Genomic DNA, 70,038 nt, shown 5'->3' with positions numbered 1-70,038 from the left:
ATGTGCATGTGAACGCACTGTGCATGTGTCTGTGGGCACTCGGCCTGGCGCTGTGGTGTGTGGTGAGCATCGAGGAGGAGGACTGGGAGGGCAGGGGGAGTAACGTGAAGCCGGTGTGGGGCTAGGATTACTGGGCCGTCTCTATTTCCAGCGCTGCTGTCGTGTGATTCACACCGTGCGACAGCTGGGCCCGCAGCTGCCCCATATATGTAGAAGAGCGCCACAGCTGTGAAGCTGCCAGGAGCGCAGGAGCCAAGCTCATCCCTCATATACGTAACCAGGACTGCTTGCCTGCCTGCTTGGGCCCCAGCCCCAAACTAATACTGTTACACTGCCCCAAAGGAGCAGAGATAGGGGAGGAGAGAGGGAGGAAAGAGAGGATAAAAGGCACACGCACTTGCTGCTGCTGCTTTGGAGCCCTGCTCTGTAAACTGCACTTTTTTGCTCACAACGTTCTACGCTGACAGCAATTAATCTTTCAAGCTGGTGAATCCAGATCGGTGTCGGTGGCTGGATTAGACACGTCCGCATTTTTCTTTGTAGATGTTTCCTAAAAGCAAATTCCCTAAGCCAATAGTGGTTTTCTTTTTGTAGCTACTTAATAAAAGTGACTAAGTGAATTTGTCCCACTCCTTACTCCAGAGACAAACTGGTCAGGCTTTTGCAGAGGGGGTCTGTCCTCCCTCTCCCTTCCTCCCTCTCTCTCCCCCCCTGCTCTGGGTGGAATATTCCCAGACGTTACAGCATTCCTGTGCAGCACACACAACAAGGTCATTGTTTACTGCAGAACAACCTGTAACACTGCCTGGCCTGCACTCCATAGAGACGCTCGCCAGCGACCCTGTTGCCATGGTAACGCCCCATGATGTCTCCCTGCTCACTGCTGCTGAGGTTGAACCTGTCGTGGACAGCTCTGCTCTGTGTAGGAGCAAAGTGAGCTTAGGATGGACAGCTGGAGCACTCAGAGGAATTTTTAGAAACGGTTGAGAGAGGTACTGAAAATAAACTGCTTATTGTTCACAGTTTATGCCTGTATGACCTGGTGCTGATTGTTAGAAACGGTTTAGCCTGACAGACAGAAACGAGAGGTAGGTATACGTTTCCTGACAGGCAGCCTGAAGCACTGTAGGATGGCGTGCTCACACCATCTCTGAATCTGCCCAGGTCAGGTGAGGCATCCCAGGCTGCAGCAGGGGGCTGTGGCTTCCCTGGTGCCACACAACAGCTGTAGCCAATGTGGTCGTTTTTTTTTCCCCCAGGGGCGGAAGCTCACGTTTCCTGAGGTGCTGCCAGCCAATTACTCCGTCTTCCCCTCCTCTACCCTAACCAGAAAATTCCAAATGGAGGCTAAAAACAACAATACGGCAACTGTGTCAACATGGACACCCTTCTCCCGGAAAACATTTTTACAACAACAGGCAAGGGGCTAGCCCAAACACCCACGTACTTACTCACACACACACGCCGCGAACACTCACAATGAAGTATCAGATTACATGGCCCACTCTAACACTTGTCATACCTGCACGCAACAGGGAGTAGCCACACCCCTCCTCTCAGAGCAAATATGAGAGCAGGCTGCCCTGCCCTGGGCACCAGGCACACTCATTAACTCAACTTCTGCTGGAGATTAGAAAGGTATTTTTGGACAGCTGCCTTCTCTTTCACATGCCTCTCATCTACTGATGTCCAACAACACACGCTGCATTTTTGTTTCACATCTACAGATGTCACTCGTGTTAAGACTAGCAATCATTTTTGGGGTCCACTTTGTCATTTTCTCTGTTGAGTTCAATCAAAATAATTTTTTGTATTTTTGAATTACAGTATAAGGAAGAAACTTCTTGGCTCTGAATACATACATTTGAAATATATAACAAATGTATATAGATAGATATAATCCACGGAGACACCTGAATAAAGGAGTAAAGACACCTAATGAATGTAGATTCTTCCCCACAGTTTGCGAAAGGTCACTGAATGGTTTAAGTATGAAACTCATGACACCAGATCTCAATCAAACTGAACATCAATGGCAGATTTTTTGACAGACGTGTTACATTGCGCTCTCCACCAACATCAAACACTAAAGGAGGAATATATAAAAGAGACTTTAAATCTGTTCCAGCAGCTCTCAAGAGGCCTGGCGCTGACTTCATGTTACATTTTTTTTTGGCTTGTCAATGATCTGTACAGTACTACAGAAAACCAGCCATGGTGCAAGGAACACTGAAGTTAATATTTCCGGTAGAGTGAATCACTGTTGTGTTTACCTCAGGTGCAAGGTACTCTGGCGTCCCACAGAAAGTCTTCATAGTGGCGCCATCTTTGATCCCCTCCTTGCACAGGCCAAAATCTGTGATCTTTATGTGTCCGTCTTTGTCCAGCATGAGGTTTTCCAGCTGAGGAGAAAGAAGATGTATATTAGAATCATCATAAAATTACTCCAAGTATTTTTTGAAGGTGATGATATATTAATTCACAAATACACAAAGACATCGGTATTTTACAGAGGTTTTGAGAAAATAAAAGATGAATCAGTGCTAGTAAAGCTAATAATCTAATACCAAGCAAATGTGATGACATTCTTTGTTTTTTATAACCTATGGTAGTACTTCTTTTTTAATGACTAATTAGACTCAATGTGCAAAAACATCTCCCCAACACTCCATTTAAGTATACCCCTTATCACCTATAGTCTTTTTTCTAGTATTATTTGCGATTTGCTTTGACATGAGTCAAAGCACAGCATGAATGTTTTTACCAACTAAGATAAAAATGTGATAAATATCCATTAGAAAAAGCCTTCTCTAGCTGCCTTTTCTTTTCTTTGACACGTCAGTTTTCCGACTTAACCAAGCACAAAACAGTTTGCTGCACAATTTCTGCAATTGTCTTTCTTTTTTTTTTTACATTTCTTCATTTCTCAGTTTAAGGCACAAATTGAAAAGGCGCATAAGCACAGATGCAAATGGAAACGTGCCTGCTGATAACACGTACAGGTAAACTGACCTAAAGGATGTGCATCACGCAGTGTCATGACTTGACGTCGCATGGCCTTTTAATATCAGCATGTCCTCCCTCTCTCGCTGTCTCTCTTTCTCTCTCTCAGTTAAAGTCACCGGGCAGCTGTAGCTCACACGTGGCCAGCAGCGCCCGGCCAGAGTCAGCACATCCTCCAATCCTGCTACCCTGGCATTTTCAGGAGAACCCTAGCAGGCTGGGAGCCTGCCTCATAAACCCAAGGGAGAGGAGGAGCGAAGAAGGGAGGGAGTGAGTGCTGTGCTGACCTGGCTGGTACTGTTTTATCAGCTGGAAGCAGTCGGGCTACAGATGCCCACTGCAACACTGATAACCCCCCCCAAAAGCCCTCCTAAACCCAAACAAGCCCATCAATCTGCAGCATTCATCTCTTATGTCATCTTTAGAGTATGAGCGTTCTGGTTACCATTTGAATGCAAGTAATGAACCTAGAGCAGCTGATACCTTTCACTTCTAAATAATGATGGAAATTTTTTCTCCTCGGTAATGAAAAGTTCTCTACTGCCAACATATAAAGATGACGTCAATCAAAGTACACGAATGTCACCCACTGAGAAGTGTACGCGTGCTATAACGGGAAGCAGTGGTGATCTGTTCAAAGAGCACTGGTGGTTATTTCTGTCTATCTGCAGTAACGTACGGACTGAGCTTCCCTCCAGCTGCAGTGAGGTCTGGAGACTGATCTGGGGGAGGCAGATCAATAAGCCCTGGCCACTGCTCCGGATGGAGGCAAACCCTATTTATATCCTGCCAGGACAGGGAGGAATGAAGGGAGGGAGGAGGGGGAAGGAGAAAGAGAAAGACAGAGGAGAGAGGCTGACAGTGAGGATGACAGAAAGTGAGGGCGCGTTTCCCCACCTACCTTTAGATCTCGATAAACCACGTTTCTTTCAGCATGCAGGTAGTCCAGTGCTGACACTATTTCTGCACCATAGAACCGTGCCCGCTCCTCTGAGAATACACGGTCTCTTGAAAGATGGAAGAAAAGCTGAGGGGAAACAGGGGAGATTGATAACAAACAAGCAAAGACTTGGTGAGTCAAAGAAAAATAGTAAAATGAACATCAATGACGTTTCAAAAGTATTCTGTCACTGAGACCCACAGGTGCGTGTTTACAGATGGTTAAAATGATTTACCTCACCACCGTTTGCATACTCCATGACAAAGCACAGGCGGTCATGTGTCTGGAAGGAGTATTTCAGTCCCTGCAGACAAAAAATAAATTGCTCAAAGCAGAACTTGATGTTTCCAGCAAAGTCAAGAGGAAGCTGGCATTTAAACAGTGGGTGATAACGTGAAGCATCTCAAAACACGTTGCAGCATTGGACCCTTAGCAACACTTTGAAACGAATGTCGAAAGAGAAGAGAAATGAATGAAAACTACAGAAAGTCCAAAATGTGAAGACGTATTATATAAATACTGTTGTGTGGTAAGCCTTGGTCACATTTATTGCACTGAATACATCATATCATATGTTGCCTCCACCACCTACCACTCAGACATAACATTTTGGAGGAGCTATTCACTACAACCCACCTCAGGCTTACAGAGAAAGGGTTAACTGATTAAAAAAAAAAAAAAAAAAGAATGCCCAGTGTTACTATAAAAGGCCCCTCCGGACTGCAGTCTTTGTAAGCATAGCACTTCAAAACATTCCTGGTAAAACTGTCCCCTTTTTCTGAATGGAAGCTGCTGGCATGGACTGAAGGATTTCTACGAGTTAAAATAAGGTTTGGTTTAGGTATATGGAGGGGCTCCTTACTGTCAAGAACGGATGCTTTGAATTCTGGAGGACTCTGTTCTCCGTGAGTGTGTGCGCCACTTCATCCTGGAAAAAAAGCACAAAGAGTGTTTGTGCAACTCTTACAATAGCTAACTATTTAGGTATCAGTCACTGCTCAACTGCCATCCTCCCCCTCCACACCCCCAGTGTGTTTTCACCCCTCTACTCGCTCACAGGCAACCACTCACTTTTGCTACGATCACCTCCTTCTTTAGGATCTTCATGGCGTAGTAGCGTCCTGTGGCCTTCTCCTTTACCAGAATAACTTTGCCAAAAGTGCCTTTTCCCAGGAGTTTGAGGTATTCAAAGTCGTGCATAGTCTGAGAGGCCAGAGGAGAGAAAGTGGCATCTGGTTACAAACAGGAGCATTAACAAACTCAAGCTCTAACTAGCCAGGACACACAATCCCACTGACAACAACACTGAAGCATTTAAGGGACTATTTCACCCACTGAGCAATTTCCACTCCTCTAATGGTTTGGCCTATATGTGGTTGTGTCTCAGTTAACCTCTGACCCCGGCACTGAGGAGAATGTTGAAAATGGTTGTGTGGGGGACATCCAATCCGGTGGCCTTGGACCTTTATGTCATGACACATGTGGGGGTTTTGAAACCTAGTGGACATGCTATCTGGTGCTAAGCCACCCATGGCTGATGTTGAGAAAGAAGCTGGACTGATGGGTTGAAGCTTTATAAGTGCAAATAAGGCAGTGCAGGGCAGACAAGGGGAGCAACGGTCAACTTAGAAGAATATACTCAAAAAAGGAGGAAGTTGAGTGCCATGATTGTGATAATTCACACTTGTAAGGAAAGAGAGAGAGATTTGTGGGGATAAAAGACAACAGATGCAAAGATTGTAAATGAACCAGTACCACTTTGAGTCTGGGTTTGGTCAGGTAGACCTCCATGTCCATGGGGTCTGGAGAGGAGTCCATCATCTCCTCCTCTTGTTTCTGTAGGCCTTCAGCCACTGCCTGGATGGCTTTGGTCCATTCTTCCCTGAGGGAGACACAGGCAGCAGAGAGATTACATCAAACCATTTACCAAGCCCAGCAGTCCAAACACATAATTGTCTTCTTGTCAACAGGAAAACAATTTCAAGTGCGAATTCTGTCAATAGCAGGTGGAACTCCTGCGAGTGTATAACAGTCATTAAATGTGTATGTCTGTGTTTGCTCTGACATGTTAGGAAACACAACTCTTAATCTAGTCAAATGCTTTCTAGCAACAGGGGCAAATTCTTTGCATGAAAATGATTTGTGTTTTACTGCTCTGTGAGCAGAGAGGTGTGTGCGTCGCTCTTGCCTCTCCTCGGGGGTCTCCACGTGGAAGGTGCGCTCGATGACAGTGGTCCACTGCAGGCAGCGGATGATAAATGTGTTGGGCTTGGGCCGTTCCGTCTTCATCAGCTGGCACTCTGACCACAGCCAGGGAGAGGGAGATGAAGAGAAGGGCCAGTGTGTAGGGGAGCAGAGGGGAGAGACAGACCCACAGTTATAGCCATTTATCTTTATCGCCACCCTAACAGACACTGTCGGCCAATTTGGAAAGGAACAGGTGCACTTTGGTGGAAGAAAACAACTCTGATCCGTAACTTGTCAGGCCATTTAAAACATAACATTGGAAGCCGTAGTTGTATTAAGTAAACCCCAGAATTTCTTTAAATAACCTAATAACAAGCTTATGTTGCAATTCTGCAGTAGAATGCTTTCTTTCTCCAGTTATACTGTGTTTTGGACATTTTGTTACTGCACCTGGCATTATATTGCAATTAATCATTTTCAAATATTGATGAATTTCACCAAAAATTTTCTGAAATTACTGATTTGAATTGTTTGTCCATAAAATGTCGCTACATAGCAAAAACTATGTCTTATGATTCCACAGAGCCCAAGGTAACATCTTGTTTTCTCAAATCTAAAGTCCAGATCATGAAGACATTAAATTTACAGAGATACAAAACAACAAAAGGCAGCAGATCCTCACATTTTATAAACTCAAATCGGAAAATGTGTAGCAAGTCATGCTGGCAGACAAAAGATTTACTTAAAAAAGAAATCATCACATCTTTCTTTTTTCCCCATTATGCTCAGTTTTTCCACTTTTGCAGCAAATTATTGTCTTGTAAGCAGTTTGCAAAACAATTACTCACAACAGTGCAATAACTGAATTTACAAAACAGAAATTTCCATCTGCACCTCCTTCGCATTAACATCTGTTCCCAAATGAAACATGTCAGCAAATATGTCAGAAAGTGACACAAAATGGCCTCTGTCTGATAGATGGGGGACTCGGAGTGGACCACCACTGAGATCCAACATGGCTCCATCAGGGTGAATATGTAATCCAGCTGCAGCAGCCCCGTCAGCAGCGTCGCACCATGTGTCCTCTGCGGTGGGGTCGCAGCGGTGACAAAAACCAAAGCCACCACTGATGGAGACAGAGCCTCCGAGCGCAGCCCAGATAAATACTTGAAATCAGGCGGCTAATAGCCACGATAACTCAAGAGTGTCGGAGAGGAAACATTTTGTTAAACAAACAGTATGCTGTCTAATTGCTGTGTTCAGTCATCTGCACAGCTTATCGCAGCAACTTTCTCTGATGTGAAGATGGAGTGAGCTGGGCTGCTCTGGGCATTTTTTGTTGTTGTTATTTTCTTGTCACTGAGAGTTTGGGGAAGGCACATATGTACAGAAAGGAGGGATGACATCTTGCATGCACATTTTGTGGCAGAGCTTTCTTTGCTTGGACAGGTGCCCTTATTGAGACAAACTTGCAGCAACACGGCAGAGATGATACTACAGGCAATTTGCTAATGTTTCTATTCATAATCATTTAGTATGTCACTAAATGATTATGAATAGAGGGGTTGGACATAATACAGAGACTTTTCCATTTCATACTTTTACTTCAGAACCATTTGAGCCATGATTTGTACTCTAGATTCAGCTGGTAATAATTACTTTGCAGAGGTAGACAGAGGCAAGACACAAACAAAATTGTAACAAGTACATACACATTACATATTTGCTGCAATAATGCGAGTAAAAACAAGAAAAGCAGCAAACAAAATAAGGGTAAAACAAGCTGCCAAGAAACAGAGGGGAAAAAATGTGGTGGTTTCTCTGAAGCAGATACTCACGTGCTACAGAGAAGTTATTTAAGGGGGTTTCCAGCTGGTCAACATCTTGTGGTCTCTCTTTGTAGCCAATGAAAGTACCATCACTCTTCAGGAGAAAATACCTCGGCCTCCAGGTCTTGATGTATTCTCCTGATATGAGACAGAGATTGAAAAGGACTGTTGAGTTACAGGAGACAAAATGAAACCACTTGAGACGAACCCATAGAGCTTTTCATGGGTTTCTGCTCACAAATGTGCTTTTACATTAGGAAAACGCTGACCAATGCACAACTGTTTTGTTTACAATGTAGTATCATGATTAATGACAAAACAGTTTTGTCCTCTCTTTTTTTCCCCCCCAAATCCCCCAGCGGTGCAACCTATTTCTAATTACTATGCCGTTCACTAGTGCTCCCTAAAATGACCATCTTGTCATCGTCTTTCTGCTCGTGTAGGTCAGTTGCAGGACAAATGCTGGTTTTAATAGGAGTCAAGACTCTTTCTCCCACCCAGTATGTCCCCTTTCCAGCAGTCATTTGCAATGTACATATATATTTACAGTCAAAGAACATTTAAAACTAAACTAAATGTAAAACCTTGTATTATTATTTGCTTCAAATGATGAGTTAAATTTAGGATCCAAGTTGACAAGTTTTACCAAGAATTCAAGGAAATCAAGCTATTTGCCTACTTTAGTACGGTTAAAACTCATCTTTCTTTGAGTTTCAAATGTGTAGTTTTTAGTCGCAGCTGCTTCTGACAAATGACATCACTTGCGGTAATTTATCAAATTCTGCACTTGCTATCTCTGGAGCCATAAAACTCTTTATATAACTTTTCTAAATATCCATATACACTCCCACTGCAAAAAAGGCTTTGATGTGTAAAATTCATGGCATTCTCCTTTACAAATTTCCTATCAATCTTTTCTTAACTCTGGCACTATGTTTGCCAAAGCCTGATTTTGATTTTCAAGCAAAACTTTCCACAATCCCCCTTTTGTAGACAAGAGCCATAACCTCAAGCCATGCGTGTCCTTCTCATTCACTTCGACACACTTGCATCACACAAATGAATCTCTCTTAGGCAGACAAAACTCAATTTATTCCGGTGATGCTTCAGGAAATGTTGCGCCAGATGTTGTGCAGACGGGGAAAAAAAATAGCTTACATACCATAACAAGGCAGTGGCACACAGTGGAGTGGAACTTGAATATTTATACAGGAAAACTGTAATTTATTTTTAATTACGGAGCTGCATATTAACCCCATGCAGAGCAGTACCAAGCTGTCCTTAATTGCCCCATTTCCTCTAACACTGAAGTGTGATGTGTATGATGTGTGTGTGTGTGTGTGTGTGTGTGTGTGTGTGTGTGTGTGTGTGTGTGTGTGTGTGTGTGTGTGTGTGAGAGAGAGAGAGAGAGGGGGTTATGTGTGAGTGTGTGAAGTAGAAGGTCTGTCAATATCAGCTTCTGTTACCCTCCTTCAAACACACACACACTTCTGAGTGATGATACTGATAACAGATCAGACAGTGCAGAGCAAACAGCAGCGAGCGATGTCTCCTCTGTTTAGTGCACGTCCTTATAAAATATTTACAGAAATCACATGAATTAATAACACTGGCTGAATATCACTTTTTAAGATTTGTCACTTTTGACACTGCAAAATTATGACTCCCTTTTCCCAATATGTTTCTACATTTTGTTCCAAAAATGGTGACATGAGCAGCAAATTGTAAAAGGACATCCTTCATATGGCTTTCCTGTACATGTCAAAGCACAGGAGAGCAAAGGATGCATTCTGGGGAAAATTTTGAGAGTTAAAGAAATAGTTTCTTGCAATCTGGTAAATTTTTATACTCCAATTCGTATGTTTTCTGAAAGCATCTCTGTTGCTGCCTCTATGAGAAATGCCCTAAATGTGTTCCTATAAAATTGAAAGGAGCATATCCCCTGCATCCCCCCAAAAATCTACACCTAAGTTTCACCATGAACAACAGAATAAAGCCTTGTAAAACAGCTTGTCTGTACATCATCTTCTAGCAAAGCATCAAGCCATTAAACGCAAAGCAAACATCGAAGTGTAAAAACACCTGATTTACTGTGACCGGCAAGGTGGTGGCTCTTATCACCACCTCAGAGGAAGGATCTGTCTCTCAGCACAATATACTTTAGTCCTCAACCCGCAGCAGATGTCCAATATGTTATGACATTTTTCATTATGGCACGAGAGGAGACTTTTCTTCTCATTTTTTGCAGAGTAAGTGTTTTCATTTAGAAATTAGCTTGACTTCGTCAGCCGTCAGACTGCCACTCTTACCGCTATTCTGCAAAGCCTTTCATACTAGATGTGCTGTCCTAATTGTAATACACATGGGCAGAACTGCGTTTAGTGGATCTCCCTCATGCCTGTTTCACTGTAACACAATTACAGTGATGAGTCGTTTGTCTGTTTCAAACCATAAGCCTCACCAATCAACTTCCACATCAGTCACCCACATTTGCTGGTCTCCAGAGAATCTACCCACATAGGGTTATTTATCACAAGCCTTCAAGAGAACCAAACTTCCTTACCACAGCACAACGGTGCTTGGAGACATGGTTAGCATAAAATCTGAATAATCAAAGCAGAGAAGAGGTGCCACTAAGAGTACACTGAAGTATCAGCTGAGAGTTAAGAGGCTGTTCAACAATCAAAAGTTGCCAGAAAGGCTCTTGATTTCTTCGTACCAATCCTTCTTTTCCTCAGCTGGGCCCCAGCTGGTGGCTCGCTCTGTGGTCAGGTTTTGGCTGACCCGTATCTCCCAGCTATAGTCCATGCCAGCTAACACTGAGGACAGTATGTGCACAATGCAGAGACAGCATAATGAGCCCCCTACCTGACACCATGACATGAGACGGACGCACAACATACTCACTTGTCTCGCCAGCAGAGCCTAAAGTTTCAATGTAGAAGTTTTGGTTTGGCAGCAGGAATGCAGCAAATCACTTCCAGACTGTTTAATGTTCTTACGTACATGATAGCTTTCAGATCCTGAGGAGCAGAGACAGGTGTTTACGTGTACACTTGTATGTGCTTGCGTGTAAATATATTTGTGTGTACACTGCCTTGTAGGCAGTGAAAGATATTCGGGTGTAACACATTAAAACAGTTTTAAAGGTTTAGAGCTTTTCCTGCCTGCTCTGCTGATATGAAGCACCCACCAGGAATAGTAATGGTGGTCATATGTAGTAATAAGAACTAATGACGTCTATTAATCCGCCAACGATTTTCTCAAATAATTGATTACTTGTTTAGATTATGACATGGTTAAACAAAAGATATTGATGGATGTTTTTCAAAGTCCAAGATGATGTCTTTGAATGTCTTCTTCTCAGATGTTGGTCTTCAAAAATACAAAAACTGAAGAATCAATTATCAGAATAGTTGATCAGTTCTTTATCAACGGACAACTAATCAATGACATGTTGCAGCTTTAATAGCAGCAAGAGGCAAGGCATGTACTGTATGAACAGACATTCTGCCACATTCTTCACATTGATGTCTGTGAGATGAAAATGCTTGAGAAGCATTCTTAGTGACTAGAGCTTTTCAACAATTGCAACTATTCTAATAGGAGACATCTCAAAGAGCACTAAAAGCTCATGAATGAATGAACTCTAAAGCTCTAGCATCCTAAAATTAGTGAGAAATTTACTATGATACTGTAACTGCAAAAATGGGGGGAAAACAACCACAGATGGATGTAAAATAAATAAATACTTATGTGAACCTTTTATGTTCTTTTTTTTTAATATATATAATATCCATTCCTGACATCAAAAGTCTGTTACAGAGATGTGGCACCAAGAAATTAGTTAACTCCACATCTGCACTGCACATCCTAGTACATGCTCTTTCTAGACAGGAGGACACTGCAACTTCCCCATCTGTGACCACAAACCTGGTCACATGACGACAGTGGAAGCAGCTACATCCGGTTGTCTGCGAGTGTGTGTCTCCACCACTCTGCAGTGCAACACCCCCCTAAACAGTCTGCACTCAGAGCATAAATAACAAAGATGACCCTTGTCAGCTTCCTATTTACACACATTTCCCCTTCTACTTTTATTCAGTTGTACTTTCCACACAGCGGCTTTTCTTGAGCACCAACGTGGTGAGAAAGTGAAACTTGCAGCTGGGCTTTTTGCATCTTAAACACAGTTAAGAATCACAGAATTATATTACGAAAGCAATTACGCACATATAGCTCAAATCAGGTTTAATGTAGACTGACAAAATAATAAAGAAGAAATTGACTCATTCACTAGCTTTAAATGTTTAACACAACGTGACTTCATTGCTTTGCAGAGTAGACCCCAAATACATCCTGTGTACAGTGAGAAACAGTGCAGACTGCTGACAAAGGACAATGGGCCATGTAACAACACAGGAGAGCCTTCTGCTTTTAAGTCACTTCATCATCACAGTGTTCCAGTAAACTAAACCCTTTTCATCTCAACATGTTCTCCAAAACAGGAAAGTGGCCAACAGACAGGCTGACCACAACCTAGATAAGATAAACCTACTTCAAGTGTCTGGTCCGCAAACACCACACACACACACACACACGTGTGCTTCGGATACGAGGAAATCCTCTATATGATGTGTGTCTCGGAATCAAAGCTTTTTCTAATAAAAGTAAAGTGTGACAGCAGACATGTGGCTCGACTCAACCAAATTAGGGGAAGGACAGAAGAATAGGAAGACTGATTTGACACAAGATGAAAGATGAGAGAACTAGAGGGGATGAGAAAGCTACGCAGTGTGCAAAAGAGTTGTGCTGAACGGAGTGGTAGTGAGACAGATCACTGCATATGTTCCCCACATATGTAGGACTGTGAGTCGGGAGGGGGGTGAGTGCAAGTGAAGTGTGTATGAGCCATGCGCACTTTGTGTGTGCATGTGTGTGCATGGGAGGAGCTGTCAGGACCTGATAGAGTGTCTTTACATGACAAGCAGCTGCTGAGGGCTGGGATGCGCGCTGGGCAAAGTGGAAAATAATGAACGGAGAACCGCTGCCAAACACAACAGAATTCATCTTTATTTGCCAACTGCTGCATGGCCCTGCGTGCGGACAGCTCCAGCATGCCACCGCCACGCCCTCTACGCCCCCAACACAAACACACACAACAAGGTACGGGGGGGGAGAACAGGTTTAGCCACAGCTGTACACGTTAGTGCATTGTCTTGTTTGCTTATGTATATGTTTATCAAATCACAAGCACCGTATGCATACTAGTGTGCTCTCTGAAAGGGCACCAATACAGAATTTGCATCAGAAAAGAGAAAAAAGTCATTTAAAGTAAATTACTCTATTCCAGATGTTAAAATTATCATCAGAATATGTGCAACTTTACCAATCCTAAGATTTCACCTGCTTCCACAAGGGCTCGTAGTAAAGAAAGGTGAAGGATTCAAATTTATATTAAGGCTTTCTTTCAACACCAAAGCCATTTGCAAGTCAAGCCTGAACAGTAAGGGCAACCCAGGCAGACTTATTGAGGAATCATTAAATAAAAAGAAAAATGTGGAAGACTTTAGACAGAAGAGGGAGAAAGAGGGAGTGACAGAGGTTAGTGACTGTTTCCGAGGAGCGTCCTGTTCTATCCGTCTCCATGTGACAACAACAGGAATGCTGAGGTCCCAGCTGCTGTGGCTTGTTGGCTTTTAATAAGACACATCATGTAGCATTCATCAAGCAGCCTCCAAAAGAGAGGCTGCAGTGTCCCAACAATGTGTCCAAACTAACAGCTCTGTTGCACATCATCCCTTTCTCTCCGCTGATCTCTCCTGTCTCTTTCTGCTTTGAAAGCTTTTAATAAGAGTTCCAAAACAATAATCTTAAAACAGAGAGGACCACCGTAGTCATCTGGCACTAGATAAACCATTTGCACACACACACATTGCAAGTGGGTAAATGATCTCACACAGAGTGAGAGGAACCAAGAGAGAGGGTCAGACAAAATGTCCCTCTCATTGCCCACACCCAGTGGTTAGACTTCCTCAGAGGGCTGCTGTTGGGTTTTGTCCCCGTCTGGCCATTCATGGCTTAGGGATGAGAGGAAAGGAGCCAGTGGTAACTGCATGAACTGTGTATGTGTGTGTGTGTGTTTGAGTGGTGAGAATCGGATGAGAAGAGGGGGGGTGGGCGGAGGTTGAGGATTAGGGAATTAGAACTCCAAAGCGAGGGAGGAGGGGGAGGGGGCTTCGTCTTTTGTTGGTTTTTCCTCAGCCGCCCCCGCCATCCCTTCGGCCCTTTTCTGCCGGGCTCTGCCTGTAGGCTGCAGCTGCGGCCTGCCACCCTGTGCCCTGCATCTCAATGAGCCACGGGCTGCCTGCTCCAGAGGAGAGGGGGCTCCCTGATGCAGGGGTCACCACTGAGCCCCAGCAACCACAAACTCTGCCTCTACCGTGCCCCGCTCTGAGGCCTCAGGGCTCCGAGCTGATCTTCTCATGCAGCCCGAACACCCATCTACCCATTCGCCTGACTCACTGTGCCCATATAAGGCATCACCACGCTTGCATGCCATCCTAAACTATCCAGGAGTTTGGACTCCTTTTCTTTCCTTCTCTTTATGTCTTCCTGACACCCTCCCGCTCTCCGAACCTCTTTTGTTGGCCCCTCTCTCTCCCATGCAGCTGGATAGGGGGAACTCGATTGCCAGGGCTTTGGCAGCAGCATCAACAGGTTGCGTTGAAGGGCCACCCCAGCCTCCAATCTAGCCCTCTCTGTCTCTTCCCCTCATCCCTCTCTCTCCTTCTCAGTCACTAGGATTGCTGCTGCTACCCTAACAAGAAAAAAAGCAAGGGGGTTGGGGGTGCGATGGAGGCTGCCCCTCTTTCTCACGCTCGTAAGAAAGCCCTCACTTCTTCTCTGTGGTGAGTGACACCTGCTGATTACCATAGAGACACTGTGGGAAGTTCCCCCCTGCCACACTGGGGCTGAGATTTGCCCCCTCTTCCTGAGTAAACAAGCAGTCCATGGATTAGTTAACTGGGTTACTGCATGGCAAACAAATAAACACACATTATTTAGAGCAAATTAGTGCCAATGAACTTACAATGACCAGTGTAAGATCTAACACCTTTAAACAAGTGAGGAATAAACACCAGAGGATCCTTTTTCTGTCCTGGAGACAGGTAGCCTCCAGCTGTTAAAAATTTTCAACTACTTTCAAAAACTTCCAGCGTGTCCTCTGAATAACTTGTTAAATATGTTCTGAGTAACAAAATAAGCTGATGTGGTGGATGCATTGGAGCATATAGTCAGCTCTCAGTGAGCAGACAGCTGAGCATCCCCTTCATTTCTCCGTCTCCCCTACCCTCCCTAAACTGGAGAGAGGTGCCAGTGATGTGATTGATGTCAAAGACTGGGAGCTTTTCGCTGGTCCATAGCCGCTTCCGCCATGGGTCTGAGTTGTCAGCAGGGTCATTATCCTAGCAACAGGGTGGTGGGGTGGTGGGTGGGGAGCGTGCGCTGGAAGTGGGGGAGGACTAAGAGGGGGTGAGCTTGTGGGGGTAGGCATAGGCCAAGGGGAAAAGGATAAGCAATAAAGACAAGGAGAAAAGGAGGAATGCGGGGGTAAGGATAAAAGAGAACAAGAGATGAGGACAGTGAGGAAGCACAGGAGCTGTAGCAGAGACAGAGAGCGCTGCTGAGCAACACAGTTGTGACGAGCAGGAGGACTCTGCACAGCAAAGTAAGCACACAGCGGGCTTGCCGTGCGAGGAGGCGAATGGTGGAGGTGCCACCTCCCTCAGCCTCCTGGTTCCCCCGCCATGCCAGCCAGCCTGCCTGCCGACAGCTGCACCCCAGTAATTTACTTCTCTCCACCACATTTAACAGGAAGACTGCTTCCCATTACCCAGAGCAGGGGGTCCTCGCTGTCGGCCAGACACCCGGCCGGAGCGCTGGCGTCCTGGTGGGACACCCTCTGCTGCTGGACCATGCCTACAGGGGCTCCACTCCCAGATCGCTCTGCCACTACAGCTTCCACTGCTGGTGATCAATTGGGATGAGTCGGGGTATTTACTCGCCGAAGTTGAGGTGATCTGTTGTAAAGTTGCTTGCAAAAGTTAGTAAAAAGTAACACGTTTCAGTTAAACTTATTATTTAAAATTATTTGCCGTCACAGAAGCATAGACCACAGCTGACTCACTGTTTTCCCCATAGAAACATCCCTTTTATCTTTCACTGGGCCTCTATGCTTTGGTTTTTTATAAACATTGCCTTCACACCATGCATTTCATCTTCAGCGACCAACTATCAGTTAAAAATATGTGGAAAACAGAAATATTTCTTAAACTTGGATTCAAACTAACAACATAAGCTTATTTGTCTACATAATGGTATACAATGTTAATACTGTCATCACAAAACTAAATTCTGAATGGTTAAGCACTGGATTATATGTTTCTACTTCAAGAAACTTTAATTTTGCAACATATTGAGAAATTTAAAGATGGCAAACAAGCATTTTGGGATCCATTTTGAAAAGACTTGGTCATTTGTTTGTTAAAGCCCCCCAAATGTAGGTGCATATGTTATCAAATACGATGAGCTAGTCCTCTAGGTCTGCAGTATCTATGTTTGTGTTTGTTTGTGTACTGCAGCAGTGTGTGGCCCATGACAGCCATAATGAGGAGATGTGTAGGAGCATGGGTGAGCCCAGCAGCAGGTCTGGCAGCAAGTCAAAGTCCTGAAGCCATGAGACAGTCAGCATTGCAGTATCATGAGACATTCTTAATCAGCTGGGTCTGCTCCTTTGAACAGCATTTAACAGTGAAGGAAACGATGCATTCCCTTCAGAACAAACTAATACAAATGTGGAAAATGCTGGCCGAATTGTTGCAGGCCTGTTCACCAGATGCACAAGGCACAGATATTCAAAAGATGAAAAAATGTTTCATCTATACTGACTACTGTGTCTGGTGTTTTATAACCCCCCTCCTCCACTCCCAACCCGCCCCCACCTCGATCCCACTCTGCGTCTCATGCACTTTCCTGGACCACCAACAAGGTCTTGCTTGGAGGAGCAGCTCATGGGTGTCCTTCAGCCACATGACCGACAAGGGAGCCAATCAGCTGATGAGCTCCCGACCAAACCACGAGAGGGTCTTTGTGGCACGTCACACACAACATCCAGCAACTCTCCTCAGGCCGACCGGGTCACTGAGCAATGTTCTGGGAACATCACAAAGACGCTGCTCAACTTCTGTCTCCGTTTGCCCCTCTATCTTTCCCTCACTATCGCTACTGGTATGCTCTCTGCCTTCCCTCCCTCTCTCACATCACCCCTCCTCTCATGAGCCGGAGCCAGCTGAGCGTGCTACCCAAATCCAACAGTTGTTGTGGCCTTCGTTAGCCTAACGAGGGGGCCGGCTCTTTATACTTGTCAGGGAGCAAATGAGTCAAACAAACAGGGGCCAGCGAAGAGGGGAGGACAAGCGAGCGCTGTTCTGTTGAGCTTCACTGGGTTCTTGGCCACAGCGCTTCCCTGGAAACTAGGGAACCCACAATCTGCCTCTTTGATGTCTGATGATGCTCTGGCTTTGATGGAAACTTTGGAAAAACACACTTGCAAAAAGAAATAACATGCTGCTCGGGCTCTGTGGCCACTAGAGGCCGTAGGCACATTCAAAGTGTGTGGGTGCACCCTGTGAGGGATCTAAAAGGGAAGTATCATTTGGGGACACATAACAACTGGTTATGATAGTAACAACAAAGTTACAGTGTTATTGCAAGCCTGTACTTGCTATGTGGCCTGTGCAAAAGGGCACTGCGTAATGTTCTGCAGGCATAGTAACTTGTAAATAAATATACTTCACACTGTCCACATTCACTCACACATTTGCATATCTACACATACACACATGCCCCGACCTGGTCAGCTGCTTTGTCTTGCATTCTAAAACTGTCCTTTCAAAACAGATAATCACGATAACAGTCACAACAGCACATTGCAAACAGTGTCCACAATCCAGACGCATTACAGCAGCAAGAGGCTTGAGAAGAAAGTAAGAAGGTGTGTCCTTTCGAATGAGATCATTTCATTGAGCGCAGCCTGTCTGGAACAAATGTACAGAGCACTCCAAGGCTGAGAATCTGGAGCTCTAATGACAGATTAGCCCTTCTGGATGGGGGGGGGGGGGGGTGTTATAGGAAACCGAGGCACAATGCTTGCTCCACTTTCTTTCAGGAGTCTTGACACAGTTTGCACGTGCATGCTGAAGATGACTAATCGGAAAGGAATCAAAGAGTGAGAGTGAGTGGCACGGCTGTGTTCAGCTGACATGCAGTGCTTCGTGCCCACAGCTAGCCCACCGTGAAATCCAATCATCATGTCGAGCCAATAAATGGGAACTGCTGGAGGTTGCAGCCACTCAAACTGTACCTGCTTGAGTGAAGTCCAATAAGAAAGCAGTTTGGTGCCTGATCAGGTCAATGGAACACACACAAAATGTTGATGGAAATACGATGGTGTATCTTTTGTAAAACATTAAATTGGTGTTTTGAGGGCACACATGGGAGTAATGAGCATGGTGAACATACTTAGAGGCGGTATAAGCCATTTATCATCACACCCACATGTTGATTTGAGTCACTTGGGTGGCGCCACCACACAAAAAAGCTCCACACAAGGTGCAGGATGGGAAGATAGTTGTTGAGTGCGGGCTGCCTGGCTGAGGTGATGGACAGTAAGACAGGGCTACTGCAGGTTCACCTTCTGTGCCGTGGCTCTGGGGCAAAGACTGCATGACAGTGACGCGACACTAAAAGCCTTCCTGTCAAGGAGGCAGGCGGACGCCCTCCAATCAAAAACACAGAGGCTCTGGGTGACATTTCACAGGGCACAGCTGCTGCTGGCCTGCGACAGCATGCCAACTCACTATTCCTGAAGGATTGTTTGTTTAGTGTGTGTGTCACAACTCGAAGGGTGTCGCTGCTAGAACTGCGTGTATGCGGTAGTGTATGTGCCCACTAACAACCTCACTGTTTTCTTACCAGTCACTATTTGACTACTCTTAGAGTTATATTTTACACTGGCTTTAGAATGTTCCGTTCTTATCAGCACTGGCGAAGGTGTGGAAAAATGGACATATGCCAGTTTTGTGGCAGACAATAGACAGGGAAGGGAACAACAAACACCACAATAACTGTGAGTATATAAATTTGCAGATTCAGAATGAATGACACCTCAGTCTCTTTGAATTTTGTGCCAAACAAATACCATTTTGCATGTCATCTTCTAAAGAAAGGATATTCCTGTTCTCGTTTTTGTCCCTGGATAGACACAATTTAACTGAAAAGTCTCTGATGTTATACTTAACTGAAATGTAACCCATGAATACATGGTGCCTTATAGATGTTTATGAAGAGCTGCAAATCCAAGATTATAGATAAGGCAAAGTTATGTTATACAAAACTTTATGAGTTTAGTTTATCTGATTAGCAGAGCTTCTGCTAATGAAACATGTTATTAGCACCTAGCATTTTTATTCTTGCAGTCACTGGAGGAACTCGGGTATATTTGCCTGGGGCTGACTGAGCTGAACCGGGCTAACCCATTACTAAAACAGCAACCTGTTACGCTCTTAGTCCACGCCTAACACATCGCTGCAGCACTCTGATCCCCCTTGAATCCTGGGAACTCTTCTCGCAAATCTGCTTCCATCACCTTATACCAAAAGTTTGAGTCTTGGTTTCCCCTCTTCCAGTAAAAGCCCAGTTCCTTGGCTCTGGGCCCAGGAGATTTCAGTGGTTTTGGAGCAGTTTCTTATCCTATTTTGCCCCTGGTGGTGGTGGAGGCGGTGGTGGAGTGGGCTCTGCAAGGCAGCCGCAGCTGAAGGCAGAGTTAGTATGCACACATAAAGCTGCTCAAAGCCAGCAGGTATGTGAGGAATGCCTCTTCGTCCAAACAACAGGACTCACGCCCGACACAGCCACGCCACGCAGCACTGTCAGAGCAGCTAAGTGGGGCCCACTAGGGACTCAGCAACAGGATGCCTCTTTATATTAGATCTGGCACACTATCTGCATTTAAATACACTTACCCAGCAATCAATCACTTTGTACATAGTGTATGTCACTGGGTTTAAGCATTTTTGCAGCGTGTAGAAAAAAAGAGCCTACATTGTTTTACAGTGAGCCCTTGCTAATCCAAGTGCAGAGGAATGAGGGTAATACTGGTATGTAAAATATCCGTGTAAAAATTTGATTTATCAAGCTGCACTTCAATAAACAACCAAAATCTACAGTACATGAAAACTGCAATGCAATGGTGAATGCATGAACCAATTTGTTTTGCACTTTAAATACATTTCTCCAACATGTATCGACAAGGGATTTTGAGATCTTTGCGCAATAAACATAGTTTAGGGTCTTTACATATTTTGTGTTCTGTGCCAGCTTGGTTAACCTGCATGTTTGCACAGTAGGGGTTTCTAGAACATGAGGTGACGATGACTATTACATCTTGATTGAATTATAAACAATACGTTAAAGAAACCTTAGCACATAAAGAATCACAGGCATACTGTGCTCGCATGTACATTTCAAACAATCACAAGTAAGACTATGCAACTGACAGTAAATGAAACTATTAAGTCCAAACTTCATCTGTGTATTTACCTCTTTTATGCAGCCATCCCTCCTTGACGATCACCACATTGGTCATGTTGGTGGGCAGGATGGAGGATCCAGGTTTTCCACAGGGAGAGACACAACTTTATATCCCAAGTTTCCTTCCCTCAACCCTGTGCAGGAGCCTGGAGATGGGGTCCTGGGGTTTGTAGCCGCCTTCTCAGTGGTGGTTACCTATTAATTGGAGAAAAGTAAAAATTAGCCCTGCAATGAGGTAAAAGATTTTTTTTCCCACTTGTCTGAATATTAACCCTCAGGTCAACATCGTAGAGGGGAAGCAGTGGAAATTAGAAGATCCTCGTGCTTTATGGCCCAGTCAGTGGAGGATATGGTACAATACAACCACAATGTAGTTCTTTTCACAAGTGGAACCTGCAACATTTCAAGGTTCAAGTATCTGTGTAAGGCTGTGGTTTTTGGCATTCACAATGAAGCCTCCCGTATTGGAAAATTCCATGGTCTTCACAATTGACAGCCATAGACTATGTGCTCTTTTTTTTCAAAATCATGACCAGAAAAGTAGTGATTCAGTAAGAACGTTAAATATTTTTCACATAGGCAATCTAAATAATCAATTTTCAGACATATTGAACAACTGCATACCTATGTATTTTCAGAATTTTGCCAAAGGCAAGTTCATATTTGCTCCAATGTTGTTTTTGTAATTCTAATTTTTTACTTTTACTTGTAAGCATGTGGCAACAAAGTTCAAAATGGAAGAATCCTGTGAACTGATTTGAGGACTGTGTATTCTTTCTTTGTTTATTGCATACACTACCATATGTCTCTGAAGGAAATGGCAATAAATACTACCCTACTTGCAGATTTGCACTGTACCTAAAACTTTGACTGGTTTAGATGACATACTCGACAAGCCTAAATTCACTGCATTGTTCCATTGCCTGCTACAGTGAAGTTCAATATGTGCCAACAGTGAGCCAAAGATCTTGATATTGGTCATTAGATTACTCATATTGTACACGCATTATCATTTTGAATCTTCAAGAGAAACATGTAGAACTAGAGATGATATAAGAGAGACTCGCGGCTTAAAGAATAAAAAGTAAACTGTGGTTCAATCCCGTGACAGTAAAGGCAGCGGATGTATGTCACGTCTCAAGCCTCTACACAAAAAGTCAATCCTCTGCTTTATAATACTGAACCAGGAAATGTTCAGCCATCCATACTGTTGCACTGACACAGCTGCAATATAGTGCAACTAAGCACATTTTTGGGGCAAAATCACCAAATTATTGAAGTCGTATATATCATATAAGACTGGTGACTTCATACATGCAATTTTTATATCACAGCAGTCACTGAAACTGCAGTTATGGTTCTCTCCATTAAACTGTGACTAATTTTATATCATCTGATTAAAAAAAACAAATAAACCTCAAGTTTGATGACAACTGCTGATAAGCATCATGTGACACAATTAAAAGCTCCTAACACTTACTGTTAAAGGCAGATTCTGTGATTCTAAAGAAACACTGATGATATTTTGCTCATTTAGCAGACTCACATCTTCTCCCGCTGACCTGTTTGCCTCCTTTCATCCCTCATTTAATGTCCCTAGTCTTGTACACTTTGTGTACCTTGTCTTGAGCCAGATTATTGGATCTGACATTCAGTATTTTTTCAATTATCCGTCTTATTTTTTTTAAATAGACTGCCAATAAACGCAGTGCTTTGGCCACACCTAGAATTTCATTTTGTCTGCAGATACATATTGGTTTTAAATAGCAAAATTATTGGTCTCTTTGATTACTAATAATTGGTATCAGTCCTCAATAACCCCCCTGATCTATTCCAAACTATGGCAAGTTGCAATATTGAAGTATTCAGCCTGATGAAGACTACTGACAAAAGACAGCCCTGTAAATTGACAGGATTAGTTCCTTAGGTTTGTTACATATAAAACCCTGGAAGTCAGAATCCATGTTTCCCTTCATACAATGAATGCAGTGTCAAGGTGGAAATGCTCGGCTATGGTGTTGAATGCTTATTTTGCTTGCAATGTGTCTTCCTGCAAAAAAAAACAAACAAACAACAAAACACAACTTTAATCTGAGAGGTTCTTTAACAGAGGTGAGGTTGGGTTCTCAACAAAGATAAATATACTATGACGTGATGGCACATTGTTTACTGTGAGGATGAAAGGATTCATATGTTTAATAATAAAATTAACCTTGTCCTGAAACCTTGCCATTTTTATTCACCTTTGAATAAAAACATACATACTTGAGCTATAGTAAAAGGACTACAGAAACATGATAAGGTCCTGAAAGACTGATTTTTACAGAACAAAATGGAAAAAAACTGCTGTCACATTCAAAGGGTAAATGTGTGCAAGGGTCTTCAGAGAGATGCATGTGTAAAGTGCAGTGTAAAATAAGTACGGGTGAAAGATCAAATCTACAGCAGTAATTGCAATAGTTGACTAGGTTAAACTCAAGTCAACGTGTATTTTAGAATACATGGTAAAACTGTACTGACAGTAATCTGATAACAGGGCGAATTTCATTACAAGCTTATCGGTAATCCATCAACTGCATGTACTAAACACCAGCAGGCTATCACAACCTAAACACTTGACCCTTTGATTCATCCAGCACTTCTCTATGTCATAAAGGCAGCTTTGAAGGGAAGAAGCAAAAGAATGATCAATTGCCACACTTGTTCACACAAATGTCACATACTGCACCAGGCAATCCCTGACCATCGGCTGAAATCAATTTGCTGCTGCTCTATCAGAGTAAGGCCATCAAAAGAGAGCTCTGTTTGAGTGGCCTCATCCAACTAACTGGTGGGGACAACAACAGGAAGTGAATGTGACTATTGACATACTACGAGTCATATCAGCACAGCACTAGAACACATCTGTCAGTGTGCCGTCAACACGCCTTTTACTGCCCTTCTGCTCTCTTCCATCAGCAAGCAAAAGTGAGTCTTTTGAAATCAAAGTTTATTTTTGCTCAGTGTTTTTGTTTATTGCATTGGGGTTGTGGTGCTTGTGTCGCACAACCGATGCTGGAAGGATCCTGGAGGAGGGATTTGAAAAAAGCACACTGAGTGCAATTCAAACTAGGGATCACACAAACCGTTGGATCCCTTCGGCATCTTAGTGTGTACTCTGTGACACAGGCACGCACACATTATATACACATTGGGATACATCACACAAACAAACTTGAGCGCACACACCACAGCCAAAAAAGCAACACATGCACAAGACCGGCTCTGGAGCCACAACAGAGCGCTGCTGTTTTAATGGGAGCGACCTGTTGCTACTGCGGCCTGTGTGGAAAAGCTGGGCTGCTGCCAGCGCTGCAGCCAACAGCCACTGAATGAACCCAGTACCCTGACAGCAGGTCACATGGTCCTCAGGCCTCTGGGCCACCGCCTGCCTGCCTGCCTGCCTGCCTGCCCTGATGTCAGGGCGGCTTTCAATCATTCATCTTTCTGGCTCCAGCTCCGGGGCCCACCCCATTCAGTGCAAATCAGTGTCATGCAGCAAGAGATGCTACACACTGAGCCTGTCACTGGGCCAGAGAGGACAGTCCCATGTGTTTACAGCAGGAAGCAGAAAATCGGGCCGACATCACCACACTACTTCCTTCATCACAGATCAATAGATACAAGTCTGCTTTTGCTCTATTTTCTGCTTCTGCTGCTCGGGTAAACAAGAGAGGTAGCTGCTGGTTTACGTTTGCAAAAAAGGTAGAACACTACACTCAAATATTTCAAATGATTACAACAAATGAGAACATCAAACATGCTCACTGTTGCTGGAAAACAGCCTCTGAAGCTTGGCCTGTGTTCAAATACCACAGTGGAACCAGCACTGGTGTGAACTACTATACAGTACCAAGTTCCCCTTTCAAGTTCCCTGAAATTGCATCGTTAATGATAAGAATATTGCGTGTAGCTTTAGCTGAATAAACCACAGTGACTGCAACCTTGAAAGACAAGTAGACTCACAGCTTTAATCCTGTAATGGCACGAACAACAACCCCTTTATGACTCATGTTAATGTATTCACTTTTATATTGTTCAGACAAGCCATGAACGAATTAAATATGCAACACAAAACTGAATTTATTCAAACCAACTCGCTACACCCAAAAAACACACTGCACGTGGGTTGTCGCAGATCTAATGGCAACCAGTAAACAAGATGAGCGAAACAAAAACTATTTTAGGTTCTCAGTTTTGTGACAGAGACTGAGAAGAGCGCTACCATGTGATGCTGACAGTGTCCAACCGCTGGAAGAAGTGTATCTTTCTCAGTCCTAATCCAAACTGCAGCACAGCCAGGTCTCATCTGTAAGTCTAGTCTGTTCGCAGGGACAAAATTTCAAACAACATTCCTCAGATTCTGCATGCAACTGGTGGCACATTTGCGTCAATGGGGCTGCGAGGGATTGGGTGGGAGGTGACTGGTATTTTCTAAATAGAACAGGGAGAGCCAAACAGTCACTGGCTGCATCATTACGCCGGCTTGTTGCGTCTTCCCCAGGTCACATGCCAAGTCCCCCTGCGTACACACACTGGACAGACGTAGTCTCATGACTGATAAAAATATTTTGACACTAAAGGCATTACGGGTACAACATGCCCTGGGACAATGTTCTCTTTCCAGAACGTACATAGATATGTGCCCTGGGAGATGGAGACAAACAGACATTAGTAAAGTGAGCTTTATCTCAAGTTGAGCATTAAACCTGTGGAGCCGAGATGTGCGGCAGACAAACCTTTTCATTTGGACTCCGACCACATCGTGTGCTCTACGTCACACACTCCCACTTGATAAGATTTCAATAAAAATAAACCTACTGTGACAGAAACCCTGCAGTTAGCATGATTTACTGTTGACATACCTGACTGTCATCACCGTAGGTGGGATGATGACAGTGAGGACACTATCAAAACTATCAAAAAACAATTGTGCTGATTACTAGAGAGGAAAACAAGAAAGTAGCACTACTGTTGCTTCTTTCTTAGGACCTCCCTGGTGAACCAAGAGGCCTCAAAGGTCTTGGGACCCCATTTTGGGAGCCCTTACTTGCTGGCAACAAGTCCCAGTAAGTTTGTATCACTGCATGTGCACACAACAAGGAAGCGCGAGGCAAGTGGCGATAAAATGATTGCACTGGCGATAAATTTCTCACTTTAACAAGTAAACAACGCGGCGGTAGCTCATAACAATGAATGAGCTGCTCTCTTGTTGAGCTCATTTGTTTTCATTTGCTTCCTGGGCCCTGAAGCACAAGCAAAAACAACTTTCTAGTAGAGGTGAACCGTTGAAAGCAACATGACCGCGGATATTTTGGCCTGAGGGCTGTGTCTCAAAAGTGGTCATTGTCCAAAATGAATGGCTAACATCTTAAGAGAGACTCGCTTGTTGTTTGTGGAAGAAGGGGGGAAAAAGAAGAGAAAACAACAAGACGTTGTAATTCACTACAGGACGGTTTATAAAAGCAGTCGACTTTCGCGGTGAGTTAATTTGTACGGCGAAGTGAAGTCAGGAAAGTACCTCATTTCAGGTTTGCATTTAGCGATAGAAAGGATATGGGGCCTAGCAGGGCAGCTTGGGTGAGAATAACCGCATCCCATGTAAGTACAATGGGGACCTACCCTGTCTAGCTGTCGACCTCTTGTAGTTAACCATGCGAAGGAAACGCGGACGTTTACCTGGACAGGAATTCAACAGTGTGTCCGTCTCATTCTAGTGAGCTGTTTCGGCGGTATTTAGAGTTGATAAGTCCTTCAACAATCTGGACAAAGTGCTCTCATTTACTCCGTTTCTCTTGCCTTTCTTCCACTACACCTCCCAAACGCGCTGTCTGCAATGCCTCTGTGGCAGCCGCTCTCCCGGGTCCTAGCGCCGAGCCGCTTCAAAGCCCACTCACAGGAGCAGTAGTAGACTGTCAGCCTCCCATTGAAGAAAAAAAAACTGCTGTCCTCCTATAGGGGCTCTGCATGGCCTCGTTGAACTCTGGGCTGTTTAATCTATGCCGGTGGTTCAGGAGCCTACACAAGGCACTGTAAAGCTCACTGTGGGCCCTGGCTACAATAAGAGACATCAGTGTTGTTGTTGTTTTTTATCTCCTGGAAGCAATCACATAAGAAAATAGGTAATTTCATGTTAGTTCTTTACAATGAGTTGTAAGATTATTTCTCATTATTTATTAATCTGATGATTCTTTCATCAATAATTTGTTGCTCATCCCAGCAGTTTACCCACATTCATACACTCATTATTGTGTTTACTGTCAGAGAACACAAAATAAACCAACAACTATGATAAGTTTGGGAGCTATAACCAGTGGATTTTTTTCTTCTTCTCAACATTTATGACTAATAATTTCACATCTATGCTCTTGTTTGATACATCTTAATATCATATTACAACAGCATATTATTAATTAAAAAGTAATATCATAATATGAAGCCCTTTAAAGACTGTGCGCCCTGACTACCTGAAGGAGCATCAATGCTATTTTTTTACTTCCTGGAAACAATCACATGCGATAATAAATAAGATTAACTTTTTGTTTGCAGCTCAGTGATTTTATGTTAGTGTTTTACAATGAGTATTAGGAGAGCCACAACCAGTTAGTTCTTGGTTAATTTATTATTATTATTATTATTATTATTATTATTATTATTATTATTATTATTATTATTATTATTATTATTATTATTATTATTATTATTATTATTATTATTATTATTGATTCACCTGTAGACTATTCTCTTCAATAATAGTTTAGTCAGAAAATGGTGCCAAAAATTTTTCCCAGCTTAATTTTATATATTCAACACCGTGTTTATTGAGTTTACTGTCAGAAAATAAAACAGAAGAATCACATGAGATGATGTGCAAGATAATGCTTTTGTAGAAGTGATTTCATTTTATTATATCACCACTTCCATTACAATGAGCTGTAGTGAGGATGCAATTTGAGTGTGTTTGTGTGTTTTTTAATGAATAGTTTGGTGAGAAACTGGTGAAAAATGCTAATAGTTTTAATTAAATTTACTGTCAGAGAAGACAAAGAAAGTAAGCAATATATTATATCTCAAAATATTTATCTCTTTGGAGCTCGAACCAGTGAATCTGGATTTGACTTTAAGTTTTTATAAGCATTTATTTGTATTCATCACCTAATCAGTTATATAAACTAAACTGTTGCCCCAAACTGTAGTAGAACTGAAACTATTAAGGGTTTGTTTTTAATAATGATTTAATCTATGTATTATTTCCTTCATTAATAATTTGGTCAGGAAATTATGAATAATGCTAATCCCAGTAGCTCACCCAAGTTTACATACTTAGCAAATACATACCAAAATGTTTTGAGATGCTGCACAAGATTAAGTCTTTGTTGCAGTTCAATAGCGATTCTATTCTAGTATTAGGCCAGTTTGCTTTCCAGTGAGCTGCAACTAGTAGTGATTATTTTAATTATAGAATAGAATAGAATAGAATAGAACAGAATAGAATAGAATAGAATAGACTTTACTGTCTGCCCCAAACGGTGACAGAAATTCTCCTTTGACAAGACTTCAACAATAAAATGCAACACATATCAAAGCACAGTTAAGACACAAGCTCACAAAGTACAGACGTCTAAAGGAAATGTTAAAAATAAACAGCCGCCTATAAAAAAATATATATGTACTGTTCAGTGTCTTATTTAATTTTCTTCACCGTGGTTACCACAGTGGGAATAAAGGATTAAATCTATCGATCTTTTTCATCAATAGTTTTGTCAGAAAAGGGTGAAAAAAATGTTCATATTGTTTTGTTCAGTCTTCCAAAATCCCAAAGTACTGAGTTTACTGTCAGAGAAGACTAATGAAACCAGCAAATATTTCCCTTTTGGGAACAGGAACTAGTGGAGTGGGGATTTTTAACTATAAGTTATTATCACAATGTAATTTTATTAAATGTCTTATCAAAAATAAGACCTTTAGACAGATTCATACAGTCCAAAGGGCTTCTAAGTAAATGGAAAGCATCTGGTTTTTTTCAAAAAATATTTCAAAATTAAATAGTCTACCCTAACTAATTATACAAATAAAAATGTCCACCACAAAAAAAGTGCAGAATGAATAGTTTAGTGAATGTTTTAGTACAGACTGCACAATGTCACTTTTGTGTTCTCAGAATCTGAAGATTTATTTGTGAGAGCAGTTGTAAATGTTTACCCTTTTATTCAAGTAATTCCACTTTTCATTTGATTGAAAAAAATCGACATTCATAAATAATAAAAGGATAAAATGCTGAAGGCAGCCAAATAAATAGATCAAGACTTTCCAGACAAATGGTGGGCTAAATAAAATGTGTTCTGAACTTTAGATGGTCAGGAGCAAAGGTTGAGTTTTGAACTTTCAGAGCATTGCTGCTCCAACATAACATGACTATCAGACATGTCGGCTTCTTTTCATGAGTAAACCTGTATTAAAAAGTGACAGACAACCATTGTAAACAGTGGCTGTGATGCTCTCGTTCTGTTCCTTGTCAGCACTGAAGCATCAGGCTTCTGGTGTTTGATTTATGACTTATTTTCAGAGACACCTGAGTGAAAAACATTACAGTAGTTGAGACTGCTGATGCTAAAAAAAAAAAAAAAAGCTTTCTTTCTGGGTTGCAGTAAAAGGGCCTTCGACATTTCCAGTAAAAGCCAACTCAGCCACTAAGTGAAAGTTCAGAATCACACATGTAACCTTTAAGTGTCTTATTGGGCAACCAGGGGTAAATCCTTCTAAATATACTTCTACAACAGCATTCTTTTCTTTCTAGCAGGCCCTCAGGTATCAAATTTCATCAATATGTATTAAGTAAGAAAGTTACAAAACATCAGGGCAGTTAAGAATGGAGATGTCATGTTGCCAGATGAAACTGCAAAGGGCAATCTACATAAAAGCCTTCCAACTGATCTTTAATGTTATGTCAGATTTTTACCTGGCGAGTTATATGAGGTATTTATAGATAAACCGTCATCTGCAGCTACACAGAACTCTCTGCTGGAGAGGTAGGAGTTAAACCAGTTTCGGACAGGTACAGACAGGCCAGCTCAGTCTGGAAGCCTCTGTATCAAATGAAACCCTCAGATGACTCTGTCGACTTGATCAGAATGTTTCTAAGTGGGAGGGCCTTCATGTAAAACATTGTGGAAACATCTCTGTAATATTGAAATACACTTCTGACATTGTTGTGTGATGTTTATCTGAAGATTACCTTGAAGTCTGAGTCGTTATCAGGTTTGAAACTTCACCAGTGTTGATTAAAAGTTGTGTTAGAAGTGCAGTAAACCATAAATATGCATAAAATCTGAATGCAACACAGCAATTGTGTAAAGTTACCAGAACGGGATTACAGGGACAGCTGCCAGTGTTCCCTCTGTGATGAAAAACTCATTGGCCTGTGCCCTCTGTCTCTCAGCCTCCTCCGCTGTCATTTCCCCTCTTTGTCACTCACACTGTAATGTGTTCCTCACTGCTACTATGCGTCAGCTTTGCCAGGCTGTTCCTGTCATACAAACAGAGCTGACTGAGGGTATCCCACATTTTCTGCTGTTGTTATTCAGCGGCGCTCTCCTCGTCCTCCTCTACGTCCTCCTCGTCTGTCTCCGGCCCGCTGATGGGAATGCCTACTCTGTTGTTTTGCAGGTTCAAAGCAAAAGTAACTAGATCAAAGAGTCAAAGTGAGTTAATCATGTCTTTCCTGTCAAAGACTCGTCTGATCTCTGAACCCTGGCCACTTGCAGTATCTGTGGAGAAACAAATAGTTCAGAACTTAAAGAAGAATAAATAACATGCGGCAGCAACAATTAGACACAGAAGGGCAAGAGGGCCGTAACAGGGAGGGAGATGAGGAGGGGGGGAGCTGACCAAAACAGCATCTCCAGGCAACAGCAGAGCAATGGTGCATGAACTGTCACATTATTTGACAATAGAGATTAGATAAATATAACTAACTGGACCAATTACACCAAAAACTGCTGCATAAATGGGATGCACAACAGTAGTATCAGTACAGATGTGAATGTTTGAATAGAAGAGTGATAAAGAGATGCTTATTGAATTTAAACAGTACAGCTGTTGTGATAAAATGGTCTACATAAAATTATGGCCACAACATTAAGACTATTTTCATTTGATTGAAAGATGTGACTGTAAAAAGAAAAAGAAGACAAGCTGGGAAGAAGAAGAAGAGAAATAGAAGAAGAGAAAATTAAGAAAAGCTATGTTTCAGCAATTTGATACATCTGATGTTAAATCGAATCAGTTATAGTGACTTTTCCAACATTTAAACTACTTGAGTGAAAATGCTAAATATGAAAGTACAGGAATTACAGAAATTTTGAAAGTGACTTACATAGCACAGTTCAAACCTATCGTTTGACTTTGGTCAAAAGCTTTTTCCTGTTATCAGATTTATATATGTATAAATATTGTGTAAATGTACACAAACTCATGGCTATAACATTAAGACTATTTCAATATGATTGAAAAGTGTGGGGAGCTGGGTTTGGATATTTCTGTAGGAATATAATTTGGAACAATCATCTATTTGCAGACAAATGCATCAATCGATTACTATGACTTACTGACGCTGAAGCTACTTCAGGGAAGTTTAAAAATGTGACAGGTGCATGTTAAAGTTTTTTTTTTAATGCATGAGGATGCATTACTAGAATCCTCTATCTGACATCTACAGCACAGCTCATACCTACCGCTATGATATGACTTTAGTCCCAAGCTTTTTACTGATGTCAGGTATATTTATAGGAATTTTAAATAAATGTGCACAAAATTGTAGTCAGAATATTAAATAAAAGATGCAACTATAAATAAAATAAAATAAAATAAAATAAAATAGTAGCTGAGTTAGAATATTGCTGTAGAAATATGATTCCAAACAAGTTGATATACGGTGGAATGACATCAAGCGGATTATTGTGACTTTTCTGATCTTGAAGTTGCTGAACCCTTAGATGCATGAGTAATTGGACCCTACACTCTTCCATAAATGGGTAAAAACATTACCCGTATAAGAATCAACATGTTTTCATATCATTTTTGTCATTTCAGTTAAGAATTATAGTTTAGTATTATTGCTTGCATTATATTTTTGTCCACACAAGAATGATTTAATGTTTGAAATGTTTATTTTTCGTTTTATAACAGATTTTGAATATTTTTATAATTGATAAAGAAGAATATTACACACAGCAGCAATGCAAGAATGTCCACATCCATTTTGTTGACATTTTTCCACTCTTTTCCTCCAGCTGTTGCTGCTCTCCATCCCTCCAAGTCTGTCCACTGCATCACCTCTTGCATGATATCATCAGTGATAAAGAGATTGGGGTAGTAATGCAAATATTACATTTTCTTTAAAAGTATAAAAGGTGACTTAAAAATGTAAAAGGAATGATATCAGAAACATGTTTTTTGAGGAAGAGCTGGGAAATGAAATGACAAAAACTTTTCATTACAAAGATATTGCAAGAAAACGACCTCACTGGGTCATTCTTGACCCATTTATGCATCTAAGGCTTAAGGGGAAATTAAAAAAAGGTGGACACTGTATGCTAAAAGGCTTTAAGATGCATTACAGGATTTTCACACTGACATCTACAGCACAGCTCAAACCCAGCACTGTGATGAGACTTTGGACCAGTGGGGAGAGTGATGCGGTTGGACGGTGGCTGGATGGCTGGCTGGTTGGTTGGCCGGTCAGGCTACACTGGAATGCGGGGTCTTTTGTTTGTCCGAGAGAGGAGTGGGTCAGGGGGAGAATGCCATTGATGATTGCAGAGAGGAAGAATGAACCTCCAGGAAGTGTTCTCTCTCTCCCAGCTCCCCCACTCTCCCACTCTCATTCTCTCTCTCTCCCTCTCTCTCTCTCTCTCTATCTTTTTCTGTGTGTGAGAACCTTCACCGTGCCGAGCCTCTCTCCGCTGAGGCCACGGTCCCCAGGCACAACCACTGCTTTGTCTTGCCCTGTGAACACACACCCCTCCTCTACTGGGTGCCTACGTTTGCCAGGGCCAGGGAAACACAGGGCCACTGCTCCTATTCTTATCCACATCGCTGCTCCTGCATGGATGCTGTGTGTGTGTGTGTGTGTATGTGTGTGTGTGTGTGTGTGCATCAGCGCTGAATGGTAAATTGTTTTTCATGTGGCACACATCTGACACTTTACCGGGTGTTCTGTCATAACAAAGAAGTCAGTTGTAGTTTTTTTTTTTTTTTTTAAACTTTTTTTTGCTTCTTTGCTCCCAGTTCATACACAGTCCATCCATGCTCATAGATCAAATCAAGGGAAATTTTATTTAGAGAGCATGACGCCGCGTTGCTCATAATCATCTGGACATGACCACCGTGCAGATATCCTCCCTCTGTAACAGTAACAGCCGGACTAAAAATGGAATAAAGCAGTAAGTGGATAAGAATCTAGCTGGTGGCCCCTTCCGACCAGTGGCTGCCGCCTCCCGTCACATTGCTCATTCCCCTCTGTGTCAGAAGGCTGGAAGAGCTGCAAATGGCCCTTTCAAAACGCACGACAGCTGGAACACAGGGCAAAGGTGACCGAGGCAGTTGGGGGAGCACGGGGAGGGACGGGGGGAGGCGGGGAGAGGGGGGCACGAGACGAGCAGCTGCAACCTCAAGCCCCTGTTCTCTCCGCTGTGCCACCATCTCTGGCGTTAACAATTACAGAACAGGCTCCGGTTTGCGTTTGGTGGATTGTGTCTCAAATAGTGTCACAAATATTGTAAAAAAAGTTCTTTAGAAATAGGCACCATTCCTGTCTTAAGACAATCTGAGCTGAATAATTCATAGCCAGGACCTGGTGTTGTCTGAAAAAACAAAGGCACAGGGTGGTTTGGTGCCAGGGAACTCCACAACTCCAAGCAGGATTAGGGAGAACAACCCTTAAAAGTTCCCAGAGGACCACTGACCCTCTACATGATTTAGACTTGTTTGATCAGTTTAGATACTTTCACAGATATTGGGTCTTTGGGACAAAAGAAAAGTCTTTCATTCATCCACAACAAGCCACAAGAAAGCTTTTCAAGTTAATCAAATCTAATGTCTGGATTTTAACATCATTAAAATTTGCAATTTTATTTGATAAAATGTCTAATTAATCAGATGTGTTTTATACAGTACATTTTTTTAAAAGTCAGAGTGTTGATCATTCTCTAAAATTTGCTTAATCCAACTTGTCTGTACTGTTTATTTGATTTAATTTATTTCATTTTTCTGTATTTTGTATTTTATCTTATACATGATCACTTTGCTTGTGAACAAGTTTGAATAAACTCTGTGTGACAAAGTACTATTTTAGGTCCATTCAACGTGGAAACCTAAGTTCCCCCACAGCCTTAAAAATGTAAGTTACCTGCAATTTAGTTGATTCATTTGTTCAAAGTCTTATAAATCGTCAAAGTGTGAAACCAGTTGAGATGAATTAAGTGAACTTGAGAAAACAAATTCACTCAATTTAAGATATTAAGTTGATTCCACTAGTCATATTGTTGCAGTGGTTAAAGACAGATTTGCTTTCTTTTAGCATTGTCTTAGTTTAAAGATTTTCTTCCTCTTTTGACATTAAGAACTTACAGCTGCTGAAGTCTTTTTTTTTACAAACTAGAGTTAGTACAAAGACAATCTATTGGTGTATGAACTGAATTTAATACTATATTTTGTAATAGCTAGAATTGTTTGAATTATTAGGATAAAAAAACAACCATAATTTACTTCAAAATGCATTTAAGATACACAGCAAATTTCCACCACGTCTGTTTTCTCAAACTCCTAAAAAATAAAAATAAAATAAAAATTTTGAGTTTCAGCTCTCCAAAAATGCATCTGGGGAGTCTGCTTGTATGCTAGTTTTGTTCAAAGCTGGCCATCATTTTAAGTCTGTAAGTTATAGTAACATTAACTAACGTTATTAAGGTCTAACGTGGTCTGAAAATGATATTTTTAAGTTAGATGATTAAAAACTAGCAAATATCACAAATTTATATAAGTTAAACAGAAAAGAGTTCCTTTATGAAGTTTTACAGTGTAATATTAACAAACTTGCTTGCTTATTTGTGGCCCTATTTAAAGGGAGAGAAAAAACACCTTTAAGAGTAAAAGTGGTAGTGAGTATTGTGCGTTTGTTCCATTTGTCCACTTTTTTCACCTCGCCACACTGGAAGGGTTTATCACACTGAAAGCCCCCCCTGTTCGTGAGACAGGTGTTTTAATAAGGCAGCCAATTGATGTCCCCAGTGTGCTCTGCTACTTGCTGCCGCTGTGTGAATTCGCGGAGTAGTACAGAACTTATTGTGGCCGCGGCGATATCGCGAGACTTGGGCCATTATCAACCTGCTTGACACACAGCAGCGCTGAGTGCAGCCTGCCTTCCCAGGGTCGGACTGAAGCTCAAGAAACGACAAGGAGAAGCGAACATCTGGCCGCACATCATGAAAGGACATCGGGGCTCGTAGGAGATAAAGGACGACGAAGCGGGCGGGAATACATGTAAGTGCAGCGGGGGGGGTTTTTGTGCTTGGGAACGGGAGAAAGTTAAAAGTGTGTCCCCCCCTTCGCCGCTTCGTTCAGCGCAGTTGGCTTTGCTGTGAGTTCCTCTGCTGTTTAAAAGGCTCCCAGCAATGCGTTTCCCAACACGGACATGGAGCTCGGTTTACTGCGCCCTTGGCCCTCCTGTCTCCTTCCTGCACTTTCTTCTTCTTCTTCTGCGTTTAAAAAGCAACCCAACCTCTGCGCGTAAAATTACCCCTCTTCTCTCGGCAGCATCAAACTTTAATCCACTTCAGTTTTTTTTCTCCAAACTTGCCATCCTTCTTTCAATCTATTTTGAATTAACCCCTTTAAACAAATCTCCCCAGTTGTGCGCGGGTGTCCGATCTGTGCGCAAAAAGGTGCCACAAAGCGATTTATTGTCATCCGCGGGTGTGTGATCATTAATCCGATTTTTTAAAAAGTTGGAAACGCCGCGTAATCTTGCGATCACTGTAGATACACAGTTTTTTTTCTTTAAGTTGTATGTCTTTTTTGGACTGCGTAGCCCAGAGTTAACATATGGCATAAAGAGGAGCACAGCTGGAGGTAGCGTTTCCATTGCGGTGATGTCAGAGCAGCTGACTCCACAGCTTGCAGTGTAATTAGCAAACAGAGCACCAGTTTACTCACTCTGCTCTGGTCTTATTTTTTCACGTTAGCCTCCTTCCCCTCGATGGACGAGTGCTCCCGTTCCCACAGCCGCCTGCTTGTCCTGTAAACACCGCTGCTTTGTGTGCGTTTGGAGAGAAGGGAGGGGGAAAAAAGCACCGGTGCGCCACTTATTTTTTTTTGGAAGCGCAAAGAAGTCCGACCACAAACCGGAATACTTTGGATAATCTGGAGAGTGGGTCCGTTCACACCGTGATACACGGGTGGGTGAGCGCAGCGTAGCGTGTCCTGCACCACTGGAAAGAATGTAGGATTTCTGTTCTCAAGTTGGAGAAAGTTAGAGATGCAGTTAAATGTGAGATGTTAGGGAATTAAATGCAAGTATTCTGAGCGATTTTACGAGCTGCTTGAAGGTGTTGTGTGTTTTCCGACACTTTTAAAGCATTTGGCACAAGTTACTGCTCACATTTCTACTGCTTTTGGACACTTTGGTGCTTGTTTGTAATCTGTGACGCCTGCTCCGCTGTGCCCTCTAAATGGCTTCATTTCGTTTATCCAGTATCCTGTTTTTCCTGTTTTTCATCAGGTTATGAAGGAAGAATGGAGTTCCCAGACCATAGCCGCCAGTTGCTGCAGTGTCTGAGTCAGCAGCGTCACCAAGGTTTCCTCTGTGACTGCACTGTTCTTGTCGGGGAGGCTCGATTCAAAGCGCACAGAGCCGTGCTGGCCTCCTGCAGCATGTACTTCCATCTCTTCTACAGGGACCAGCTAGACAAAAGGGACGTTGTGCATCTCAACAGTGACATTGTGACAGCCCCAGCTTTCAGTCTGCTCCTTGAATTTATGTATGAGGGGAAGTTGGAATTCAGCACTCTGCCAGTGGAGGATGTTCTGGCAGCAGCCAGTTACCTCCACATGTATGATATAGTGAAAGTGTGCAAAGGCAAGCTGAAAGATAAGGAACTTTCCTCCCTGGATGAAAAGATGGGAGAGGGTTTGGGACTCAGCTGTCTGGACAGGGAAAATTCCTCAGATGGCGAGCTGCACAGTAAGCAGCTCATTCAGCGACAGCCCCAGACACTGTCTCAGGGGCTTCACAGGGCCCCCCCAGCAGAAGTGTTTGACATGGACAACAGTGAAGTCAGGCTGGCTGTCACAGATTGTGATAGGTCTACACAGACCAGGCAGAAGGCAAACGGTCACTCTGGCAGGTCCCCGGACCTTGTAGGTGTCAATTATGTGTCAGCAGAGGCCGAGCCCTGCGTCCAAACAGCTGGAAAAACAAAAGCTGATGTCAGTAGTTCCACCGTATTGCTGTCCCAGAGGTCCCGGGCTTCAGATGACATGGACTGTGCACTGGATTTGTCTTTCAAGCCTCTGTCTAGCAGAGATCCCTTACACCCCTCCTACGTCTCGGGACAGCTGGCCCTCGACAGCCAGCAGCAGGGCACTGAGCCACTTGTTAAAGACGAACACGACTTGCTGTCAGAGCAGGAGGACAGTGAGCCGATGAGCCCTGAGAGCCAGCGCTTTGGGAATAGTGCCAGGAGCTCAGTGGTGACAGGGTTCGCTGCCCTCTTCCCAGGCAACAACGGCTCCACAGCCGCCCTGCTCTCCCAGGAGGAGGACCTGATGGACGAGGAGGGGGAGGCCTGCCGGGGGAGGGAGGGCGCCCCAGGCAGGGAGGTGGACGGGAGGGGTAGACTGCTGGGGGACAGCGAGGAGGAGGAGGAGGACGACCTGGCCTCCTCAGACATCTCCACCTCCAGTGGGGTGCTCCTGCCCCCGGGGCAACAGGTGTGTGTGTGTCCCCTCTGCAGTAAAGTCTTCCCCAGCCCCCATGTGCTGCAGCTGCACCTCAGCTCACACTTCCGCGAGAAGGACGGCGCCCGATCCAAGCTGTCCCCCGACGGCTCAGTCCCCACCTGCATGCAGTGCAACAAGACCTTCTCTTGCATGTACACTCTTAAGCGTCACGAGCGCACACACTCTGGCGAGAAGCCATATACCTGTGGCCAGTGTGGCAAGAGCTTCCAGTACTCCCATAACTTGAGTCGGCACGCTGTAGTTCACACGCGTGAGAAGCCTCACGCTTGTAAGTGGTGCGAACGGCGTTTCACTCAGTCTGGGGACCTCTACCGCCACATCAGGAAGTTTCACTGTGGCCTTGTCAAGACTCTCGCCATTGGATAAAACACCTCTCACCAGTGCCATGACATAAGACAGAGTGTCTTTTCATACACTGAATACTACTACTGAACAATTTTCCCATTAGTGTACACATGTTGGCAGTTTGTTGGAAACATATCTTTTGGATTCTACCCCATGCGGCATTTCTCAAGTTAAAGATGTAGCAACTTTGAACTGGAGCTGTTTTCTGTGCTGGACTATGTCGTAGGCGTACGTGATGGTCAGAGGCAGTCAGTTTGAGGTGCACAGGCTGTTAAGATAAAACTGGGTGCTGCGAAACTCAAAGCTGGATGTGTGTAGACAAAGGTGAACAAATCAGATGATGCACTTGTTTGTTTCCGTCTTGTTTGTGTCAGTCTGTCGAGTTTATTTGAGGAGTGTATTTGCTGGAAGGAAAAGCCTCCTATGTTCGTAACCTGTGAGCAAAATGGGCGATAGCTAATGCTAACATACGTTAATACAGTCGTCAGAAAGATTTTATTTGTGCACGTGGGAGATCAGAACCGTCCGTGAGTAGCAATATATGATTTGATTTTAACACCTACATTATTATTCTAATTATTTATTTTGGGGGATTTTAGTCCTTAACAACTATCATAAGGCAGCAAAACTAATGAAGTCTGACTACTGGAAGTATGATTTTGTTTATGGAAGTAGAATTGTTATTTGGTTGAAATGAAGTTTTTATGTTGTTTTGTAACAAGAAGTAAGCAGACCATCGTAACACCATGCTATTTTATTATTTTTTTGTTTTGTTTTGCCTTGGGTTAAGTTAGCAGCTCTTTAGTTGCTAATGTGAGTGAGCACATGTTGATGGATTGGCCTTCTAATTGTGACTTAAAAAGACGTATAATCAGAAGAGGGATGAGAGTAGTTAAAAGCTAATGCCTGTAATACTGGTGCCTACTGAAATTCTTAACACTTCACCTAGTGTACTTACTAAAACTAGAATGACATATAATGCCATGCCTTTTCTTTTCTTTTTTGGGGGGAGGTCAAAATCAGTGACTTTGTTTAGGCCTTTACAAAATCTGGATTACACTCCACATACCAGGTAGTAACTGAGGTCTGCTCTGGAACTGATCCACGAGTGTCCTTTTTTAATTAGATCATTTACAAGAATTGTAATTAAAAAAATGCAGATCCAGCTCTTGTTAATTAAATGTTTATTGACTTGTCTGTGTTAAAAGCAAGTAGAGTCCAGCAAATTACCTTGTTATTCCCTGGTATGGCATAAAGGGTTCACTGACACGCTGTTTAGGACCCTCAGCAGGCAGAGAGGGGACAGAGGGAGACAGGTGGATGTTTGTCTGTTGTTAGCACTGTTTGTCCATCAGAGCTCGGCTGAATCTACTGACTTTTCTTTCTTTGAATTAATCCATTGCTGTACGTGTCTAAGTTACTACTGATGAAGTTGGAGCCTTTTAGTGATGCTGCCCTTGAAGGAGTCTCTGGGCAGCAAATGGATTTCTTCTGTCTGTTCACGTAGATGCTATATGGATTCTTACCAGGGGTGTAGCACTAAAAGTTCATGATATTTGTCTAATCTGTCCTGAGAAGACTTGATCAGAATTTATTTATTAGTTTGACTTGTTTCAGGGTTTACCGTAGGTGTAGTTCTTATTTCTATAAGCTTGAAAGACATTGCTGTCTTGCCTAGCGATCTTGGTACTCATTAACTGGTATTGGGGCTGTCCATTTTTTTCTCTCTGTGCAAAATCGAGTTACTGTAATTGTATTTTAATATATTGTGTAGAAAATCTCTGCGGAGTGTTCAAGATTTGTCACATGGAACATAGAGAAGCACTTGTTTTTAGCATGCATATAGTTTCAACACTATTGTCTAGGCTGCTATTTCTTACTGTTTGTATATTTAATGTAAATATATACTATATTTATCAAATGGTTTTGTTTTTTTCCATGTTACTACACACGTAAGGTCGACAGAGTCAGGTGTCTTATTAAGGCTGCAGTCTCTTAGTGTCATGTCTTCCCCAGGGAGTTTGGTTCCTCTTCCATATTCAAAGACTTTATTGGACTCCGCCTCACTACAAATCAGAGCAGTTAATGCTGCTCCGACTGCTGTTCTGCCAGAGGAAACAGTTGTTCACAAGCACAGCCACACTGATATGGCACCGGCTACCTATAGAAACGAGACAATACAGGCATTGTTCACCCCCCACCAAGTCCCAGGTAGTTCTCAAGGGATCATTGTGTATCTCTGTCCTGGCTGTGGGGAGAAAAGGCAGTTCAAGTCTCTCTTTGCACTTTTCTGTATTGAATGGAGCCATTGGAATGTGAGAAATGTATTTAGCAAAGGGAGACCAAGGAGACTGTAAACAGGTGTATTGTTTGGAGGCATCAAAGAACAGCCCCCCTCCATCCCAGCATGCAGTAAATAAATGCTTCATTGTTCCTCCACATGCAGGAGATACGACTATGAATTATTAGAGCATTACGCTTCAAGTGCCAGATTTGGAAATATTGTTGAGATTGACAACAATATGTCCGCTGGCTGTGGTGATTGAGGTCAAGAGTCCATTTCACCTTAGACACCCCAAGGTGGTTTTCTTTGGACTTCTTTCAGGAAAACAATTGAATTCACCTGTAATTTCTGAGAAGGTTTTTAGCTGTTTGGGTTTTTTTTCTGGATAAAGACCAAGTCAAGATGGAATTACTGCAATCTGTTTCACTCCCTGACCTGAAGTTAGCAATGGGGCTCAGATGAACAGAAAACACTCCTGTTGCTTACTTGCCCTGCCAGTTAGATCACTTCAGTAGATAGATTTCAGATACGTAGATGTTACGTAGTGCTGATGATGTATATTTCAGTCAGAGCACACAGGAATGTAGATTTCGTCTCATTTTTTTAAAGGAACATTTTTATGTGGTGCAAGTTAAAATTTGCTTGATTCTCTAATGTACATGTGTACAGAGGTAGACAAACTAACGACGTGTAAAGAATTTTCTTTTTGTTGTTTGCAGTCTTTATTTATACCTCCAGGATGATCACCAAATGTGCCTTGTAGACACACGAATAGGTGTTGCATCTGGAGAAGCCCTTTTTCTATATTGTACATTTTTGCCCTTGACTGCGGTGATGATGTTCACATCACAGCAACAGTGGCCCGCTGAACATTCACAACAGTTTCTTTTTTTAAATCATATCAAAATGTTAATGAAGACAAAACTAAAAGTCCATTTATTAGTGCTGCTTTGCAAGAGATTAAGTTTTGAAATTTATGTGAATAAATTTGTTCTGGACGTGTTAAACTGAAGTCAAACATTTTTTTTTGTGTTTTGGCTTCTATCAGCCAATACTACTGGGAACTAACAATCCGTTCCTTTTTTATTTTAATGTCACTGTTGAATGTGAAACACTGAGATTTTGATTGTTGACTTGAAACAGTGCTACTCTTGATCGAGGGCTATGTTCGCCTAACTCATGCTGTATGATCTTTGAAGTCAAAAAATGACTGATACTGGAATTTTTGTCCTCTGCAGGTTACAACTGTGAAATTGTGTATAATCATGAGAAATATTTATTATTGCATATGCTTCTTGTGTAACATTTGACTGTCTCGGTTTTAATTTGGTTTAAAAAAAAAAAAAGCTTCTAAATGTCAAACGAAGATCTTTTTAATAGAATTTGTAGAAGTGCCATTAGAATTTAATATAATTTTTTAATAAGAAAGGTATATTTTATAGTAATCAATTGCTTCAGTGTTAGTGGTGTAGAGATTAGAGGACAATCTTTATGCAGAATTGACATTGCTTAGATATTGAGGCAATTTACTTTGATCTATAACTGTATGTGCATTTTCTTTGCGCTTTTGGAGTGTGTTTGTGTGCGTGTGCTGTGGAAATGTGACAATCTTGATTTAGGTCTTTATTAAGATTATGTATAGAATTAAATGGAACAACTTTCTTTGTGTGGAGTTCTTTCATTTCCAACACTTCCTTGCAACAACACATCACTTTCACTGCAGTTAATTATTGTAGAATTTATAAAGAAAATAAAAGCAGACTTGAACACTCTTAACGACCTAAGAATGCCACTGAGGAGTCCTTGTGTGACACATGGCAGCAACAGCCAGGCAGACAGCATGTGTGGGCAGCGCTGCAATGTGTACAGAGACAACAGAATGTGATAATACTGCTGGTCTTACAGGCCCTATCCCTCTGAAACCATAAACTGAGCTCAAGGACGAAACAATTTCAAGATGGGCTCCCATTGTTCCTGACCTGTTGCCAATACTCTCCAAAGGAGATAAACCCGACATAACAAAGCCAGTTGACGCTGTCGTGTAATTATTACTTAAAACTCAATCATATCTGTTTCAGCAAACTACACCACCACACACACATCTATTTGTATGTAAACAAATGCATTCCAAATGTTTGTCTAATTGAGGAACCTCATGCCAATTCACTGGACAGTTTCAATGGCGAGAACTTTTAATTATTTCCCTGCTGCACCATGAAAGAAATCCAGCTGCTTTGCTACGTGATCCCAATAGGGATGTGCCCGGGTTCCCACCACCCTCCCCCAAATCCCAGCTCACCCATTCTGGGAACGCCATATAGACAAGGGCCGCATCCAACTGCCCCTGCCCCCATCTATCCTACCTCCACCCCCACAGTCCCCAAAACCTCGGGCTCATCCCACCACTCCATTGTGTGCGTGGGTAGTAGCTCAGCCAGGCTATTGTCTGGCCCAGCTCCCCAGCACGTACTTTATGCACAAACAGACGACACAGCGGCGCTAGCCAGGCAGCTCCAACATAAAGAAAACAATGTCCTCCCAAGATCATTCATAAACACCCCGAACAGCCCCAGCCAGCTCACAGTAAATAAGGGCCCTCTGCAACGCTGCGGCCACCTCGCACTGTAAACATCCACAGCAGCAGGCCTCGGTGCACTCGCTGGCACCCACATCTCACATCTGCCTGACGGGATCCGGGGCTTAAACCGCCTGGTGTGTGTATATGTGTGTGTGTTTCTTTCTTATGGACCAAAAACCTTCACATGGAAAGTAGGGGCCATGTGACAGGGCTTAGCTTGCTGGGTGACGAGCTGGGATATGTGCAGTGTAACTCGATGGTGTAATAAAACATTCCTCCCCGAGGCTCAAAGCCGGGCTCATTTGGCTGCGAGCGCTTTGGCGTGCTTGTTTTGTGTGTATATGTGTATATATGTGTGTGTGTGTGTGTGTGTGTGTGTTTAGAGGTACTTGAGAGAAGTTGTAGGAAAGTTGCAAGTGTCCACCACCTCAACAAGGCCAGCGGTGGGAGCCCTTGACCTCTGAAGGGACGGACTGCCAGGGACAGCTGGTGTGGCCCGTGTTTATTTATTTATTTCTTAACAAAAGACAGGTGGTCACACTTGAAAAGGGCACACAAACACAGTCACACACATGCGCTTGTGTACAGACAATGCGAGCGCACACACACGCATGCATGGGTAGTTTTCTTTTCTCTCTCCATATTAACACATGCATATTGTTATCATCCACTTATTCGTGGAGGAACCATTCTTTTGACTTTCAGGAAATCTAATTCACACTTCTCAGGGATAATTCTTAAGTTACCCAGCCTTTAGTAATATAAAAGTCTGATTCGAGCCAAATTGTGAGGCTACATCCACATTTGAGCAACAAGTTCATAGTTCATAGCTACAATCTTAAAACCCCCAAATCTGAAGTGTACACACCACATCAATGCCTACAAGTGCATAAATACATATCAACCAGCGCTCTCACACTGGGTTTGCCTTTTTTGGCCTGGCTCGCCCTGACAGTGCCAAGACAGTGTGTCCTTGGTCCACTGTACAGCTGTCACTTACTCACCCTCGTTGACGCATATTTATAGCAGCAGCATCACTGGGCCTGACGCTCACCACACTCAGACCACAGCTGGTCCCCAAAAGAATGGGTGAAAGACAAAGCCACGTGCTCCCGCTGGCCGACTGCAGTTGCTCCTGTCTGGAGCGCTGTGGGTGTTTATGTGGCTTCTCCCTTTCCTCTTCACACCCACACCCCGGCCATACACGAAACCAAGGAGTAGATTGGGAGCGTTCCTGAGCACACCGTGACCTTTTTTTTTTGTCCTTTAAGGGTCATGGATGGGGCCGACGCTGAAAACCTTGACAGCTGCACTTTCGTTTGTGAAGATACATAAAGTCATCCCATCATTATGGAGTTGTGATGTGGTAGGTGAGGGATAAACATCAGCATCGTCAACTGTAAAGAGAGACATAAGGTGGTTTCTCTCAAAAAGTTGAACAAAACAATGAAAGGAGGAAACTGTCTAAACTCCAAATTGTTGATATAAATCAGAAAATCTGCAAATTCTTATAGAAGCGGGACATAGCAAATATTTTGCATTTTTTTCTTGATACATGACTCAATTTGACATACTTCACATTTTTCTGTCCTGTAATTGTTTCAGTCCTATAATTTTTACTCTGTTGGATCAAACCGCATCCAGCAGCTTTACACTTCTGGATGTTACCATCTTGAGTCAATGGCTGCTTAACCTCCAATCAAAACAATGCGGCTTGAAAAGGAAATGTCTCTCTTTCAAGTGTTTTATGTCCATCCCTGACTTCCTTAAAGCCTTATCAAGAAACGTGCAGACAACTTGACGCCTGGCTTGCCAGCAGCTGTCTGCTCACTCAGCCTGGAATCAAGAGCAGCCCTCGGACACCAACTGCAAGGAGCTCCCCACAGACCGGAGCCACAACTGGCCCTGGCCGAGCAGGGGGATTGTGACTCAACAGCTCATAGGCGCATTCGCAATAAGCTCCTGGAAGCGCTCTCATCCAAGCTAATATCTATAACACCGCGTCACATGACTCGACTTCTGCCACCAAGAACAATTACTCACGGTGTACAATACCCGACCCTGAAACCAGTCATCATCAGTGACAAACAGCAGCCAAGAGAAAGTGATGACTACACCTCAAGGTCGCGTCCCGCTGGGATAATTGTAGCCAAATTGTCTGCTGCAAAGGTCTGGTTCTGTTCAACCTCTGGGTCTTCTTGTTTTAATAAATAAATCTGATAGCATATTCTCAAGGTCAGTCTAGACGAGGCTCGACTGGAATTTCATTATCATTGCTGAGCCGAGACAAAACTTACACTCTTCAACTAAAAGGTTGAAACTCTGCCTCTTTAGCATAGCGAGATAAATTTGTTCACCCGCTGAGAGTGAGCAGTGAATGTGCCCAGTTTAAAAGGAACTCATCCTTCAGCCAAGCGCTTGATGTGTGCTGCCACCTGCTGATTTACACATCTGTGAGACTCTAATTTTTGTTCAAACATATTGTGGTTTTTTTGTCATGTAATACTAAATTGAAATACACCATAGAGGTAACAAAAGTGTATACAAAAGTGTTCAAGTTTATTTCAGTTACTTTTTGAAAACACATATGTACAAGAAAACATCTGGATCACATAAAAACATCACAGGTATAAAATTCTGTCGTAGTAATATCTCATTTGAAGCAACTCTATGTTTAGTCGTAAACTCCTGATCCATCCTTTGGTCTTCGTTTACGTCGAACAACCGCAGCACAAAACTTCATCGTATCGCCCGCTGTAGCTGTGGAACAAAGAAAGCATTTATCATTTCAACTATATTGAAAATATCTGACATATTTGTGAGTAATTCTGCTCAGCTAACTTTTGATTCTGCACTTCACACTCAGAGTGAGTTTGGGTTTCAGCGTTATGATTTCGGTACTTCATAGCTTTTCAAAAAGAAATTCTGGCAAATTATAAAAAAAACTGCAATTTAGTATAACTGCAACACATGTGACCCAGAGATGAAACTGTTGTGTCAGTTGTTTTACAAATTCCTGCGGTCCTCCTTGTGAGACAGTCACACCATTAGTGGTATCTCGTGTGTTAATGCTCCATCAAGTGTTTTAAATTGATTACACTGTGAATATTTAAGTGAAGCTGGGCTTCAAAAATTATATTAGGAATAAAAATTGCAATATCTGTAAGAAAAAGTGCAATAATATGCTTTCCACAAATCATTCAGCCCTTGTACTTTGGTATGTGGACAGAGGGATGAAGGGGAATAAACCACCAACAAACAATAGTCTGTCCTCTGTACTATTTCAGCTGCAACTGCAAAAATGAGATGTGCAAAAGAAACCCAACTTCAAAACACAGATGCAGAACATGGAATGGCTTGAATGATCACTCATCTGCCTTTGATTTATATTTTAACCTCAGAAACTTTGAAAGGATGCCTGCATCTGCGGTCCCTCCTTTGATCACTAAACATTCACATATTTTGCATCACACGATTCAGGAAATTCTTGTCTTTGCAAGAAATTGCACAGATTTACTTTCATTTCTGATGCATTTGTTCAAAAGCAGACTAATTACATTGTCCAAAGTCAGGATGGCTGCTGAAAATCAGGTGTTGCAGCTTTTCTACAGTGAAAGGAATATAAATGGCATATAAATAATTTATACTGAACAATAGATTTTTAATTTTTAGGTGGACAAAAATGTTCACATTTCAAGTGATATCAAAGTTTCACTGCTCTGTTTCTGCATATGAATTCTGACCCAAAAATCTTTTGAGGATTTTCTTTCTGGCAAGATTAATTCATTTTAGCATCCACTTTCTGTTTATCAGAAATACAAAAAACTACACGCCTTTGTTTAGTCCAGTGACGTTGATGGAGAATTGCAGGTATGTCTGCAGTTAAGAGCGTGCCACAGTACAAGCACTTGCACTAGAGGATTGCCTTGCACAGAATAGATGAGAAACAGCTTGCACCCCACACCTCGTATAAGCACGTCTTTAATGCCAAAGCAAGTGCTTTTCCAACTGACACCTAATTAACCTCAGCATGCATGGTCTCTCAGTTTAGTCTCAGGATCTAATGATACTTTGAAGCTGAGACGACTAAAGAACATAAAGGGGAAAAAAGGAAAGGAAAAACACTGCTGCTCGATTCCAGCTACGGATGCAGTCAAGTTTTCAGGTCTTCTCCTTAATGAGTCCCTACACAAATGTAGGTGCAGAAAAGGTAAAGCTTTGCAGACACAACTAGTTTTTTAGAATATAGATTAGATAGGTAATGCAAACATGTCAGTTTAAATTAGAAAACATTCCATTAAAAGTGCTATCTGTATCAGTGTCATTTCTACTTTATATGTGCAGTCAGTTAAAAATAAAAAAACCCACTGCTATAGATACAGCCTTTTACCTCCAGCAATGGCCAATGCTGATTGTCAATATATCTGCATGACTACAATGAAGCCCTCTGGGAGACTGAGTGAGAAGCAAATGAAAGTGTGACTTACTCTATGATGGTGCAGACAGAGCAGCAGAGGCTGGAGCAGCTGGAGCACTGGCGGGTACAGGAGGAACAGGCTTGACGGTCACACTGGGAGCATGAAGTCCTGGACCCCTGACTCTTCTGACACACACAGCAGCCCGTGGGAGCTGCTGGTGCATCTAGAAAACATATACATTCATACAGTGCTATGGTTATAATGCAATTAGTTAGGCACTCCAGCAAAAAAAACAAAACAAAAAAAACAACCAACCAAATCAAGCATCCAAACCTGCAACAACCCTGACATCTGCTGGTAGAAAGTATGAACTGAGTGAAACATCTGCTACCGTTGTATTTATATATGACAGTGTTTGCTCAGTTCCCGTTTTACTGGAGTCCTTCTTCTCTAAGATAATGTTCACGGGGGGTACAGGAAGGTTGAAGGTTGCTGTTTTTATTTATTTATTGTTTCTTTTTTCCTTTAAAGCACTTTGTTACGTTCTATTTGCATGAAAAGAGCTATACAACTAAAGTCTGATTAATTGACTGAACCATCTGCTTTTGGCCTCGAGCAAAGTAACTTCTTTCAGCCGAGAAATGATCTTTAGCTCATTTGGATAAAAAATTTAATTCCTCAGTACCCATGTGTGCCAGCTAATTGTTTAAAGGAATTTTAAAGAGATACGTCTTTGCCAGAATGTCAAGGAAATGTCATGCAGAATTGTATGTGTGTGTGTGTGTGTGTGTGTATAAATAAACACACACACATATACATATGTATTTGGGTTGTCATTAAAGAACAGGTCGCCTATATGTACACTTAAACGAACACTAGTGTCATGTTACTCCTGTGAATACTGAAACTATATAATGTTAATATTAGTCTTAAGTAGGAAATGTCCACTAAGACAACATTAAAGCAAGCAACACATTTTACATAAACTGGGCCAGACAAAAAGTTTGTCTTGGAGATGTTTTCAGGAAGTCATGTGGGTGCATTTATCATTAACTTGGTCATCTTTCTATTTTGTATTGGGTCATTCCATATGAAATCAACAGATTTTAAGAAAATTTCCCACATGACCCTCTCAGATTTTTCTAAATTTTTACATACTTATAGAACATTATATATGATGGAAAAATCCAAAATTGCAAATTTTCAAGAATAGTTTGTAAAGTTGGTTCAGTTATGTCTTTTCAGAAATTTTTTAAACAGTTCAGAAACCTTCTTTTCTGCATCCTGGCTAAGTTTATACTGACGACCCATTGCTGTTGTCAAGTCCGCAATTTCGGTAAGGATATGGTCTGTTGGCACCCAACACTGGTCCTTCCTTCTGGGCCAAGAAAATGATCTGGCAGGGCCTTTTGGTTTCATGAAGCCTAGGAACACATCTGCCTGCTCAGTTGACACTTCCACAACATTTCCCAAGTACCAGTAATTATCATAAACAGCTGCAACATACTGGCCAGGATGCAGATCATGCTGCAACAAATCTGCCAGTTTCTTCAGACATAAGGTCATTCACTCTAACAACAGTTGATGTATAAATTTGTAAGTACTTAATAATATCTTCTTTACTCCGTAATACATACATTTGAACACTTGAAAAATCACTAAATTTTCTGTTATATATGGCTAAAATATGGGGTGAAAACATGCATATTTAATTTGAACATTAAACATAGAAGGATTTATAGAATCAAGTTGTGCTTGGTGTCAAAATTTAGGGCAATTCCTGTACTTTAATATGGTGTCTTTTATTTTGTGATACTACCTATCCCACATGCTGATATTGACCTTTCAATCCGAAGGTCAGACAGATATTTTTGATTTTTAGCTGTTCATGTATCATACATAACATAACATAGGACCTTTATTTTACAGAGATCCATGATCGCACAATTCCTTCCCTAGAGGAGAAAAACTCATACCACATTTAGCCAAGTCAAGAACACTCTTGTGGAGGGAGGCGAATCAATGTGAAGATGAACATCACTGGTAATACTCAAGAGCAGAAATGCCAGATTAGACTTTGCTAAACAACATTTTAAAAAGCTTGTGCAGTTCTGAAACAACACTCTCTGGACAGCTGAAACACAGATAAACTTGTAGCAGAATGACAGGAAGACAAGAGTGTGGAGATTGAAAGGAAGGGCTCATGATCCAAAGCAGGCCACATCATCTGTCAAACATGGCGGAGGCAGTGTTATGGCATGGACAAGTACGGCTGCCGATGGAACTGGGACACTGGTATTTATTGATGATGCAGTCTGACTCACTAGAAGTAGATTTCGGGTATAGGCCTGAAATTGGTTGTGCGTTTCATGCGGCCTTCTTCTCCCCCTCTGCTACCAACGCGTGACCACTTTTAAAATTCCCTTCTCTAAACGTAACAACAACTAAAAAATCCAGGCAAGCAACCTACCATACCGAAAATTCCAAGTTTTGCAGTAAAGCAGCCCTGCTAGTTTTTCTTTAGTAATTTGCCATTTTAATGACAGGACTTGTCTCCCTGCATGCACATATTCCACCCAAACATTTGTTGTGTTGCTATTTTTAGGGGACACTGAAATCCTTTGCTTAGCTCCACCCAATGAAAATTGTTATTGGTTTGAAGAAATACAAACAAGCTAGAGTGTTTTTCTTCATAGCAGAATGTTAATGAGGTGCGTTCTGTGCTGCAGAATGGTTTGGCTATGCAAGGCTGATAAATGATGTGACAGCTGATCGCAGTAGGAGAGTTATTTCTGCAAAACATAGTGCTATTTTGTTCAGTCAAATGCTGCAAAGCTGATAGGATGGCACTTTCTACATGGGTAATGCAATACTCTTTGAATCAACGCTGAAAGTTACTTCACACTTCAATCACATCTTGTTTGCTTTGTTTTAAATCCACTGTGGTGGTGCAGAGACAAAATTACTAAAACTGTATCAGTGTCCAAAACCTTTGTCTTTCCCCTGCTTTAGTTCAGGCTCACCTTGTGAAGCACTGGCTCTTGTCAGTCTCCCATCATGTCCAATCAGTGTCTGTCCTCTCAGCAGAGTTTGGCTGCATGCAGATGTCTCGGCTTGTCCAGGTGGTTGGGGGTCTCTGCACTTTTCCTCTCCGGTCCATATTTTGCCCATCACAGCTTTGGCACCGTTGAAAAGCAAATTTTTTGTCTTTTCTGTGACAAAAAGACCCAATCAGAGTGAAATTATAAGTCAATTTATCATCTGACGGCCTCGGTACCCAGGAAACTGATAATAATAGCACTTTTAAGGCTGTTTTGTTGCACTCTGGCTATATTGTAGTACTTCAGTGGTAACACTGTACAGAAAACACACCAAGAACACCTTGTTCAAAAATCAATTACCAGACGTAAAGAGGGCATATTAGTCTGAACACATTATTAATCTTATAGTTGAACTAATAAAGTCGTCCAAAGGTGATCAATAAGACTATTTTTTCAATGTATCATGAATATATACTTGTATTTATCAACCGCTGCGCAACGTCAACACGCAAACATGCGCATCGACGAAGCTAACAGTTGCTAACAGCGCAACGCAGCCACACAGCAAACGCGTACTCACCGTATATTTCTTGCCTGTATTTGTTCCCAAACACGCCGTAGTTATTTAACTCCTGTTGCCCAATGTGTATTTTGTATTGGGAGGAGAAAGTTTCCGGAAAAGGACAAGTTCGTTTCGGCATTTTCGCTGCTAAAAGTGCTGTGCTGTGCTGTGCCGTGTTCCTGCGGACTCGCACACTTGTTTGTTGCGGGAAAAGCGGGAGATGGGCGGGAATGAGCCAATCACAAACACATATTATTGTCACGTGAAAGCACTGAGCCAATCAAGCAACGGCTCTACTGTCACATGATCTAGCTTCTTATTTAACTCGGGCCACATTAATGCTGCCTTCAGGGACTGTCGCCAATTTTGTATGTTTATGTTTTTAATTTCAGAGATCAATAGCTTGACAGAACATTAGGAAGATGACCACAAACAACAAGAAGAACTTTTTTAATATTTCAAAATGTGAAATAAAATTGCCAAACTGCTGGTAACTTTAAATGAGGAGTCAAAACAATCCTAATGCACTCAGCTAATAGTGATACAATATTATGATTGATTGCAAACAGTGAATAAAGGCTTTAGAAATCAAATCAATATAATCCATGGCCATCTTAAACAAACATAGTCAGCTCTGTTCAAAGGTTACATAGATGTTTATTAGGTAACGTGGAGAAGATCCTTTTAGGTGATGAAAACATGCCACATCAGGTCTGTGCTTCGATTTAGGGGTGAAAAAGGTTTAGAACATCTGGATCATGCACTCTCTGGACTTTCCAACACCGACCCACTTGACTAAAAGAGAGAAAGAAATAGCAAGATTAGAAAAGATGACAAAGCTGCAGAAGTCATAAGCAAGACATTTGTGATAAGTGCATCAGTGCCACCTGATGGACAACTGGCTGTTCTTGTGTTACTATTTATTTTGGTTCTTTGTGTGATCTGTAAAGTACAATTAAGGTTGGTTATTCTGTGTCAAACATACTGGGAACTCCAATGTGGTTCTCAATGAAGCGAATGTAGTTTTGTGCCTTGGCTGGAAGGTCGTTCCACTTCCTGGCTGCAGATGTGTCTGTCTTCCAACCAGGGAAGGTTTCATACTCAACCTCCACTTTTTGCAAAACGTCCATGTTGGCTAAAAGAAAGCAATTATTACTAATCAGTTATTGGATCTTGATAGCCAGTCCCAAACAAATATCATCAAATCAAACAAGAAATCTGGTAAATTACCTGGGAAATGGGGAATTCTTTTTCCATTGAGTTTATAGGCAACTCCAACTTTAATTTCATCCAGCACATCCAGAATGTCAAGTTTTGTCAGAGCAATGCTGTTAAACAAGTAACAGAGGAGCTGTTTAACACTTACTGTATATCACAGGTAGAATGCAATGGATGATGGTGCAGAAAAAACTGCAAGCTTGCCATATTCAAACAAAACAACCACAAAACACCCGATGAAAAACCTAAACTGGTGAAGCCACTCACGCGGTGAAGCCATTAATCATGTGAGCATATCTGACGATAACAAGATCCAACCAGCCACAACGACGCTTCCTCCCTGTGGTTACACCAACCTCATGACCCCTCGTCTGCAGCAGCTCCCCTACTGCCTATGGAAACAGGAAAAAACAACTATACTTGTAATTGTACTGTCAATGGGCTCAAATGAGGTCAGGCATTTATAAATATACAATCAGTACATTAGCAGTATGCACAGCTGAGTACAATAAAACATCACATGTGCTGGAGGGATAAAATTTTAACATTTTGACCTATGTCCCTACGGTTAGCTCCCGTGACAAGTAACACAACCCAGGCTCACACAGTAAATATATCCTTAACCCGTACTCTGGCCCCTAAATTTATCCCTGTGAACATGTGATCTGCAAAAGACGTAAAGCGTGTTTGAGCCCGTCTCTCACAAAATTTGACAGCTGCACACAGCCAGAATATACTCCCCCTCTCCACCACCACCACCACCACCACCACCACCACCACCACCACCACCCCTCGCCAGCCTGTGTGTCAGCCACATGATCTCAAACAAACTATACTGGATATCAGTCCCTTACATAACATGTTATGTGTCTCCTCATACAATATGTAGAGCAGAAAGGGAAAGTGAGCATGTGACAACACTTTCCCAACACTCCTGGTGATTTACTGAGGCAGCCTCAAGCTCTTACATTGAGTTGTTCTGTGGGGAAAGCTCCGATTCCCACTCTAGTGGTGTAGGCCTTCGCTACGCCAAAGACGTCACCAATATTCAGAGGAGGGATCCCGAGACCAGTGCAAGCCCCTCCGACGGTGCAGTTTGATGATGTAACGAAAGGATATGTGCCTGGAAAAAAAAGCAATACAATATAACAGCAGTGACTTATTCCCAGATGCCGAATTTCTGTTTAAAATGAGCTATGAATGCAAAACAAAACTTTGTCACAAACCCTACCAAAGTCAATGTCAAGCAGAGCAGCATTGGCCCCTTCAACCAAAATTTTCTTTGGAGGTCCGTGAAGAGCTTCGTACATATAATAGACCCCGTCTCTGACCATTGGACGCAATCTCTCAGAGTATTCCTGTACGACACAAGGAAGCAAAGAAACGTCTCATTGTTGGAAACAAGTCATCCAATAACAGTCACTTTTCTAAGTATCTACCTTTAGTTTTTTCAGTTGGTCCTCAACGTCAACTGTCAAGGATGGATACATGGACTGATACTGGCGGACGAGGTTCTTGAATCTGAAAGGATATACACAATATATAGCTCATGACATATTACCACACATGAATGGGGTTGACTCCTTTTGGCTTGGGTTATTCCTTAACTTGACACCATTCCTACCGAGCAGAGAAGTCCTTAAAGTCACCCAGCAGGTCACATACACGGAGGCCAGTGCGAGATGCTTTGCTGGAGTATGCAGGTCCAATTCCCTTCTTAGTTGTTCCAATGCTGTCATTTAAACAAATGTGTTAAATCAGTGCAGATTTGTGCTGTAGTATACTTTGATGTATTGTTGTATCTTTTGGCAAAGGATCATTCTGAACCGCATCATGCCCTCATCACCTTCCCCACCCTTACTTCTTTCCTTCTTGTGCTTGTCTTTCAGTCTCCTGTAAGCCGTCAACAACCTGGTGGAAATCAAACACTGCAGACAGACAGCAAACAAATCAATAAGATGCAACCTTCAAACAGAAATATCTAATGTAGAATGAAGTGAAACTCTATAGACAGCTGTACATACCGAGGTGAGCTCTGTCTGAGACAATTAGTCTCTTCTCCCAACCTTTCAGACCTGGTCAGAGAGAAGAAATCCGACATGTGAACACACACTAACCTTATTTTGCATTATTTTACTTTTTTTTTGTTAAATTACCTTTTTTCTCATTTTTATCCCCTTCTTCGAACAAACCAGGTAGATGTATGACCACGCCATTACCTAAAAGAACAAAGAAAGAGTTGGCGGGAGGCCCAGTTTGAGTAATAGTTTGAATGATGCTGTAACTATAAATAATAAAGACAGAAGCCTTTACCAATGAGTGACACGCTTTTGGGATTAATGATTCCACTCGGGAGAAGGTGGAAGTCATACTCCTTTCCGTCCACTACCACTGTGTGTCCTGCATTGTTGCCTCCCTACAAATCACGGAAGGACATAAAGTTATGATAGCTCATACTGTCGCCATTTGGATCAAACACCCAAGACCAACAGAGAGGATTCATGGACATGTCACATCTTATTTTCATAAGGCAGCGATAAGCCACCCTTTCCCCAGATTCGCCAAGCTTTTCCAGCACCTATTTTAACTGACTTGGCTGGTGCTGGTGGACCTTCCGCTGTTTCCCCCAACTGGCTAAGACCTGGCCTTCTCACATATCAAGCCAGCCTGAGAATGTGACCCCTTGAGCCTGGTGGGTGGGGCTCTGAAGCCTGCAGAACACAGGGTGCTAGTCCTGTCAGTGGAGATAGTACAACACAGCAACTGTTGGCAGGTTTTACTGAGTGTCCTGGTGCTAGAGTGACCTCTGGAGTGTTCTGTGTCTTATGTAAGTGGACAGGAGCTGCCCTGTTTGGAGTCAGTATGAATTTAATGAATCTCACATCCATTCTGCATCTGTGATCTGCTGGAGAAGTCAGTCAGAGGAAGTTTACACCACACATTAGCATCATGTATGTGGAAAATGTTTGGGAGTTACAATTAAACCACCACAATATCCCTATTTTATGATTTGAATCCTTAAGTGGACAGTTGGGAAATCACATTATGTGGATGGATATGGTTTATTATAACACTGAAAAGAGTTTCTAGTTAGAAAGTTTTCTTCAGATCACAGAGGTGCAAGTGTTTTCCCTCTGAGCACCTGTTGCACCCAGTAAGAGACAGATTTTATAGTAAGGAAACTGATTCATACAAAACATGACATTCCACTGCCTGTGCTTGGCTGAAATCATAATCAGCCCAAACACTTACCTGGCATCTGCACACAAAGTCAGCCTCTGTTGCCAATAAATCCACCACTTTCCCTTTTCCTTCGTCTCCCCACTGCGCACCGAGCACCACCGTCACTTTGTTCCCCGCGTCGTTGCGCGATCGCTTCTGTCCGGTCGCTGCGGATTGATTTGCGTTTTTGTGGTCTTTTGCCGACCAGGTGAGCGACATGATGGTGGTGGTGCCTTTAGTCCGCCCGTCTCAAGAAGACTAAAGTGTCTCCAAGAGTGGCATTGCCATATCTGTAACTTCATAGCCGATGATGTCAGAGCCAGACGCACAGATGGACGTAGCTGTGCTCTGGCGAGTTGTCTTCAAGGCTGCTAAAGCGCCGCGACAACAGCCTTTACGCACAAATGTCAGGTAGATTCACTCATTAAATTTAAATCCCACATTGACTGTGTGTAACCCGCATATTACAGCTTTTCTAATTCATTTATTTCGCCTCAATGCTGCCATCTGTGCGAATGCATTCACTGAAAAGAAACAGCTGAACAGTAAATTCAATTTTATTAAATATATCCAACATTAAAACTTACAATCCATTGTACGCTGTCCTTATATGTGCTGTTGTTTCATGTGAATAATATATAAAGAAATAAGGACATGACATCCAAGCAGCTTTGTTTCAGTGATAAATAAATATCTTGCACCAAACACAGCATCTTTCAGTCTATGGGTGCTGCAAGGTACACAGAGCTTATAATAAAACACATTCACTACGTATTACAACAATTGTACAAACATATAAAGCACATTCAACTTTTTTTTTTTGAAGAGTTTTGCACTCATACATTTAAAAAAGAACTACAATTTACATAAAGTGACAAGTTATCATCCGTGCTGTGAAAATCCCAGCCTTGGATACATTTCTTCTTCTTGGTCAGGACAACCTTTGCAGAAAGACATTCTTCAAAGAGTCAAAATTCATGTACTTTCACAAAATAAAATATACTTCACTCCGTCCAGTTCAGAACTCGTGTGAAATTAACATTTCCTTTTTCCTCTTGTTTTCCTTTTTCTGGAGTCACCTATGGGAAACAAATACTGAAATGAATGGAGAGAATCGAAATATATCTAAATTAAATATTTTAATATTTTAAAGGCACTTGCAGAGAAAGTTCTCAGTTGGCTTGTTTGGCTTTGAAATGTTCAAAGTTATATGTTTTAGTAATAAAGCATTTAATGCATTTAGATCACATACAGCATCTTTCATAAAAGTCAGGTTAACAAAGCACAGTTTACAGGAAGCACACGAGACTGTGTTAGTAGATCAAACAGTCCCAGTTGCAGATTTAGAGAATGGACAAGCAAATATGGAAATAGAAGACACAAAAGTGACAGCTTTCATGAAATAACTCGGTCCACAATGACTACACAGTGACTTCACAAACTGCGAGGCTGCTTGAAATCAGAACACTGCATTGTCAAATTATTTTGAAGAGGATTAAATTTTGCACACAAAAAAGTTGTTTTAGTTTTTGCTTTCTCCCCAAGTTTCATGGACGTTAGTGTAAACTCAAGACACAACATTTTAGCCTGATAACCACTCAATTGGAGGCGGGTTAAAAAGAGTGTTAAAGTCAGACAACACAGACAAATGAAATCCAGATTCCAGTTAGACCAACAGATGACGTGTTACTGGAAACAAAGCTCTGACGATGACTGAGTTCATTAAGAGGATATTCCTGCTTACAGTTTGCCATCCCATCGATTTGACCTACCTCACTGCAACACACAGCCTTTTTTATGCCTAGTGTGTCCTTTTCCACTGTTACCTTGTGTTTCAGAGAGTCAGAATGAAAACAGAGCGTTCATTCAAACAAACTGGCCAGAAATTTAAATCCATTCAGTATTAAATCTGCAAGTCAAACGCTGCACACTGCATTCACACTCTTTAATAAAATGCATGTATTCATGCAAAATACTTAGAAACATGTACTAAAATAGCCCATATATAAGATATAAAATGTCAAATGCAATAAAAATACAACAAAGAAGGATTTCCCTTTATGACACGTCAAGAGACTAGCATTCCAAACATGATCTTTATTTAAGTGAATGGATAGATTACCTTGAGTACTCTTCTTTTTGTTTCGTTTAAAAAGCCTCAACTGTTTCTTTGGTTCGGGCTTAAGGGAAGGAGGCACTGCTTCAGACACTGATGGCAGATCTTCCGGTTCCAGTCCATCTGGAACGTCGTACCCGCGTGTAGACACATTGCTTTTAGGGTCGGAATGTTTGTAACTCATCACTTCGTCTTGGCCGGATGCTCTTGCAGCCTTCTCTTTTCCTGCAGTCTCTGGTAAATGGCTTATTTTATCACTAGTTTCACCTTTCCCATCTCCCATCGTATTGCTTTCACTACTCTGCGTCACATTAGGGTCCATATTAGGTAAAGGACTTTCCTTGATGTGAACATTTACACTAATGTCTGCTGGCTCCTCAGGCATCAACTTTTCAGTTACCGGACTGGACGTGCCATCTAGCAAAGCCTCCAGCAGGTCAGAATCTGAGAGGGAGGATGGACTGAGGACACTGGTCTCAGTTGAATCTAATGAAAAGCCATTTGTGGGGAGATGTGGTTGGTGTTCCCCGTCAACCTGAGGCTGGGGTTGTGTCATATCTGATAATGCAGGCTTCTCTGGGTGTTGACCCTCCAGTAGCAATGCAGGTCTTTCCAGGGGTGGCTGCGTCATCGTGGCTGGTTCTCCTGGCGGCTGGTTGGGAGATACAACCGCTCCGTCTTGTGCTACATTCAGCTGAGGTGGAGTTTCTTCTGACGGGCTGATGAATCCGTTCACTTCGCCTAGGCTGCCTTGGTGAGCCTCTGTCTGAGGTTTGGTGGGAGCGGAGTGCTTGGCTGTATCGACGGCTTCTTCGTCTACAGACTTCGCACTTGATCCTGAATGGGAGAGAAGTAGGTTGTAATGGTGATGAATTTACACACATTAAGACGGTCTTTGAAATTGGGTGATGTTCTACAGAGACAGAGGAGCAAAAGCAATGGAGCTAGCGTAGCAAGATGGGAGAGCCGTAGAAGCAAAAATCCTGCAAGGCAGTTGTGTGGCTCGCAGCTAAGTGGATCAGGAGCAGAGCTAGGAACTGCAGATGGAGGCCACAGACTCTTGTCCTTACCAGGTGGGCAGTGATCCCTACGCATTTCACTAGAAGGTAGGCTTTCCGAATCGCACCTTGGCCGGGTCTTTCTCAGGCTGAAACCTCTCCTGATATCCGCCAGGAGGTGGTCGATGATGCAGCCATCATTCTGTGGCACGAAGCCTTTCTTGACTGAAAGAAGATGGGTACACAGAGACACAGAGGGCTCAAAACAGATGCTTTTCAAATTACATCTTGCCTTGAAATTTCAAGTACAATGCAAGAACAGAGAGTTCTTCACAACTTACTTATTTTTCCATTCTCTCCTTTCTGTCTCTTGGACTCCTCCTCTGCCAGTTGCTTCTTTCTCTTCTCAGCCTTGGCTGCTTGCTCTTTCCTGGTTTTATTTTCCTGTTATCATGAAAGAAAGGATGTCACTCACTGCCAAGGACAAAGTGTGAATAGCAATTTGTCTTTGTATCACTTAGGCAGATACATATTAACATCTTTGAGCTTTTCCTACTGTGTATTCACACACACAAAAGGGACTTCACTGCACAGTGTATTTATGCAGATATATTTAATAGCACAGCATGCAAACATATAATCCAATTAACATTCTACCATCAATAAAGTATCGCTACTGACCTTGAGAGCCTTGATGAAAAGTCCTCGGAAAGTCCTGATGGTTCCAAAGAGTTCCTCAAGTGACAGCTTATTAGTGTCTTCACATAAGTAGACAGCCAGTTCACTCTTCTTCTTGTCAATGTCAGTGAATCTTTCACTTAAAACTTGACATGCTTCTCGATTTTCCTGTAGCAGAGAGAGAGAAGCCTGTTGGATGTGGATCCAGCTGCCAAAAGCAGCACTGAGTTATCCATTCTGCATCTATTTGAAAGAAAAACGAACATCTCACCTCAAGTACTTTGGCATATTGCTCTTTTACCTCCTCCACAGAGTTGGAGACTTTCTTTGTCGTTTCATTCAGTCGCTTCAGTAAGGCACTGGCTTCTGACTGAACAGAGTCCAGATTAACTCTGAGGACAAAGTGCAAAGCCCCCGTTTGTTATGTGTCTCTTACAGATCCATTGAGAAACAATTAAAAAGGCATAACATGAGTTTGAATAGATGTGAAATAGATTTCTATACCCTGCTGCTTTTTCACATATCTCGATATCATCCGGCAGCGCCAACAGCTCCGGGTGGTTCGCCTCTGCTTCCTTTGCAAAACAAGCCACACAGTGGGTAATTAAACAGGTTCAAGACTAAGGGGGGGGTATGGCAGCTGTTCACCAGTTCGTGTACCTCCAGGATGTGATGAAGCAGCGTAATGCGGCTCTTGTTGGCCTTGGTCTCCGTTAATTTGAGCAGAGAGCTGATCTTAAAGCCTTCGGCGTTCCCTGTGTGACTTCCCTGGAAGTAGACCAAAGATTAAAAATGCAAGCTCTGTGTAAATGTCAGCTTCAGCAAAATATAAATGAGACAGAGGAGGATCTTACGTAGTTGAGAAAATTTCCCACGTCAAGGATGAGCCGGCAGAAACTGGGCATGAGTGGGCTCATTCTCAGAGCTAAGAAATTTGTTAAATTGTGTTAATTTGAATCTATATATATAGCTGAATAATTAAGAATGACAAATACATGCATGTGGATACAGAGGTTAACTTACACTGGCAGGCCTCCTCCACCAGCTTGACTTTAGGTTTGAGCATCTCCAACACTGATGCTGTCTCCTCGCACAACAACATGCACTCAATTCTCAACTGATAACTACAGTGAGAAAGCAAAGCAAATGAGGAGTCAAGTAAGACAGCATACACTACATTTACAATATTAGAATATTACATAATGGACAGAACAGCTCAGCTAGAACTAGAGTAGAAAGTTACCATGGCACAGTGAGGAGGGCGGTGTAGAAACGATCAACATTCGCCAGCTTGTCTCTTTCTCCTTGGAAGGACTTCAAATTCTCGATCTACGTGAAGGCATAAAAGAGTGACTCACACATGCAGGGTCAGTTTCCAGTGGGCTCTTAATTGGCAAATGAGTGCAAAAAACTCTTTAAGGATTCAGAGGTGCGAATAATACAAACCTCATGCTTCTCCGGTAGAAGCTTAAGAAGCTGTTTTAGCACTTCTACATCGAACCTACTCCGGTCCCCATTCTGGATCATGGCTACAAAATCCTCATTTGTGCTGCATACAGAAAATAAAACTAATATTCAGTGAAGATGAGCCAAAATATGTATGTGAAAAACATCAAAGCAATGTGTCATCTCTCACCATTTGAACTGCTTTAGAAATATGTTCACGTTCAAGTTTTTCTTTGGATCAATGAATGTAATCTGGAGGAAAAACAGAGAGGTATATTTATTGTTCAGCTCTGTTTATCAGCTGTGTGTGTTCTGACTGCTACAGCTCTGAGGAGCTCTGTCAAGTGTTGAACAAGCACACCTCTTTAGGCTCCTTCTTGACAGGAGCAGCTGCCCCCTTGTCTTTGTGCTCGGTCACCGGGAGACAGAACAGCTGCTCGATACTGCTGTAGTCCGGCTCCCGAGGAGGCGGCTCTTTCTGAACCGAGGCCCACATGGAGTGACCATCTGTGTGCGCGGAGGAAGAGAGTAACCTGTCATGAGCTCGTGTGGCTCTACTTTGTATCAGCATTGTGCCAAGTGATGTCCCTTCTTCTTTCAAAACTTGGGGGAATCCTCTGTAACACCCACATTAAAATAACAGCGTTTTCTACCTTTATTTTTCCATTTAAAGCACATCGAAGGGCATGAAATGGGGAAGAATAGAATGATAGCTTGGTAGATTCTAGATTCAGGCAAAACTTTCTTCACTTTTTAGTTTTAGCATATATCAAAGTTGGCTTGATACGCTTGTAATTAGATTCCATCAGGGTTTGTTGCCGCATGAAGATGAATGACAGATTGTCAGTGAAATAATTTGAGCTTTCACAAGAACGTCTCATCCACTTACCCGTGACAGCACGAAGCTTCTGCCAGTTGAGCTTTTTCATCCTCAGAGTGGGGCACCGACTTGCCTTTAGTGGGAAGCCGCACCCCAGGGCCTGACTACTCTGAGCTATTATCATGCCTGGGGGAGGAGGTGGTGGAGGTGGCATGCCGGGCAGTGGAGGAGGAGGCGGCGGTCCACCACCCATCCCTGGTAAGGGTGGCGGAGGCGGTGGAGGAGGCATGCCTGGATCAGAGGGCAGCGGTGGTGGTGGCGGCGGTGGAGGCATTCCAGGCAAAGGAGGAGGTGGTGGAGGACCACCAAGCCCTCCAGGTAGGGGTGGAGGAGGCGGTGGGGGCGGCGGCGGGCACTGGAGGAGGGGTCCGCCCATACCAGGGGGTAGAGGAGGTGGTGGGGGTGGAGGTGGAGGAGAGGTACACAGTGGCTTCTGAGAGGATGCTGTGGCGTCGCCTGGCTTGTCTTTGTCTTGATGATCCAGATCAGTCTGAACAGCCTTATCCACCTTCAATCGCAGGCCGTCCACTTCGTGATGATCCACAGAGCCTCTCCCTTTGAAAAACATCAGCCGCTGCATGATCTTCTCGCAGGACTCCATCTGAGCTGGAGCACAAAGTCAGACAAACACACAACTGATGAAGCCCATTTGAAATAACTTCTGTCACTACAACAAAAGCTTTCAGGCATCCTGTCACCAGCTGCCTCTGTTTCATCTCCACACTCTGTTTTCCTGGATAATGGTTCCCCTTCACACATTTATCACCGGCAGGGGTCATTAGCCTCTTCTGAGTGTTGACCCAATGTGAATGTATTGTTGCTGCTGGTGCTGACTCACAGTCCTGGGCCAGCAGTATGGCTCTGTTAGTGATGGCCTCCAGAGCCAGCCAGATATCAGAGCGGCCCGGTCCCAGCATCAACAGCGTCTGCAGGATGGACAGCAGCTGGAGAGAAGCTGGAGAGCTGCTCACCTGCACGCATGCATAAACACAAATTAATCAGGCTTGTTATTTTTACATGCTTAAATCTAATAATGTGTGCCAGGGCTGCTAAAATCTCATGCCAGAATCAGCATTAATCAGAAAGATAACAGGTTATTCTTCTTATTGTGGGGCATCTGTAGTCAAACGTGCATCCATTCATTCATCATTTGTTTTGGGCTATGTCAGCTCTAAGTGGAACATGATGAAGCCATTTCAATTGCCTGCTCTCACCTTATTGAAGAGTGTAGTAAAAACCTCCAGGTGATTACTCATATCTATGCCCCCATACACTCGCAGCAGCTCCTCTTCATCTTCAGCCATCGCCTCTTCAAAAGCTTCACATTGAATTATCAAATCCTCATCCTCCTGCTCCCTGCACAGCACACACATACAGATCACAGCGTGGCACGCGCACAGTTCATCATTGAAATGCCATTTTCAGTACTTTTTAACAAAAGCAGCGACAAGGACCGCTGTCTAAATTGCCATCATTAATGGAAATAAATTGCAAAACTCTTTTCTTAAAAGCATTCTTTTACTTGTAAGGATGCTGGCCTTTAAAAGTAACCTTTAAAAAATCAACCGTGGTGAGTTTATTGTATAAATTAAGAAATTAAAAGACTGACAAAATCAAATGTGAACACCAGAAGGATGGCTCACCTTAGCTTTGGCAGAATATCAAGTAACTGAAGCCCTGCAAGGAAAAACAATGAAACACAGCCCTGAGTATCACAGCACTCAGTTATTATTTTTTTAAGAAATTTTATCTTAAAAAGGTGTCACACATCTCTCCACAGTTGGATATGTTAGTTTTTGGGAAATGGCAGGAAGTCACAGGTGAGCAATCACTAAGGAGGAGTGGCCAATCAGAAGGCTGATTGCTCAAAGGTGCTGGGGGAGCTCAGCAGTGTTTAGAGCTGCACCAATGACATATTTGTCAAACTCTTTTCAATGTGGTGCTTTTCGGGCAGCTTAGTGGCTAATGGTGGTGCCTCCTAGAAAAAAAAGTCTTGGGTTCAAGTCTGGGTGTTGCTATCACTCCAAAGTTAATTGAGTTTTTGCCCTGTATCTGCCAGAACAGACTCCAGTGGCCCTGAGAGGAAATAACCAGTTAAACAAAGTGGATAGATGGATGGATGGAGAATGAATTTCCATTCATTTGGTTTGCTGTCTCAAATATATTATCAGAATATCCGTAGTCCAACGTTATTTAATTAGTATGAGAGTGACGATATTTCATTTTCACTGCAACTTTTAATAGTCACCGGTTGTGGTGCAAAATGCATGAATACACAAAGCTGAATACACTTGAGGTTTGCTTAGTTCTCAGGCGTTTTGTCACAGTAAGAATGAGGCCATTAGACCTATTCTTAGCCAGACCCAATGACAGAGATATTTGTAATACTGCACTTGCTCATGGCCCAATTTTCCCCTTTGACTTCACTTTTCACCAACAATTTGCCACAGTGTGACCCTGCGCTCATTATAGGGCTGTAAACTGATACATTTTTAAATAGCAGTCAAACACAAAACCTACCTATGAACTCCTTTCTCATCCTGTCTCTCTGCCTGAGGTCGTCCGTCCCGAAGATGAGAGCGTTGATGACACTGAGGAGAGTGACCATGTAAGGAACGTTGTCTGTGGCCTGCAGCTCGTTCATGATCACGCTGAAGCGATACTGCCGCGTCTTCACGCCCTGAAGGAGAAATCAAAGTCAGAGTAAACAATCAAGAGAGATTAAGGAGACTGTAATTCTGCAAAGCTGGTGCATGAAACCCACCACTAGAGGGCACTGTCGAGGGATTTGTGACTGATTATGCAGGTTAATTTGCAGCAAATCCCACCTCATCTCAACCTGCCAGAAATAGACTTTTCTAAATATTGATCTACTTGCCTTGTAGTGGTCCAGGGCATCTAGTGCCAGGCAATGCCCCTCTGTAGAAAACATGCTGAGGGCTGCAAAGAGCTCAAACACCTGCTTCTTCACCATGATGTTGGAGGTGTCCAGAGCTGTGGAGCGTTATGATCACACACATCAATACAGACACTCAAATTATTCCATCAGTTTCTCTTAAATGAAGCCCCTCTCACTACTCCTTCCTCCTCGTGTCTAGATTTAAGCAGAATGCCTTGTTTTGCTGGGGGTTTTCTGCTTTTGAACTTTGCCCTCTGAAGATGTGGCGTTGCTGTGTAGATAAAGACGTGTTTATGTGTTTGAAGATGGGAAAATCCAATAATCCCAACCTATTGTGACACTATATTTTTAGGGATTTCCTGAAAGCAACCCTTACTGATTCATGCTTGTATACAAAACAGAGGATATGAAATTGTGTTCAGCAAAGTGAGTCACTCCTTTAGTCATGTGAGTTATGACCACTGAACACAAATGTTGCATAATATATAAGAAATGAGCAGCATCTTGTGTCCTGAAATGTTATTATTTTGAATAAAAGTAGTTTATTTAACTCCAAAATATTAGGTGGAGCATTTATTGTCTGAATCATCTGGGTTGCTTCTTTTAAGTGAGACTAAATTAAGACATAAACACTATATTAAGAAAGTACATTTATAGGCAACCTTGGGAGAGCTTCCGAATGTATCCCTCGTTCTCTATAATGAAGTGGATCCCTGCTGATGAGTTCATCACTGCGCGAACGCAGCTGACACAGGTGAGCTGTAGAAGGGCATCCGCTATGCGAGAGCATCCTCGTCCAGAGAGCCGGTCTAGAGCCTCCAGGAGGAGATCCAGCCCACTTAACTCCAGGAACTGGACCATCCATGTCTGGTCGCTGCCTTCTAGCCGACGTTTCAGCCCAGAGTAGTTGACCACGGTGGGAACTTGCAGCAGTCTGATGCACAGCTCTGGATCAGCGCTCTCCAGATTGGCTTCCTGCTGGGTATCGGAGTCCTGCGAGGAGCCCAGCCGACCCCTGACTGCCGCCCACTTCTTCTTTCCATCTGATTTCGTCGACATGACGGTTGGGAGAGCTGCAGAGGAAACAGAAACAATGTTCTGCAGATGATAGGAGACATTTTTAGCTAATGTTATTGAGAAAAAAACATGCTGCTGATTTTGGACTGCCTGTTTGCACTGATATCCACTAATTTTGTCCAGTGTACAGTGTCATCGCTGCTGTCAAAGCCAAAGGAAGCAGAAAACAAGGCCTTATCAGGACGGAAAACAATGGGAAACGATAGCACTGCAGTTTGTGGATGAGTTAAAGATATGTCAGCAGTCCAGTCATCCCCAACTCTGCCAAACATTCCAACTTAATCCTACGTGAAAGAGAGTTTTACTGTCAGCTCATCAAAACTCTCCACAAAGCCAAACTTAACATTGTCTGGACATGCATGATCTACAATATAAAAATATTGGCTAGTTTAAAAACAATCCTCAGTGGGACTGAAAAACACTGACATTAACTGGGCACACTTGTGAAAAGCTACTGCAAAGAAGTAAGTTTGCAGAACCATTATCCCAACATATCTGGCACTGAGATGAATGCACACACTGATCCCACAAGGGACCCTTTCTGGCATATCCTCAGAGCACAGTCCCCTCTTTTACCAACCTGGTTTCTAAAAACGAGCCGCTGCAGGTCGTGTAACTTGGTATAAACACATTCCCACACTGGAGTAAAATCAACAGGGTAAGAGTTCAGGCCAAAAAAGGGGAAAACTTTCTCCAAAACTCTAAAAATACTTCCTTTCTAAGCTGGAGTTGCGGTATTGGACTGTTCAGTGAGCAGTGTGAGCTTCCTCCATCTCCTGTTGTTGGTTTCACACTTGGCACAGATATGATATACACATGAGACAGTGAGTGATGAGCAGGAACAAACACAATGCTCTGCACAGCCCAAGAGCTGGTGGAGGCTTTCACAAGTCCTGTATTTTACCATCCAGACAATGTGAGGCCTCATTTAGGAATCTTGCTTTTTCTGCATGTAAGCAGTAAACTACACAGTTACGAGCAGCTTGCAAACGGGTTGGATAACTCGCTCTCTTTTCAAAAGGCACTTCACACAGAACAGAAAGCAAATTGGCTTTCAATTCACTCTGAGTCAAGGTAAAACCAGGCTTTTCTTTTCTCACATTTTCTGGCAAAGCATTTGTCGGATCTGACTGCAGCATTTCAGTCCTGCTGCCAGTGTGAGAGTGTTACCGTGGCAGCAAGCAGGCAGACAATGGTGTTTTACAATAGGCCTTCTCAATGCTCTTCAAAGAGCTGTGTTCATTAGTCACAAAATGGATGGAATGCTCCCTGCCCCCCTTTCAGCCTAGTAAGAGTTATCCCCAGCAGTGCTTTAAACACTTTCACATTGTGCTTTCACTGTCAGCACGGGCAGGGAACAAAAGTTGCAAGTTGACGCCTGTGATCTGGAGAATTTTCACAGGCATGGACACTTGTGAAGATAGTGGCGTTCATTAAAATGCACTGAGAATTTTGTTAAATGGATTTGACTTCCCGTAAAGGCATAGTTGGGGTGACTAAGACACTTCAAACAAGCTGGTGTGTGTGTGTTTCTTTTCTGTGAATCCCCAGCATGGCTCAGGAACTTTACAGCGGGAAGGAAAGGACTTTCCCAAGACAGGAAGGAAGTTTGGAAGATAAACAAGCCAGTGTGGCAGTTTGAGTTCCTCCTTTTTTTTAACTATGGCTGCTGCTTTCATTTTGAATTGAGACACATTCTGTTCAAGCAGAAACACCTGGGTGGGTTACATGTTAAGCCGCATCAAAAAAGAAAAAAAAAATCACAGAAAAGCAACATTTGCATATCCGCTCCTCAAATATCAGCAAGTTTCATTTGTCGACCTTGTCTGCCAGCGCTCCCACATGTATCGCTAATAGCAGGCTGATTCACTGTACACAGGACAAGCCTACTCATCTGTCCTCTGGTTAAGCCGCCCACACAGCAGCCCACTGCTACTGTACAGCATCAACACTTACAAATGCGCAGAAACAGCTCCACTGATTTATTTCCTCTGAGACATATGCAAAGCTTATGGGTGCAAATGCTTGTTTTTCTTAAAACATAAATCTCTAAAGTTCTGTGTGCGTCAGCAATAAATGCACCAGTGTATAAAGATTTTAGTGAAGAGGAGGAAGGTAATTACATGTCAAGGACCAGTTTACACATGTTCCAGTCATTTCTAGCTTTCCTTGCACTGACATGCCAGTTAGATTTAAGATGAGGATACAGATTTTGAACACTGAATGATTGCTACTCTTTAAATGTCAGTTATTATTACATGAATCCCATTGAAGACTGAGCTTATTTTTCCCAGCTTTGTCCACATCTTAAAATATTTTCCTTTATTTTGCAGAGATGGTTATTGCAACAGAGGACATCTGGCGCTCATTTAACTCCCGTTTTAACCTCCTCTCCTCCCCTGTTTGCTGTTTTAAGGGAGTGACCAACATGCCTGCAAAGTCTACAAGCACATTGTGGAGTTGGAATGTGATCCATCCCAGTGTAGGATCTGAGTTTTCTTTCCTCCCACAATGTCTGAGGATGCAATTTGCACATCAGCACACAGAACAAAACAAGTGTGAAAACCCATGATGTCACAATAAAGCCTTTAAACTGCAATTCTCAGTGAATTTTGGCAACACGGGTTATTTTTTAATGACATCCTTCCTCTTTTGATTCTGTCCAAAGAGAAGACGGTTTCCAGGAGCAGCCGATTACTACCTTCAGGATGGATCGGCACCACAATACTGTCACTTTGCCAGTCTGCATTATGCTCTGGCCCATCATCAAGCACCTGAAATAGCGACATTATCGGTGCATCTTTGCTACTTTGCGCTGCGCTTTTTCTCCACATACCAGAGGACGTAACGGGACTGTAGTCACCTCACTGTGGCGAGTAAGAGACGGCAGAAAAAACAGAATAACACCGTTTACTACTGTCACTGCTCCACATGTGACAGCTCAATGCGCTGTTGCACCATTATAGATCACCTATAGGCAGAGTATGATGCCTTACCTGCTTTTATTCCATAAATGTACACTTGAAGATTCGCGTCCTCTGGAGTCTCTCAGATGGGGAAGCGCTTTGCAGTCATCCACACAGTCTTTGATTTCCCAAACTGACAGAAGATGGGATGTGGACCAGAGATTATTTGGGCACTGAGCAGCAGGTCAGGCCCTATGGTATGCGGATGGTACTGCTTTCAAATCGCCACGGCCCCTGAGCTTTCACTCACTTGTGACAGACTGAAGTGTCAAGACAGCGGTATTACTGCGATGAAACATCCGGTCAAGGCTTTCAGAATAAAACCTGTGCGTAGATGATGGCAGAAATTCAGAAAGCAGCTCAGAAACAGTGAATACGCCTGAAAAAAAAAAAACAACCTAATTCTAGAGCCTCGGGTTGCAACTTGATACTATTCTTTAAATTTTAACCCCTCACCAACTAAATAAAAAACAAAATAAACAAACAAAACACAGACTTTATGACTCCATCTCAAACGCAATATTAGACCATTTTTTCATAGGCATTACTGACAAAATGTGACACCTTATATTCTAATTTTAAAAAAGCAGAAAAATTAAAGTACATGAATAGTTTCAACATTTCAGTGTCTTCCAGTAGCAATGCAATGAAAATAGAACAACACAAATGAAGTGCTGACAGTTAGGCAAAAACACAAAAAGAGCATGACCACTTTAAAATATAGACATTTATTATTAATTTACATGCTATGAGAAGAAGTAAAATATCTATTAAAAGCAAGCTAGGGTTGCTTTCTATACTTGCTAAGTGGGCACGCTAAAATATAGCTATTTTAGCTCTTTTTAGCTGAGTTCCAGCAAGCTAGCTCATACCACTTTTCAGAGAAATTATATTTGAGACAACCTATAAATATGGCTTCTTTTAGGACAGCATATATTTTATGATGATCAAAAAAATAAAATCCCTGTTAAAATTACAAAGAGGAGTGTCCTACTCTGACAGTCTTGGGTGTTCCATTTAGACAATTCACAGTTGGAAAATGGGAGACAAAGAAATAGCTCTGTCGTGAATCAGCCCTGTCAAAAGTTCTCAACTAACAAAAAGCAAAATGGGAAAAGTCATACCTTGTATTATAGTGGTTGCGGTTGACTCAGAGCATTATTGGTGGTAAAACTGTCTGGGAATGGATTTCAGGACTGCATTGTAAGTACCTGATTAGTATTGTTGTAGACCTCCTACTATCACAGGTGTCTGTTTCAGTTTAACATTGATGGCTTCCCTAATTTCATTAACACCTTAGAGATTCATATTAAACTAAAATGGTGCTGGTGGAACACTGCAGCACTGTTGCTTAACCAGATATTCTTTCCTATCTGCTCACTATATACCGCATTAGGGCACCCATGGGGTTCAATGTTGCTTTTATTTTGAAGGTAAAATTGCCCTATTTCCGGTCCTAATGTGTCTGTCGTTGTGCAACTTGAGGCTGTTTGTGATGCTGAATGCAGCCAGTGGTTGGGCCCTCCACCTCCCACACTCCCCATCCCATCAGCTGCACCTGACTCCAGCAGGACAGTAGCTGCTGGGGGGAACAGAAGTGGGGTTCTCAGGCTGGTTCTCCACATTAGACCCAAGATGC

General features: G+C 42.5%; 5 protein-coding genes and 1 long non-coding RNA gene across 14 annotated transcripts in view; 2 read left to right on the top strand and 4 right to left on the bottom strand.

Annotated features, from left to right (window-relative positions):
- The window catches only part of akt1 (v-akt murine thymoma viral oncogene homolog 1), a 31,865-nt gene extending 5,371 nt beyond the window's left edge, over positions 1-26,494 (bottom strand). The window contains exons 1-10 of one of the 2 annotated variants that reach the window (XM_023273322.3): positions 26,275-26,494; positions 20,623-20,808; positions 7,969-8,097; positions 6,132-6,243; positions 5,699-5,825; positions 5,015-5,146; positions 4,806-4,871; positions 4,179-4,247; positions 3,905-4,030; positions 2,274-2,402 (exon numbers count right to left, since the gene is read on the bottom strand). In XM_023273322.3, coding sequence (XP_023129090.1) covers positions 2,274-2,402; positions 3,905-4,030; positions 4,179-4,247; positions 4,806-4,871; positions 5,015-5,146; positions 5,699-5,825; positions 6,132-6,243; positions 7,969-8,097; positions 20,623-20,668 — 936 coding nt within the window. In that variant the 5' untranslated portion in view covers positions 20,669-20,808; positions 26,275-26,494. The remainder of the gene's footprint in view (positions 1-2,273; positions 2,403-3,904; positions 4,031-4,178; positions 4,248-4,805; positions 4,872-5,014; positions 5,147-5,698; positions 5,826-6,131; positions 6,244-7,968; positions 8,098-20,622; positions 20,809-26,274) is intronic. The other variant, XM_023273321.3, reaches the window with a different exon arrangement.
- Positions 18,857-21,457, top strand: LOC129347811 (uncharacterized). The gene is made up of 2 exons (XR_008600078.1): positions 18,857-19,150; positions 19,710-21,457. It is a non-coding gene; the product is annotated as an uncharacterized LOC129347811 (long non-coding RNA).
- Positions 26,495-35,033: 8,539 nt separating the features above from the next.
- Positions 35,034-41,962, top strand: zbtb42 (zinc finger and BTB domain containing 42). Of its 2 annotated transcripts, none has more exons than XM_023273336.3 (2): positions 35,034-35,193; positions 36,431-41,962. In XM_023273336.3, the coding sequence occupies exon 2, from the start codon at positions 36,445-36,447 to the stop codon at positions 38,035-38,037; it is 1,593 nt and encodes a 530-aa protein (XP_023129104.2). In that variant the 5' UTR covers positions 35,034-35,193; positions 36,431-36,444; the 3' UTR covers positions 38,038-41,962. The 2 variants fall into 2 exon arrangements, with proteins under 2 accessions (XP_023129104.2, XP_023129105.2); XM_023273337.3 differs by lacking the exon at positions 35,034-35,193 and adding an exon at positions 35,759-36,107.
- Positions 41,963-43,396: 1,434 nt separating this feature from the next.
- Positions 43,397-51,117, bottom strand: siva1 (SIVA1, apoptosis-inducing factor). 2 transcript variants are annotated; one of them, XM_023273335.3, is made up of 4 exons: positions 50,918-51,110; positions 50,320-50,508; positions 47,366-47,519; positions 45,417-45,638 (listed from the first exon to the last, which is right to left on the bottom strand). In XM_023273335.3, the coding sequence occupies exons 1-4, from the start codon at positions 51,036-51,038 to the stop codon at positions 45,590-45,592; spliced, it is 513 nt and encodes a 170-aa protein (XP_023129103.1). In that variant the 5' UTR covers positions 51,039-51,110; the 3' UTR covers positions 45,417-45,589. The 2 variants fall into 2 exon arrangements, with proteins under 2 accessions (XP_035805465.1, XP_023129103.1); XM_035949572.2 differs by lacking the exons at positions 45,417-45,638; positions 47,366-47,519 and adding an exon at positions 43,397-44,275 and having other exon boundaries at positions 50,918-51,117.
- A 216-nt stretch (positions 51,118-51,333) lies between these two features.
- On the bottom strand, positions 51,334-55,613 carry adss1 (adenylosuccinate synthase 1). The gene is made up of 13 exons (XM_023273323.3): positions 55,370-55,613; positions 54,431-54,533; positions 54,274-54,336; positions 54,142-54,192; positions 53,979-54,045; positions 53,742-53,849; positions 53,557-53,638; positions 53,349-53,475; positions 53,086-53,240; positions 52,385-52,509; positions 52,130-52,227; positions 51,885-52,034; positions 51,334-51,694 (listed from the first exon to the last, which is right to left on the bottom strand). Exons 1-13 carry the CDS (start codon positions 55,556-55,558, stop codon positions 51,642-51,644), a joined length of 1,371 nt encoding a protein of 456 aa, XP_023129091.1. The 5' UTR covers positions 55,559-55,613; the 3' UTR covers positions 51,334-51,641.
- Positions 55,614-55,878: 265 nt separating this feature from the next.
- On the bottom strand, positions 55,879-68,841 carry inf2 (inverted formin 2). 6 transcript variants are annotated; one of them, XM_023273329.3, is made up of 23 exons: positions 68,430-68,822; positions 65,019-65,429; positions 64,336-64,451; positions 63,978-64,137; positions 63,101-63,134; positions 62,672-62,813; positions 62,296-62,428; positions 61,467-62,063; positions 60,939-61,084; positions 60,768-60,829; positions 60,578-60,680; positions 60,375-60,460; positions 60,155-60,255; positions 59,986-60,056; positions 59,792-59,899; positions 59,636-59,706; positions 59,403-59,523; positions 59,135-59,299; positions 58,795-58,897; positions 58,526-58,678; positions 57,462-58,292; positions 57,112-57,165; positions 55,879-56,418 (listed from the first exon to the last, which is right to left on the bottom strand). In XM_023273329.3, the coding sequence occupies exons 2-22, from the start codon at positions 65,413-65,415 to the stop codon at positions 57,113-57,115; spliced, it is 3,753 nt and encodes a 1,250-aa protein (XP_023129097.2). In that variant the 5' UTR covers positions 65,416-65,429; positions 68,430-68,822; the 3' UTR covers positions 55,879-56,418; position 57,112. The 6 variants fall into 6 exon arrangements, 5 of the variants coding, with proteins under 5 accessions (XP_023129097.2, XP_023129098.2, XP_023129096.2 ...); XR_004847585.2 differs by having other exon boundaries at positions 57,112-58,292; positions 68,430-68,823; XM_023273330.3 differs by lacking the exon at positions 57,112-57,165.
- Positions 68,842-70,038: the final 1,197 nt, after the last annotated feature.

This window comes from Amphiprion ocellaris, chromosome 20 (assembly GCF_022539595.1).
Source record: "Amphiprion ocellaris isolate individual 3 ecotype Okinawa chromosome 20, ASM2253959v1, whole genome shotgun sequence".
In the NCBI taxonomy this organism is placed as follows: Eukaryota; Metazoa; Chordata; class Actinopteri; family Pomacentridae; genus Amphiprion; species Amphiprion ocellaris.
This window is presented reverse-complemented; position numbering and strand designations above follow the sequence as displayed.

Bases quoted from the DNA above. Each gene is read 5' to 3' on its own strand.
- inf2 (XM_023273328.3), bottom strand. From the start codon at position 65,415: ATGTCGACGAAATCAGATGGAAAGAAGAAGTGGGCGGCAGTCAGGGGT. The intron at 60,256-60,374 runs GTAACTTTCTAC...TTCTCACTGTAG, and splicing joins GCCCTCCTCACTGTGCCATG to TTATCAGTTGAGAATTGAGT. The intron at 59,900-59,985 runs GTAAGATCCTCC...GTCTACTTCCAG, and splicing joins TGGGAAATTTTCTCAACTAC to GGAAGTCACACAGGGAACGC.
- zbtb42 (XM_023273336.3), top strand. From the start codon at position 36,445: ATGGAGTTCCCAGACCATAGCCGCCAGTTGCTGCAGTGTCTGAGTCAG.
- siva1 (XM_023273335.3), bottom strand. From the start codon at position 51,038: ATGCCGAAACGAACTTGTCCTTTTCCGGAAACTTTCTCCTCCCAATAC. The intron at 50,509-50,917 runs GTGAGTACGCGT...TTTTTGTCACAG, and splicing joins ATACAGGCAAGAAATATACG to AAAAGACAAAAAATTTGCTT. The intron at 47,520-50,319 runs GTGAGCCTGAAC...TATGTTTTCTAG, and splicing joins AAGAGCCAGTGCTTCACAAG to ATGCACCAGCAGCTCCCACG.
- adss1 (XM_023273323.3), bottom strand. From the start codon at position 55,558: ATGTCGCTCACCTGGTCGGCAAAAGACCACAAAAACGCAAATCAATCC. The intron at 54,337-54,430 runs GTAAAGGCTTCT...TTGTTCTTTTAG, and splicing joins CAAAAGCGTGTCACTCATTG to GTAATGGCGTGGTCATACAT. The intron at 53,241-53,348 runs GTAGGGTTTGTG...TTTTTTTTCCAG, and splicing joins TCTGCTTGACATTGACTTTG to GCACATATCCTTTCGTTACA.